This window comes from Lynx rufus, unplaced genomic scaffold (assembly GCF_022079265.1).
Source record: "Lynx rufus isolate CCGP_SWC_20201006 ecotype Redwood Valley unplaced genomic scaffold, mLynRuf1.p SCAF_2, whole genome shotgun sequence".
NCBI lineage: Eukaryota > Metazoa > Chordata > Mammalia > Carnivora > Felidae > Lynx > Lynx rufus.
The window spans coordinates 213,134,323-213,196,488 of NW_025814834.1; the positions used below are offsets into that span (position 1 = coordinate 213,134,323).

The 62,166-nt window shown below is 45.1% G+C and overlaps 1 protein-coding gene across 1 annotated transcript; it reads right to left on the minus strand.

Moving 5' to 3' along the window:
- Positions 1-12,848: 12,848 nt before the first annotated feature.
- LOC124514409 (arylacetamide deacetylase-like 4) lies at positions 12,849-35,182 on the minus strand. Its single transcript, XM_047082392.1, is given in 5 exon segments — positions 12,849-13,336; positions 13,339-13,613; positions 27,134-27,197; positions 31,312-31,525; positions 35,024-35,182. Coding segments are annotated over 5 exon segments (1,200 nt in total).
- Between the last annotated feature and the right edge of the window lie 26,984 nt (positions 35,183-62,166).

Below are 62,166 nucleotides of genomic sequence, written 5' to 3' on the forward strand. Positions count from 1 at the left end.
TTCCTGTTCACCATCATTGTCCCCCTCTGAATCACTCTCCGAAGCCCTGGGGGAGGTTTGTGGTTTACCTGCACCCCAGATGCTCTCTCTGTTCTGCCTTCCAAAGGCTCAGTCCCTTTGGTTTCCTTTGGCGGACCCAGCTTCCAACCCCCAGCTTCTCTGTCCTTGGCACTTGCCTGCTTCCTTCCCTGTAGGGAGACAAGTGACAGAAGCTGACATCCTGCAGGTGGAAGTGACAGGTGGTGGATGGGTGGGTGCATGTGGCTGCCACATAAACACATCAGGAAGCAGCTTCCACCTCCCATATCAAGTGCCTGGTCCAACTGGGTCCCTGATCCCTGCCTCAACTGGGTTTTCTAGACTTGTCCACTTGTCTGCTCAGCCACATGTGCACACTTCCTACCCTTCGCTGACGCAGCTGACTTCCCAGAACTGATCCCTGTCCATGTGACTGGTCATCTCCTCCCTGTCTGGTTTTGCCTTCATCTGTAACACCTTCCCTGGAAATCAGCCACCTGTTACCTCAGCTTGTTTTCTGTCTGGCTGAATTCCGAGTCCCAGCCTTCTCTGCCTTCATCTGGACCTGTGCTGGCTGGGCTCCCCTGTGATATCCCGTAGGTCATAATATAATGTTGGAGGGAAAGGAAACAGAGTCCTTGGTATTTGTTTTCTTATTTAATACTCACCATGGCCCTATAAGACGTTGACCCAAAAAAAGACCCAATGACAAAAAAAGTAAGTGAGACTCAGGGAGAGTCTCAGGGAGACCCAAGATCACGTAGCAACAGGCTACTCTGACTTTACTCCCTTATAACTTTTCTCAGCTTAAATTAGACTCCCAGAACCAGCCATCCAGTCCCATGAGGGAGGTCTAGTGATTAGTGTCAACAGATTGCACCTTTCTGGCTCAGATAACAATTTAACAAAGGAGTCTTTCTTCAAAGCTTGAGAAAATGTCCCCAACTTGTGATGGCTTCATCCACAACAACTATCCAGGAACCTTCTGGGAGGGGAGTCCCCACGGGCCAGGAAGTTTTGTCTGCTTCATACCTCACCATCGGACAGTACCATCGGATATGTACCTGGCACATATATATTCAACAATGTATATGGTTGAACCAAGTAGGTCATTGCCCAGGGCCACCTGTGTTTTAGAGCAGAACCAGGACTTGAACTCTTCCCTGCACAGGTGGTGTAGCCAGATGTTTTCCACTGCACCATGTCTCATTCAGGATTAGTCAGCAAAGATGGTCTACCTCTGTGTCATGTTATTTCAACGGTGATTATTGGTTACTTTGCATATTGTCCTTAGAGAACTAGCCCGTCTTACCACTACCAGCCACCCCTTTCAGCGGTCTTGTGGTTATCCATATGCTTATCAGTCTGGCTAGTCATCTATCACCCTTAAAAATACGGACACCCATGGAAACACCTCCCATGGCAAAAGAGACAAAGCACAGAAGGAAAATCCCTCTGGATTCTAGGAATCAGGAAACATGGCTTCTAGTCTTGTCTTTGCCACTGGTGGCTCTGAGGACAAGACCCTTCACTCACCCCCCAATCCCAGAAGCCTTCCTGGAAAACGAGGGAGTTGGACCCAGAGGTTTCTGAGGGCCCCTGATGAATCCCTCATCATCCTGACGCAATCCCGTTCATGGGGCCCAGGCTCCTGTCCTAGTCTGGCTGTCCTGCTCAGAGTCCTGTGCTGCTGACTGACTTCAGCTTCCTTCAGCCTCCTGTAGGGGAAATCCCTCCTCTTTACTCTTCCTTTTCTGAACTGACCTAACCATACCTTTCCCTGATGATTTGGTCTGCTGCTGTTGACTGCAGGGTGTAGGAGGCCAGATCAACCCTGCCTGGGGCCCAAACAAGAAGACCTGAGCTCCTTCCTCCCTCCCCAGCCCTCCTTGCCCATCAGCACCGCACCTGGCGCACGCTTTTTCACTCACCCAAGTGACAGAGGTGCGTAGTCTCATCCCTTTGGATAAATGAACACATGGCTCATGGTAAACATCTGAAAAACAAAGGATAACCAATAGACCCAGTTTGGTTTTACCTGGTCCTATATCCTGGAGCCAGGACAGTGCCTGGCACAGGACATGCCACAGACACTTCATAAGTATTTGTTGTAAGGTTGAAAATGGGGCAAAAATCAATGGTTTCCTTGTCAGGCTAAAGCTTACATCTGTCTTCTGTCTGTGAGCTCCTTGCATAAGCATCTGAATAGAACCTGGTCAAAGCTTTCTCTTATAGAGGATGCTTCCCAACTTCAGTGGGCTCCGTTGTGTCCATTAATGGGGGAGGGGGATTTACATCAGATCCACGATGGTTATGACAAGGACTGATGGGGAACCAACAAACGGTAAAGGAAAAAGGTGCTACTCAAAAGACACAGCTCTTCCTTTGCTGGAGTTGCTTGGAACTTGGTTATTAAAATAAAGGTTAAAAAGTTCATGAGAATTTAAAAGAAACAATGTTCATTGCTGATGGAGACCAAAAAAGAAAGATCCAAAAGCCAAGATCATCAAATGCTGACTCTCTGTTCAGCAAGTTCAGGTTGTTACAGCTATACATTTTGGCTTTGTATTTTTTTTAAGCCCTCTAATGCTGGGTATTCCAGAAAGGCTGTACCATGCTACATTTCCATGAACAACGAAATGAGCGATCCAGTGTCTCTGCATCCTTGCCAACTTTTGAGGTTATCGCTATTTTTTATTTTAGCCAACCTGGTAGGGGCAGAGTGATGGCTCATTGTGATTTCTTATGTGTGTCTGATGATCTAATATTTATAACAAGACGACATAAACAGTGCATAAACTGTATAGTATATATCATCCCAGTGGAACACAGGAAAATAATTCCATTATTACACACATCAGTATTTCTGCAGCAAATCTATGAGCATTCACCTAAGTGGAATAAGTTAGGGCAACAAGTGTCCTCATCCCAATTTAAATCTAAATAAGCCAACAAATGAGCTCAGGTCAAATCTGGCTACCAAGCATGTTATGAAAAAAATTCTATTTTCCCAGCTGTCTTGATACTGGAATTGCAGATAAAAAATTTGGAGCCTATTGATAAATTATTCTGAATGGCCTAATTCTATTAAGGCACTACTGGCATTGACTCAATGAATGTAGAGAGGATAGGCTGGTAAAAGATACTCTTCATTCATTCACTTATTCATCCATCTGACAAATACTTGTTTCTTTTTTTAAGTTTATTTATTTATTTTGATAGGGAGAAAGAGAGAGAGAGTGAGCAGGGGAGGGACAGAGAGAGAGAGATAGGGAGGCACAGAGAGAATCCCAAGCAGACTCCTCTCTGTTAGCTCAGAGCCTGATGCGAGTCTCGATGTCATGAATCATGAGATCATGACCTAAGCCAAAATCAAGAGTTAGACGCTTAACCAACTGAGCCACCCAGGCATCGCCAATACTTGTTGAGTAGCTACTATGTGCTAGCAAATGAGGACTTTCCTCTATGAGGCTGGGTGAGGAAGCACCTTACATGGGCTCCTGAATACCCTGCCCCCTCTAGGCTAGAAGATGGCGCTTTGGTGGGGCTGGGGGACACCACCTTGGGCTGGAACTGACTCATGGGTATGGTTTGGGGTCCTTTTTTGATTTTCATGTTATCATGTACAAAACAGACAAATCTGGGCATTGAGCAAATTCCCAGCTTCTCAAAAATATGCTCCTATATGAGAGGGGGAAGGAGAGAGAGCTCTTGATTGGTTTCAGGATGAAGCTATTTTTTTCATTCAACTGGTACTGCCCAGACTGCTGCCCTGTTTCAGGTGAGTTTTCTTTCAAAGACAAAACCACTATTTTGGATGTACTCTGAGTTGGCTCTCCCCTCTGGAGGATGGATTAACAAATTTGCTTATATAGCTCTAAGAAGTGGGGTGGATGTGAACAAGAAAGAAGACAGAATGGGGTGCCTGGGTGGCTCAGTCTCCTGGTTAAGCCTCCAACTCCTGGTTTCAGGTCAGATCATGATCTCACAGTTCATGGGTTTGGGCCCCACATTGGGCTTTGTGCTGACAGTAGAGGGCCTGCTTGAGATTCTCTCTCTCTCTCTCTCTCTCTCTCTCTGCCCTTCTCCCAGTTACGTGCTCTCTCTCTCTCTCTCTCAAAATAAATAAATAAATACTTTTTTTAAAAAAAGAAGAGGGAGTGATTCCTTCTTATTGGACTCCCCCTGGCCTCTGTACAAAACCCCCTTGGTCCAGTTAGTCTTGATTCTGTGTGGGCTCTTAACTCATTTCTGATCACCCAACACCTCACTTCCAAAGCACTTTGGTATCTTCATTTTTCCTTTTCCATTCAGTCAATAAACATTTGTGGAAGCTGCTATTTTCTATGCCTGGGGACACCGTGATGACTTTCATGGACCATAAGCACTTTTGCCTTCATGGGCTGCTTCCTCCATTCATGGTCTATAGCAAAGCCAAAGGGCTGACCCAGAATTTGCCCTTGACTTAGGCTCTTTGCAGCACAGACTTTGCAAGCTGGAAGATCTGTATTTAACTCCCACTTCTTCCCAACCTAAACCAACTGCGTTTTCCTCTCAGTTATTCTACCAACAAAGGAAGTAATTAAATGTACCTCGAAGGGTGTCTGAGCAGATTAAATAGATTTATTTCTGTAACTTGCCATACAATGCACTCTGCAAAGGCTAGTTACCTTTCCTGTGATTTCTTGACCATCTCCCATGTGCCTGGAGGGAACTCAGCATGACACTTCTGAATGGGATAGAGGCAATGCTCAAGGGTACAAGGCCAAAGGTAAGCCCTCGGTAAGGTTAACTTTTGATTTGTGAAGATGGAAAAGGTGTGTTGGCCACTGATGTTCCACAGAAACTTGCTGATCAGCCATGGCTGGGACTGAATTAAGGAGCTGAATCAGTTATTCTGCAAACAGGGTCATGGCTCAAAGCTGATGCAAAGCACGGGGAGCTGACTGTCGTTGGTGTATATCTACCTGTGGCCCCTCCATGTGGTTTCCCATCTCACTCAAGAAAACACCAAAGACTTTTGAGCATCCTCAGACCCTACCCAGTTCCCCACCGCAGCCCTCCCTGCCCCTTCCTCACTCTGTCTTAACCACGCTGGCCTTGCCGTCCCCCAAATGAACATGTTCCTGGACCACTCTTCCTCTAAGAGACTCATGTGGGTGACTCCCTCACCTCCTTGGCCAATTGCTCAAAGTGCCCCCTCTAACCAAAGCCCTCCCAAGCCAGGTATTTCCATCCTCCTGTCGGTCTTTTCTTCTCCATTGTATCCTGCCCCACCCAGCACTGTCTAGTTTAGTGGGCAGCTGAGTGCATTCATTGGTTACCCACATACCCACTAGCAAGTAAGCTCCATGTGAGATTTTTTCGTCCTTTTTTTCTCCACCATGTTCCCAGAACCTCGAGCAGGGCCTGGCCCAGAGCATGGGCTCAATACATACTTGTTGAATGATATATAATTCTACTATTCTATACTCCCACAGTGGAATCCTTGCAAGGCCCTCGACTCAGGGACCTACATCTTTACATTTATTTAAGAATGCTGGAAGATGGCTCATTTTTTGTTTGTTTCCTTTCTTAGTTTGTCCTGGGAACAGAGGGTTTCCTGGGCCTTGTCCTGGGACTGGGCCGGCAAGGCCAATGGCAAGGCCTTGGCACTTCTGGTACTCATTTCCAGATGACCCTTCCCATGCCCTTCATTCAGCATAATGCCCTGCATAGGGCAGGTGCCCGGTCAGTGTTCACTGCGTAGAAGACTGATTAGCTGAGTCCAAACAAAAGAGAGGGGAAACATGGATGTGCAACAGATCCCAAAAGGGACCCTTCCCCCAGCCAAAAAGTGAGCAGCAAAATGAAATCAGCTCTAGCTTTGGTTCTTCCATCAAAGGCAGAAAGTTCAAAATCAAAAAGGTGAGAACACCATGTTCTAGAGTGGTTAAGAAACTCGTTCTGAGTCACCCAGCTAGCAGCTAGCACATTTAGAGTTCAGCTGGCTAATTCAGCCATCTCTCCATTGTCCACAGATGCCTCAACTTTTAAGTCAGGCTTTGAGCATGAGAACTAACAAATATTAGAATGTGTCTTTACTTTCCATAGCTGGCCTGCCATCCCTCCTTCCTTCTTACTAAATTTTTTTGATGTTTATTTATTTTTGACAGAGAGAGAGACAGAGCCTGAGTAGGAGAGGGGCAGAGAGAGAGGGAGACACAGAATCAGAATCAGGCTCCAGGCTCTGAGCTGTCAGCACAGAGCCCGACATGGGGCTCAAACTCACAGACCATGAGATCATGACCTGAGCCGAAGTAGGACACTCAACCAACTGAGCCACCCAGGTGCCCCTCTCCTTCCATCTTATATGGAACATCTTTGCTCCTTTGTCCCTCACAACCTTCCTGAGTCACCTCACTGTCCAGGCCAGGAAGTAAGGCCATGTCACCCACCTGCACAGTGGCGGTGTGCAGGCCATTTACATTATTTCCTTTCCTTTCAACAATGAACTTTCCAGGTGGGCATTTTCTGTTGAGGAAGCTGTGACTCAGTAGAGCTCAAGGGTGTCCAGTAGAGAGGGGTGTGAACCCAACTAGTCTCTCCAACCTCAAAACAAGATCCATATGACCTCTTTTTATTACTTAGGGTTTCTCAACCTGGGTGGTCTTGGCATTTCGGACCAAACAACTCTTGTGGGGGTCATCCTGCACACTGTTGGGATGTTTAGCAACCTCCTGGCCTCTAGCCTCTACTTACCAGATGCCGGTAGGGTCTCCTCAGGGGTGACAACCAAAAACATCACCAGATATTGCCAAATGTCCCCTGGGGGCTTAACACCCTTGCCCCTGTTGAGAAATGCCACTCTGACCCCATCACACAGGATGCTACTCAACACAGATCCACCTCATGCACCCCCTTGAAGAACACAGAACCTACTTCGCCTTCAGTTTGGTATAAAAAGAACTGCTTAATGTTCCTCAGCTGGAACACCAGGGTTCAAGTCCTAGCTCTACGCCCAAATAGCTGTTGACTTTGGATGAGTTGCTTACTCTGACAAAGAAGAATGATAATATTATCAGACTCAGGAAATTAAGTCAAAATAAATATACAAAGACTACTGTAGGGGATCAGAAGATGCCACCCCAAAATGGGCCACTTTGGCATAAGGGCTTCTGTGAGCTGAAGACAACTGAAAGGCAGTGACCCCAAAACAGCTCTCTGCTCTTCCCCCATTTGCCTCAATGTAGGACACAAATTCTCCTTTGTGTAGATCTCTCTCCTCCTCTCTCTCACACCAGGAAGGAGAGCAGGAGATAACCATAGACCCTCATCAGCCCAGAGGCACTGCCAGATGATAACAAATCTCAGTAAAACACCCGACTCTCTTGTTCATTAGCTCCCCCCATACATTTGCTTTCTAATTGTCTGCTGCCCCTAAGAGCCTGACCCCCCTTCCTTTGTCTTGTCACTTCTCTGCAATGTATTGTTCTTTGTCAAACAATAGTACATAAGCTTTCTGGCCTAACCATTTCTTTAGGGTTTTCCCTTCTTTCTAAAAAGAACCCCCCATGCCATGTAAAAATATTAATATCAAACAAAACATGTATGCCTTTTCTCCTGGAACCTGTCTTTTGTTAGTTTAACTTCCGGGATCCAGGTGCAGAAGCTAAGGCGTACAGCAAGAATGTTTTTCCTCTCCTATGCCATGAAAAACAAACTCCACTGGCGGTAATGCTTGCCAGGGAGACACTAAAATCCAGCACCTAGTTTCATGACTGTGGCTCTAGCCATCCAAAACTGAGGAACAGCCATGAACTCTGAGCTGTCCCAGCATCTTGGACTCTCATCTCCCACACCAAAGGCTCTTTCCTAACCAACGAACAATATATTTGCTCACATGAGCAATGCCTGGGTCTGGAATTGCAGACTCATTCTGCCCTACCCAGGCAGGACCAACATACACGCCCCCTTCTCAGTTTCTAGTATATACAAACTCCTAATTCTTCCCCATAGTTAAATTCTCCATGAATTTCTTCACTGTCGATGGCTCCCTTGCCTGACAAATAAGTGAATTCAGAGCTCATTTTGATGGTCACTGTATAGGCCATTGTCTTTCCTTTAACAAGCCCTCAGTACAGTGCCTGGCACATAATAAATGCTCAATAAACATTAGCCAGCACTGTTATCCTATGTAGCCCTATGCATTGCCCTCCCTAAGCCCCTCTTATCCGACCTTAGGTTCTCATCCCCTTAGCAGGATGCGGGCCTTAAGCAAAACTTCACCCATTTCATTGTCAATAGGAAAATGCGGGGCAGAAGCCAAAACTTCACCAGGTGGCTGATGGGAGGAGGGATGTGCCTACCAAGAACCCACACACACTGACTCTCGGGCCCAAGATGCACCAAGTGGTGAGAAGGGTCTGCAGCAAAGCCACCCTGATGCTCTTTTTCCTGGACGGTGAGCTGAGGAAAAACTCTCACCTGGAGAAGACCTAATGAATCCCTCTCACCTGTAGACCTTGTAATTCATAGGGTGGCTCCAGGGCCTGTCTCTCCCTCACAGGAAGAGGCTTTGGCAAATTCAAGATGTCTCCATGTAAAGGGTCAGATTTCCACCTGGGAAGACTTTGTCCCTGCGGGAGTGGAGACCTGGCACCTTGTCCACAGGGGAAGGTGTGCTTAACCACAACCATCTGGTCGGGAGATGGGCTGCCAGAGTGGGGGGTAGGGGGAGCCTTCGGGGTGATGAGCCCAAACCCCGGCTTGGTTCCTAGGAGACTGGGAACCTTGCAAAAGTCACATCAGGTGCTCTGTGGCCCTCAGTTGTAAAATCAGAGATAAGAGAGCTGGCCTATGTGCCACATTCAGCCTGGGTGAGAAAGAACAAATCCCAGGCTGTGAGGTAGTCACCCACCCCATTCTCACCTCTCCTCTTATTCACTGGCCCGATCTTCTCAAGTTAAGGACTCAGCTTCATCACGATTCCTTTTATTAAACATGTTTTTTAACTTTCTGTATTCCGATGCTTTGGTATCTAGGGCCCAACTGACCTAGAAGCGACTGTCCCTCCCAGGGTTAGTCAAATCCTAAAGATAGTAAATAACCCACTTGGGACTGCAATTTTCAAATATAAACCAGCTGATTCAGAGCCACCACCCCCCAACTACCTTCTCTCCCCAGCTGTCACACTCTGGGCCACTCTTCCCTTCCCCCAGTCATGACCAAGGTCAGGTGCCAGACAACTAGGCGAGACATCAGATAACTAGGGACAGCCCTTGGGCCCCAGAACCCACTGAAGTTACTCGAAACAACCAATCTTTAACCTGCTTACACTTTCTTTCCTGCTCCTCCCCATGGAAACCACAATAAAGGCTCTTGCTTGCTGTTCCCTATCTCCTTCTGTCTCCTGACTGACCATGGTGCCTCTCCATGTGGACCCACAACACTATTGTGACTCCCGGGTCAAAGTGGGGGCTTCCTGTACTCAGGAGATAGGCAAGGTCTTCCTCAAGTCCAACTCACAGTGGATCCATTGGTCCACAGACTCACGTTTGTTATACCCCTACTTCCTGAATGCATAATTGGAGTAGATATCCTTGGAAACTGGCTGAGTCCCCACATTGGCTCTGTGATCAAAGTCTGGGGTAGGAAGGGCTAAATGGAAGGCAGTGGATCTTCACCATCCCCCCCCACCACCACCACGATAGTAAACCAGAAGCAGTGCTGAATCTCACAGGGACCGCAAAGGCTGCTGTCATCCTAAAACACTTGAAAAAACACTTGTCACACCCCAGTGTAACTCACCAGCTTGGATTGTGCAGAAGTCAGATGGATCTTGGAGGATGACTATGAATGATTCTAAACTTATTCATGCAGTGACTCCAACCGCAGCTGCTCCCCCAGCTGTCATTCTTTCTTGGAGCCCACAAACACAGCTCCTGGCACTTGGTATGGAGCCATGGCCCCAGCCAATGCCCTTTTGTCCATACCATCTTGTAAAGAATATAGGTTTCATTTGCCTTTATCTGACAGATCCAACCGTATACCTTTACGGTCTCTCATCAGGGCTTTGTCAATTCTCCCGCTTGCAAGAAAGTCAATAGTGTGATACCTATAGAGAACATTTGTGACAGCATATAGTGTGCAGAGGTCACAATCATGGCACCAAACATCACAGTGGTCCCCTGCATTGGTGACATTGTGCTGACTGGATCATCTGAACACAGAGTGGAAGGCACTTTAGATTCTGTATTAGTCAGGGTCCAACCAAGAGACAGAAAAGGGGAGTCACAGATATAGTGAACAACCAATATCCCTAGGGCAAGATCCAGATTTTATTTTAGAGGACATGGCCATGGCTAACTGGAAAGGGTGTCAAGGAAGCCATGCATGGGTAAATGCCTTATTGGTGGCATTCTGCTGTACAAGTGCCCAGGAAAGCTGCTGACCACTTGAGTGTGATGGCCGTCATGTACTGTAGGAGCCAGGCACCAGAGAAACCATCCACCGCAGGACCCATATGCTGGAAAAACTGAATACTGCAGGAGCCCAGTGCCAGAAAAGTCACTTAAAAAAATTTAATGTTTATTTATTTTTGAGAGAGAGAGAGAGAGAGAGAGAGAGAGCATGAGCAGGGAAGGGGCAGAAAGAGAGGGAGACACAGAATCTAAAGTGAGCTCCAGGCTCTGAGCTCTTAGCACAGAGCCCAACGTGGGGCTTAAACCCATGAACCATGAAATCATGACCTGAGCTGGATTCGGATGCTTAACCAACTGAGCCACCCAGGTGTCCCTAGAGAAACCATTCTTTGGCAGCAGAAGTCTGGCCAAAGGAGTGCACCAGAACCAGGAAGAGACTCCATCTATTTTCAGTATTCCTCCAGCATCCTCTACTGACAAACCTGGTGGCAAAGGGGAAATATGTAAAGGGCATATCAAGAACTGTGAAATAGGTATGAGATTTTATTCTACTTGCAGACGACCCAGCTAGCCTGCCCCAGTGTCATGGACACTGTCAGGAAACATATGATACCTTGTGCAGATTCAAAGACTTGTATGACTTATGGCACAACAACCAAAACATACTGTATCTTAGCTTCTACTCACCTTGGCTCTGAAGTCCCAGAGCTTCTGACTTTTGATCTCAGGGTCATGAGTTCAAGCTCCCTATTGAGTGTGAAGCCTACTTTAAAAATAATAGTAATAAATTTTAAAAATTAGTAAAGCAAACTAGAGAAAAGAGAATGTGATTAAGAGAACCAAAAGAGAGAGAAAATACATTTACAGTACTGGGCTGTAAAAAGTCCACATATGAGCAGACTGGAGCAGTTCAAACCAATGTTGTTCAAGGATCAACTGTATAAGAGAGAATGCCTGACTCATCTTTTCCCATTAATTTTTAAATTTTTTTTAAACATTAAATTTGGGGGTGTCTGGGTGGCTCAGTTGGTTAAGTGTTCAACTTCAGCTCAGGTCATGATCTCACAGTTCATGAGTTTAAGCCCCCCGTCAGGCTCTGTGCTGTCAGCTCAGAGCCTGGAGCCTGCTTCAGATTCTGTGTGTATGTCTCTCTCTCTGCCACTCCCCTGCTCCCACTCTGTGTCTGCCTGTGTCCTGAGAATCCCAGTCCAAACTGCCTGTTTGGTAAAATGAAATGCCTTTTGGAAAAAGATATTTGCCTTCTTTGCAAGGATCCAAGACACCTGTAAGACTCCCTCCTCCACTGACCATTGGCGGGGTCCTTGGTACCAAGGGAGGTTATGGTTGAACAGAAGGGAGCCTCCAACTCCAGTGCTTGGGTGGGTCTAGACAGCAGTGAGGCCCAGTGTTATTACAGATGTATCTAGCAAACATGAGCCCAGTGGAAAAACTAATGTGGACTATACCAGCATGCAGTACCAAGATTCTCTTTCCTTACCCCATGAGCAGAGAAAGTGGTATGAACTAAGCAAGGCCAAGGTTCTTTTTTGTAAGATTTTATTTCTTTATTTTCAAGTAATTTCTACACCCAATGTGGGGCTTGAACTCACAACCTCAAGATCAAGGATTGTACTCTACTGATGGAGACGTCCAGGCGCCCCTAAGGCAAGGTTCTTTGTAAAAGTGGGAACAATACATAAGCTCACCAAAGAAAGAATGTATAGTAAGTTGTCTGTCTTGGAGAATGCAGTTTTCATATTCCAGGTAGCATCTGGAGGTTCCCAGGACAGACTTAGCTCTGAGAACCTGCCTCTTGGTAGCCAGGAATCTGATTTTGGAATTCGGATTAAAGACTTGAGCCCAGACCACATTCACAGCCCCCCAGAGCCCACTCTTTCCCTCACTGCTTTTCCCTTCCCTCTTCCCCATCTCCTTTTCCCACCACCTCCCCTGAAACCTGCCTTTAGTCGTGTCCAAGGATGGCTAAAGTGAGGCAAGAGTTTCATTGCAACAGCATTTCTCCTGCTGGAGACTGATCTATAACTGGTGTGTTGGAATTTGGCTGGTGACCTATGATCCCAAGAACAATTAGGTGCCCCCTCGTCCAACAGGCACCATGGCCCCAAGCCCTGCGTTGGCATCATGAGCATAGATGCACCATGATTAGAGACACACGGACAGAATAACCAGTTGTTAGCATTTATTCTTCACAGACCTTGTGTGTTAGGGCTTTGAGAAGTTTTTAAAGGCATTTGTCTCTCCCTTTGATATTTATTTCACCTGAGTGAGAATGTTAGCAAGTGTTGCTCACAATTTGGATTTTCTGAAATACTAAGCAAAACCATTCTAAGCTGACTTATCCTTTTCATGTGAGCAGAGCATTGACTCAGCATCTCCTTAATCAGCACCCCAGGGTTGCTATATGCTCTATATATAATTGGCTATAGCATTCACAATTTTCAGGGAGCACAGGAACAAGAAAAGTTCCTTGTCAAAAAGCAGTAGGGACCCATGAAAGCCATCCTCTACATGATACCACATCACGGGGACCCTCTGGTCCTCCAAGCGCTTCATATAGAGCAAGGTGTCATCACGGAGGATGTCATGCTCACAGCTCACCAGGAAGGCCTTGGGAAGCTGAGCAATGGTCTCATCATCTCTTATCAGAGGGGCATTTTCTACATCCAAAAGATGTTTGTTTTCCAGATAGGGAGCCCCATTAAAAGGGCCGGGAAACACAGGTTGGTGGCGCATCTTCCTGAATCTCCTGGGTATGTTGTCAGAGCTGAGCCACTGCTTGTACTTCCTCCAGAAGTCTGGGGGCATGAAGGCACCATCCAAGATGGCTTCCCACCAGTGAAAGTCGATAACCATATATTTAAACATACATGTCATCATGAACTTCTGGGGCAGGATGGGACATTTCTGCTCTGCCAGTAAGATGGCAGCTGCAAACTGATGATCTGAACAAGTGGATAAATCAGGACCTGGGCCCGGATCTGGGGAATATCTGATCTGCCCACCAGGGCCTGGGTGACACAGACCACATACGCTCTCCCAGTGCTGTCTCCACAGATCACAACCCGGGAGGGGTCCACCCTGTAGGTTTCCAGGGCCTTCAGGAAGTGAATGGAGGCATTCAGGCAATCTCAGAAAATGCTGGGGTAATGGTGATCAGGAAGCTTGCGGTACCTGAAGAGCAAGCAGGGAACAAAAGTGTAGCAGTGTGGACAGGTGTCACTGGGAGCCATTTTAACCATGTCCTCAACTCCCCCTTGCAAGACTGTCTCTGACTAAATCCCCAGAATGGCCCGGTGAGGTGGGGATTTTTATCTTTTCTTTTTTTTTTTCTTTTGCATATGAGGACATGAAGGACCTCCCCTTAGTCCTACAGGCAGGGGTTCTGGACTCCAACACTAGGCTCTGCCTGTTGCCCATAGGTGTAGACACTCCACACAAGATTATGCAACTTGAAAGCTATCTGAGCCATCTGAAGTGGGAGCAAAACAACTAGTGATGCTGGGAAATACAAAGGAACCTCCTGGCTGTCCCACTGGCTGCCCAAAGAGAACAGGCTAAGCAAAGTAAAGCTCAAATAAAGCAGAAGTTTCTTTCAGGATGAATTTTTGGTTTTTTTAATCAAAATCTAATGACCAAGGGGCTCCTGGATGGCTCAGTCAGTTAAGCATCTGACTTCAGCTCAGGTCATGATCTCCCATTTCACAAGTTCAAGCCCCATGTCAGGCTCTGTGCTGACAGCTCTGTCCCTGGACCCTGCTTCAGATTCTGTGTCTTCCTCTCTCTCTCTGTCCCTCCCCTGCTCATGCTTTGTCTCTCTCAAAAATAAATAAACATTAAAAAACAATTTTTTTTAATCTAATGACCAAGATTTGTTCTTTCCCAGTGACTTAAAGAGCTGCCTTTGGCACAAGAACAGACACTCAGATCAATGGAATAGAATAGAGAACCCAGAAATGGACCCACAAACGTATGGGCAACTAATCTTTGACAAAGCAGGAAAGAATATCCAATGGAATAAAGACAGTCTCTTCAGCAAGTGGTGCTGGGAACACTGGACAGCGACATGCAGAAGAATGAACCTGGACCGCTTTCTTACACCAGACACAAAAATAAACTCAAAATGGATGAAAGACCTCAATGTAAGACAGGAAGCCATCAAAATCCTCGAGGAGAAAGCAGGCAAAAACCTCTTTGATCTTGCCCACAGCAATTTCTTACTCAACACGTCTCCAGAGGCAAGAGAAACAAAAGCAAAATGAACTACGGGGACCTCATCAAATAAAAAGCTTCTGCACAGCGAAGGAAACAATCATCAAAACTAAAAGGCAATAGACAGAATGGGAGAAGATTTTTGCAAATGACATATCAGATAAAGGGTTAGTATCCAAAATCTACAAAGAACTTATCAAACTCAACACCCAAAAAACAAATAATCCAGTGAAGAAATGGGCAAAAGACGTGAATAGACACTTCTCCAAAGAAGACATCCAGATGGCCAACTAACACATGAAAAAACACTCAACATCACTCATCATCAGGGAAATACAAAGCAAAACCACAATGAGATACCACCTTACACCTGTCAGAATGGCTAACATGAACAACTCAGGCAACAATAGATGTTGGCGAGGATGTGGAGAAAGAGGATCTCTTTTGCATTTTTGGTGGGAATGCAAGCTGGTGCAGCCACTCTGGAAAACAGTATGGAGGTTCCTCAAAAAACTAAAAATAGAACTACCCTATGACACAGCAATGGCACTACTAGGCATTTATCCAAGGGATACAGGTGTGCTGTTTCAAAGGGACACATGCACCCCCATGTTTATAGCAGCACTATCAACAACAGCCAAAGTTGATGGAAAGGGTCCAAATGTCCATCGATGGATGACTGGATAAAGAAAATGTGCTATGTATATATAATGGAGTATTACTCAGCAATCGAAAAGAATGAAATCTTGGCATTTGAACTACATGAATGGAACTGGAGGGTATTATGCTAAGTGAAATTAGTCAGTCAGAGAAAGACAAAAATCCTATGACTTCACTCATATGAGGACTTTAAGAGACAAAACAGATGAACATAAGGGAAGGGAAACAAAAATAATATAAAAACAGGGAGGGGGACAAAACAAAAGAGACTCATATATATGGAGAACAAACTGAGGGTTACTGGAGGGGTTGTGGGAGGGGGATGGGCTAAATGGGTAAGGGGCATTAAGGAACCTACTGAAATCATTGCTTCACTATATACTAATTTGGATGTAAATTTTAAAAAATAAAAAATAAATTTAATAAATAAATAAATAAATGTCACTATCTTAAATTCTTAAAAAAAAAAAAAAAAGAGCTGTCTTCTATCTGGGGGTTGGGGAAAGAGGGAGAGGTTTGGGAGATGCCCTGAGGGTAAAGGTGGAGGAAAGGTAAACAGGCAGGAAACAGATTCTGCTCTGGCTGTGGAGAGCATCCTGAAGGCTGCTCTAAGCCCTCAAAGTGTGTCTCCTCATAGGAATTCAAGGGCAAAGAGAAAGGACTTTAAAATGAACTTCTAGGGGCATCTGACTGGCTCAGTCCGTTGAGTGGCCAGCACTTGATTTTGCCTCAGGTCATGATCTCATGGTTCACGAGTTCAAGCCCCTCACAGGGCTAGGCACTAACAGTGCAGTCTGCTTGGGATTCTCTCCTTCCCTCTCTCTCTAACCCTAAATATAAATATAAATATATAAATATATATATGTGCTATAAATATATATATATATATATATATGCGCTAAGGGAGTAGATCTTAAATGTTCTCCCCACAAAAAAGAAACAATAATTACATGATACAATGGAGATGTTTCCTAATGCTATCATGGTAATCATTTTGCAATATATAAGTGTCTCAAACTGACACGTTATACACCTTAAACTTATGCAATGTTATATGTCAATTATATTTCAATAAAGCTGGGGGTGGTGCTGAACTTACAGAAATAGTAAAACACAAGCTAACTAATGCACAAATCAAGATTGAGATAATAGAAAGAAATCAATTTAAAAAATAGAAACCCTTTGGCTAAACTGCTTTGATTAGAAATTTTATGAAAAACATGGCTGTTATCCCAAATTTTTGTTTGAAGTTGTTGCTAAATGTGTTTTCCCTTCTTACAACCTATCATTTAAAAGCATTGTAAAAGAAAGTGCATTCTACTTGTAAGATTAAATTTGGAAGGCACACATAAAGAAAACTGACACCTTAGAATAGTGGCTTTCAAACTTCGTTAGAACAGCAACATTGCTTTTCTTCAAAAAATTTTTTTATATTGATTTATTTTTGAAAGACAGAGCGAGACAGAGAGCAAGTGGGGGAGAGGCAGAGAAAGAAGGAGACACAGAATCCGAAGCAGGCTCCAGGCTCTGAGCTGTCAGCACAGAGTCCGACACAAAGCTTGCTTGAACCCACTAATTGTGAGATCATGACCTGAGCTGAAGTTGGACGCTCAACCGCTGAGCCACCCAGACCCTCTAATTTTTTCTTATTAAAATGATACAAGGACCCCCACTGTATAAAATAAGTGAGTAGTGGTCAGTCATTCTAGCTTTGCCCAGGGGCAGGGATCTGAACACCTCACTCATTCTTCTTCCTCTTTGACCTCCCTGGCCACCCTTAAAAAAACGAAGGGAATCCCAGTGTCCTAAGCAACCCAGTCTGGAAGCCACCACTTCCTATTAGATCTTGATTTTTGTTTCCATTAAAAGTTGCTCTAAGGCATCATCTTTAAGGATAGGGTTTGATTGACTGCAACCCTGCAACATTGCCTCAATGAGCAAATATGTTGATAAATAAATCAATGTTATCAACATAGCTTTCCATTTAAACTTAGCAAAACATATACTATTTAGTAGGGTCCTTGTATTGAGATGTGCTCAGCACCTAGAAGCAGCAAACACAAACTTCAGCCTCCATTTTTCTATTTCTAGAAGGATACACATCCTACTAAATGTTAAATGTACAAATATGGCAGTATAAAAGAAATAACAAATATTACATGCGTTCCATTAGCAGAATCCCGACCTGCTAGAAAGAGGCAGAAATGCCTACCCTTGCCCACTCAGGGTAGGGGTGAAAGTCAAAAGATTCTCCAGGAGCTTAGGTAGGGAGTCTCATTATGTCTTGATGAGAAACCAGGGAGCATTTCAGACACTGGACATCTTTTCCGACCTGCAGTCACCCTGGCAGATTGAAGAACCTTACCTGTCTTCCAACCTCCACCAGCCTCTCTATCAAAACCCATGTCCTAAGTCTTTTCAACTATAACTATATCAAACAACAATATCCTAAGCAATCTCCTACAAATATTCATGCAGGTGTTTATTAACATTTCCGTGTGTTCAAGGGGCATTTTCATTATCACAAAGGGCTTCTCAGATGTAGAGTGTGACAGAGCCTCTATCAGTCAGACACTGTCTTCCTCAAATTTGAGAAGACCAGAGATGCTAAGTAAGTTGCTTTAAGCTGCACAGATGCCTGGGGGCAGCCAGGGTTTGAGGGGCCTTGTGGTAGAGGTTGAATCTAAAAGGACAGCTTTTAGTTTCTCTAACTTCTTGAAACTATTGCCCACTGTCTTCTTCTGTCTCAAGACACTCCCAGCATTGGACCCCAAAGTTAAGTAGGTAGGTAGTTGTGTTAACAAAATAAGCACCTGAAGAACCATCAGACCCAAACAACAGCCAGAACCTTGACCATAACCTTTGGCCAACCCTATCATACCCCCACCACCATCCCACCTCGCTGCCTTTGCCATCTGAGGGAACAGTGACCTTGACCTTCAATCCTGTATCCACCATTCCCTTTCTTTCCTTTTCATGTACTTTTATAATGTCTATGCATATTCCTTACAAATACTCTTCTGATTTTGTTTTTAACTTGATAAAAAGAGTACCAGGCTTACGTAATTATTTGAATGTTTTTCACTTAATTTTATACTGCCAAGACTCATTCACATTCTGGTGTGCCCTTCCAGTTCATTTATTTAAATGGCTATGTAATCATCCATAATACCTTAATGGCTGTGTAACATAATATTCACTGTGCCATGGTTTAGTTTAGCTTAGTTTTTGTTTGTTTAGGAGAATTCTTTCTCATGTTGAAAAGGGTTTAGAATATGATACATTAGTAATTACTCAAATTTCTGGTTTCAGAAAGAAGATGACATGGATTTATTTTTCCCTGTTCCTCTCCCAAAGGTCATTTAAAACACGGTAGGGGAGAGAGGCCAAGATGGCAGGGCAGCATGGAAGCTCTCTGCTTCACTCGTCCCTGAAATGTAGCCAGATCAGCACCAAACCATTTTGCACACCTAGAAAATTGATCTGAGGACAAACACAACAATCTGCATAACTTGAGCCACAGAACTTGGCAGGTACATGTTGCAGAGAGGTGAGCTGGGGGAGAGAGAAGCTGCAGAGGGTAGGGAACTGTTTTTATTTGCAGAGAGAGGACAGAGACTTGGGGGGAGATTACAGGAAAAGCACTCCCTCCAAAAGCAGCTGGAGACAAAGAGAAAGAGTGGAAACACCTGCAAGGAAACATCTTCATAAGAAATGGAGAAAGGAGAAAAGAGAGGGTTTCAATACCATTAGGACTCTATAAATAGGGGAGCACAGAGCCAGAAACTTTGCAGCTCGATACCTGGTGCTGCTCTGGTGGGAAGGGCGAATCTTCAGGAGCAGAGAGCAAGGTCCAAGGGGTCGTCAGGCCACATGGGGAGAGGCAGTTCCCCTGCAGAGAGGACATTTGGTAGAGGCCGTGCAGTCTCCCCACAGGCAAAGGTCCCAGTGGACCCCAGATTACAGCCATGTTGCTGGTGTTGGAACAAGGACATTAGGGTGTGGTGAAGACTGGCGCCAGGTGTGTGTTGTGATTTACCATAGCCTCTGAACCACTGCTGCCACACAATCATGTGAACTTTTTCTAGGGAGGCTGGCACCTGGCCACAGTCTCTGGGCCTCTGCAGCAGCATGGGCCAGCACCTGGCCATTGCTCAGCAAGACCCTCCCTGCGAGGGTCAGAGTGGGTTCAAGCCACAGGGCCCTCAGAAGTGAGGGGTTTGGAAACACAGTCCCATCTGAGAAAAAATTTGGGAAGGAGGTGCTGCCTGGCAGGCTGATGGCTTGATTGTGGACAGTGTAGAAGCAGGGAGTGGATGGAAGTCCAAGACAAAGAAGGGGTGTTTGATTGCCAGTTGGGGAGAGCACAGAGTTCTGATGCTAGAGACTGGGAAGCAGGGTGATGCCATTTTCACATCTCCCCGGCATACATACATGCCCACACGCCACAACAATCCACCCCAGTAACCTAAGCAGTGGCACCTAGTGGAGAATGGAGCCATTACACCAAGCCTTGTCCATCTCCACCAACCAAGCCCTAGAGGATGACCACAAGTCTCTCTGCCTGCTTAGTTTACAGACTATAAAGTGCTCATAGTTTGACTTCTAGGGGAAACTGGATGTAATTTCACTCAGATTTCATTCTGTTTGCTGGTCCAGCTATTCATTTTTTTTTTCTTTTCTTATTCTTGGATACAGAAAGAGAAAAAAATTATTTTTTATTTTCTGTTTTTATAAAAAGGTTTCTCTTTAATTTTTTTCTACTATATTTTTTATTATTTTTTGTAAATTTTTTAGTGTATTTTACTTTCTTAATTTCATTTTATTCTATTTTATTGTATACATTTTTAAAATTTTTAAGCATTTTCTTAATTTTCCCTCTTCTCTACTTTTTTTCCTTTCCCTTTTTTCTCTATTCTATCAAGCTTCTTTCAACAACCAGACCAAAACACACCTAGCTTCCTTCATATGATTTTTGTGTGTTGTTTTTAATTTTTTAATTTTATTTTTATTTTATTAAATTAATTCTTTTTCTTCCTCCAAAATGATGAAACAAAGTAATTCAGCCAAAAAGAAAGAACAGAAAGAAATGACAGCCAGGGACTTAATCTACACAGATGTAAGCAAGATGTCTGAACTAGAATTTAGAATCACGATAGTAAGAATACTAGCTGTAATTGAAAAAAGGATAGGGGTGCCTGGGTGGCTCAGTCGGTTAAGCGTCTGACTTCAGTTCAGGTCATGATCTCATGGTCTGTGAGTTCAAGCCCCGCATCGAGCTCTGTGCTAACAGCTTGGAGCCTGGAGCCTGCTTTGGATTCTGTGTGTGTGTGTGTGTGTGTGTGTGTGTGTGTATGTGCGCGCGCGCACCTCTCTCTCTGCCCCTCCCCCACTCGTGCACTGTCTCTGTCTCAAAAATAAATGAACATTAAAAAAAAGAAAAAAGAAAAAAGCATAGAATCCCTTTCTGCAGAGATAAAAGAAGTAAAATCTAGTTAGGACTAAATTAAAATGCTATAACTCAAATGGATGCCATGGTGGCAAGGACGGATGAAGCAGAGCAATGAATCAGTGATACAGAGGACAAACTTATGGAGAATAATGAAGCAGAGAAAAAAAAGAGGGGAACTAAGGCAAAAGAATACGATATAAGAATTAGAGAAATCAGTGATTCATTAAAAAGGAACATCAGAATCATAGGGGTCCCAGAGATGAAGAGAGAGAGAAATGAGTAGAAGGGTTATGTGAGAAAATCATAGCAGAAAACTTTCCTAACCTGGGGATAGACACAACATCAAAATCCAGGAAGCACAGAGAACTTCTATTAGATTCAACAAAAACCAACCATCAACAAAACATATAATAGTCACATTCACAAAATACACAGACAAGGAAAGAATTATGAACACAGCAAGGGAAAAAAGTCCTTAACCTTTAAGAGAAGACAGATCAGGTTCTCAGCAGACCTATCCACAGAAACTTGGCAGGACAGAAAGCAGTGGCAGGATATATTCAGCATGCTGAATCAGAAAAATATGCAGCCAAGAATTCTTTATCCAGCAAGGCTGTCATTGAAAACAGAGGGAGAGATAAAAAGTTTCCCAGACAAACAAAAACTAGAGGATTTCATGATCACTAAACCAGCCCTGCAAGAAAAAGTTAAGGGGACTCACTGAGAGGAGAAAAGACAAAAGAAAACAAAAAAGACCAAAACCAACAAAGACTAGAAAGGACCAGAGAATACCCCCAGAAACTCCAACTCTACAGGCAACACAATGGCAATAATTTCATATCTTTCCGTACTCACTCTAAATGTCAATGGACTAAATTCTCCCGTGAAAAGACATAAGATAACAGAATGGATAAGAAAACAAGATCCATATATATGCTGTTTACAAAAGACACATTTTAGACCTAAAGACACCTTCAGATTGAAAGTAAGGGGGTGGAGAACTATCTATCATGCTAATGGTTGCCAAAAGAAAGCTGGAGTAGCCATACTTATATCAGACAATCTAGATTTTAAAATAAAGACCATAACAAGAGATGAAAGGGGGCATTATATCATAATTAAGGGGTCTGTCCACCAAGAAGAGCTAACGATTGTAAACATTTGTGCCCCCAACATGAGAGAACCCAAACATATAAATCAATTAATCACATATATAAAGAAACTCATTGATAATCATACCATAATAGTAGGGGACTTCAACACCCCCACTTACAGCAATGGACAGATCATCTAAGTAGAAAATCAACAAGGAAACAATGGCTTTGAATGACACACTGTACCAGATGGACTTAACAGATGTATTCAGAACATTTCACCCTAAAGCAGTGGAATACACATTCTTCTTAAGTGCACATGGAACATTCTTCAGTATAGATCACATACCAGGACACAAATCAGCCCTCAACAAATACAAAAAGATCGAGATCATACCATGCATATTTTCAGATCACAATGCTATGAAACTCAAAATCAACCACAAGAAAAAATATGGAAAGACAACGAATGCTTGGAGACTGAAGAACATCCTACTAAAGAATGAATGGGTTAACCAAGAAGTTAAAGAGGAAATTAAAAAGTACATGGAAGCCAATGAAAATGATAATACCACAGCCCAAAACCTCTGGGATATAGCAAAGACAATCATAACAGGAAAGTATATAGCAATCCAGACTTTCCTAAAGAAGAGAAAAGGTCTCAGATACACAACTTAAGCTTACACCTTAAAGAGCTGGAAAAAGAACAGCAAATAAAACCCAAAACCATCAGAATATGGGAAATAATAAAGATTAGAATGTAAATCAATGCTATCAGAATCAAAAAAACAATAGAACAGATCAATGAAACCAGAAGCTGGTTCTTTGAAAGAATTAACAAAACTGATAAACCCCTAGCCAGTTTGATCAAAAAGAAAGAGGAAAGGACCGAAATAAATAAAACCAAGAATGAAAGAGGAGAGATAACAACCCACACTGCAGAAATACAAACAATACTAAGAGAATATTATAAACAATTATATGCCAATAAATTGGGCAATCTAGAAGAAATGGACAAATTCCTAGAAAAATATAAACTACCAAAACTGAAACAAGAATAGAAAATTTTAAGAGACCCATAAATAGAAAATTTTAACAGGCCCATAACCAGTAAAGAAATTGAATTAGTAATCAAAAATCTCCCCCCAAAAACAATAGTCCGGGGGCGGATGGCTTTCCAGGGGAATTCCAGCAAACAATAAAGAAGAGTTAACACCTATTCTTTTGAAGCTGCCCCAAAAAATAGAAATGGAAGGAAAACTTCCAAACTCATTCTGTGAGGCCAGCATTACCCTAATTCAAAAACCAGACAAAGACCCCACAAAAAAGAACTAAAGACCAATTTCCCTGCTGAACATGGATGCAAAAATCCTCAACAAGATACTAGCCAACCAGATCAAACAATACATTAAAAGAATTATTCATCACAATCAAGTGGATTTATACCCAGGATGCAGGGCTAGTTCAATATCCACAAATCAATCAATGTGATGTGTCATATTAATAAAAGAAAGGACAAGAACTACATGATCCTCTCAATAGATGCAGAGAAAGCATTTGACAAAATACAGCATCCTTTCTTGATAAAAACCCTCAAGAAAGTAGGGATAGAAGAATCATACCTCAAGATTAAAAACCATATACAAGATACACTCTGCTAATATTATCCTCAATGGGTAAAAACTGAGAACTTTCCCCCTAAGGTCAGGAACACGACAGGGATGTCCACTCTCACCACTGTTAATCAACATAGCATTGGAAGTCCTGGCCTCAGCAATCAGACAACACAAAGGAATAAAAGGCATCCAAATCAGCAAGGAGTAAGTCAAACTTTCACTCTTCGCAGATGACATGATATGGAAAACCTGAAAGATTCCACGAAAAAAAAACGCTAGAATTGATCCATGAATTCAGCAAAGTCACAGGATATAAAATTATAGATAGCATAGAAATTGGTTGCATTTCAATACACCAATAATGATGCAGCAGAAAGAAAAATCAAGGAATAAATCCTATTTACAATTGTACCAAAAACCATAAAATACTTAAGAATAAATCTAACCAAAAGATCTATACACTGAAAGGTGAAAGATCTATACACTGAAAATTATAGAAAGCTTATGAAATAAAATTGAAGACACAAAACAATGGAAAAAGATTCCATGCTCCTGGATAGGAAGAACAAATATTGTTAAAATGTCGATACTACCCAAAGCAATCTACATATTCAATGCAGTCCCTATCAAAATAACACCAGCATTCTTCACAGAGCTAGAACAAACAATCCTAAAATTTGTATGGAACCAAAAACAGACCATGAATAGCCAAAGCAATCCTGAAAAAGAAAACCAAACCTGGAGGTATTACAATCCTGGACTTCAAGATGTATTACAAAGCTGTAATCATCAAGACAGTATGGTACTGGCATAAAAACAGACACATAGATCAATGGAACAGAATAGAGAACCCAGAAATGGACCCACAAACGTATGACCAACTAATCTTTGACAAAGCAGGAAAGAATATCCAATGGAATAAAGACAGTCTCTTCAGCAAATGGTGTTGGTAAGACTGGACAGCTACATGCAGAAGAATGAGCCTGGACCACTTTCTTACACCAGACACAAAAATAAATCCAAAATGGATGAAAGACCTCAATGTAAGACAGGAAGCCATCAAAATCCTCGAGGAGAAAGCAGGCAAAAACCTCTTTGACCTCAGCTGCAGTAACTTCTTACTCAACATGTCTCTGGAGGCAAGGGAAACAAAAGTAAAAAGTAACTATTGGGACCTCATCAAGATAAAACCTTCTGCACATAGAAGGAAACAATCAGCAAAACTAAAAGGCAACCAACAGAATGGGAGAAGATATTTGCAAATGACATATCAGATAAAGGGTTAGTATCCAAAATCTACAAAGAACTTATCAAAACCCAAAAAACAAATAATCCAGTGGAAAAAAATGAGCAAAAGACATGAATAGACACTTTTCCAAAGACATCCAGATGGCTAACAGACACATGAGAAAATGCTCAACACCACTCATCATCAGGGAAATAAAAATCAAAAGCACAATGAGATACCAACTAACACCAGTCAGAATGGCTAAAATTAACAACTCAGGCAACAACAACTGTTGGCGAGGATACAGAGAAAGGGGAACCCTCCTGCACTGCTGGTGGGGATGCAATCTGGTGCAGTCACTCCGGACGGAAAACAGTATGGAGGTTCCTCAAAAAACTAAAAATAGAACTACCCTAAGACCCAGCAATTGCACTACTAGGCATTTATCCAAGGGATACAGGTGTGCTGTTTCGAAGGGACACATGCACCCCAATGTATATAGCAGCACTATCAACAATAGCCAAAATATGGAAAGAGACCAAGTGTCCATTGACAGATGAATGGATAAAGAAGATATGGTATATATATACATGGTGTATATATACATATATATATGGTATATATATATATAGTGGAGTAGTGTGTGTATATATATATATATATATATATATACACTCGTATATACTTGTATATATATATACATATACTTGGCAATGAAACAATGAAATCTTGCCATTTGCAACAACATGGATGGAACTAGAGATATTATGCTAAGCGAAATTAGTCAGAGAAAGACAAAAATCCTATGACTTCACTCACATGAGGACTTTAAGAGACAAAACAGATGAACATAAGGGAAGGGAAACAAAAATAATATAAAACAGGGAGGGGGACAAAACATAAGAGACTCTTACATATAGAGAACAAACTGAGGGTTGCTGAAGGGGTTTGGGGAGTGGGGTGGCTAAAGGGGCAAGGGGAATTAAGGAAGACACTAAGTACTGGGTGTTATACGTGGGGGATGAATCACTGGATTCTACTCCTGAAATCATATTGCACTACGTGCTAACTAACTTGGATGTAAATTTTTTAAAAAGTAGAAAAAAACATGGCAGATGCTTATACTAAAAAGCATTTGTTGCTTAGCAACAGTAGCTAAACTATGGGGAGAGTCCAAATGTCCATCAACTGATGAATGGATAAAGATGTGATGTGGATGTACAATGGAGTATTACCCAGTGATCAAAAAGAACAAAAACTTGCCATTTGCAACGACGTAGATGGAGCTGGAATGTATTATGCTAAACGAAATAAGTCAGTCAGAGAAAGACAAATATCATATGATTTCACTCATACGTGGAATTTAAGAAACAAATTAGATGATCACAAGGGAGGGCAAAATAAAAAAGAGAGAGAGAAGCAAACCGTAAGAGGCTCAGAGAACAAACTGAGGGTTGATGGAGGGAGGTGGGTGGGGGATGGGCTAAATGGGTTATGGGTACTAAGGAGGGCACTTGTTCTTTTTTTTTTTTTTTTTTTTAATTTTTTTTTTTCAACGTTTATTTATTTTTGGGACAGAGAGAGACAGAGCATGAACGGGGGAGGGGCAGATAGAGAGGGAGACACAGAATCGGAAACAGGCTCCAGGCTCTGAGCCATCAGCCCAGAGCCCGACGCGGGGCTCGAACTCACGGACCGCGAGATCGTGACCTGGCTGAAGTCGGACGCTTAACCGACTGCGCCACCCAGGCGCCCCGAGGAGGGCACTTGTTCTGATGAGCATTAGGTGTTACATGTAAGTGCTGAATCACTTGTATGTACATTTAATATAGTGTCACTTAGTGTTTTGCTTAGCATAATACCCTCTAGCTCCAACCACATCATTGCAAATGGCAAGATTTCATTCTTTTTTGTGGCTGGAAAACATTCCGTTGCATATACACCACATCTTTATCCATTCATCTGCCGATGGACACTTGGGCTACTTCCATAATTTGACCATTGAAAATGATGTTGCAGTAATCACAGGGGTGCATCTATCCTTTTTAATTGTAAGTATCCAGTGGTACAGTTACTAGATCATAGGGTAGTTCTATTTTTAACTTTTTGAGGAACCTCCATACTGTTTTCTACAGTGGCTGCACCACTTTGCATTCCCACCAACAGTGCGTAAGGGTTCCCCTTTCTCCACCTCCTCACCAGCACTTGCTGTCTCATGCCCCAGTTTGTTCGTGCACACCCCTGCTGTGGGCATTTGACTTCTTTCTGGGTTTTTGCTCTCGTGAACGGCGCTGTGCCTGTGTCCATGCATGTACGTGCAAGAGTGCCTCTTGGGGGCTAGGGCCCCTCTCTCTCTTCTACAAATCATCCACGTGCTCCTCCCTACCTTCTTCCACCCAAGTGACACCCACTGACTTTCTCCAGCAGCTCACCCAATCGACAGCAGCACAGAATCAGTCTCCAGGGCCAGAAAATTGCACAGGTTGTGGTACAAGTCTGCAAGACAGAATTGGTCACAGCAGCCGCCCTGAGTGGCCTGTAGAGATGTCAACACCCCCATGCAGGGCCCAGCACTGTTCACCCTAGTCCCCGAGGAGAACCTGCCAGCAGTGGTCGCTTTGGGTGTGACATTCTTTTTCTGTTCCTTTCCCTACTTCCTCTGCAGTGACTCCAGCTGGCTCTGCCTGGGCAAAACCAAAAAGCCAGGCCACGTAAGACACCTGACATCTGCCGTGGTCTCCTGAATATCGGGACTCCAATGCACCTCAGGGCTCACCAGCTGCAACATTTTCTTCCACAGTGGGGGTGGAAACTGAGGACCAGGAAGGTTTGGTGATTTGAAACAGACAAAACCAAGGCCAAGGAGGGTAGGCATGCCTGCTCTAAAATATTAATGGTAATTACGTACGCATGCATACAAATGTATGTTATTAAGAAATATGGGATGGTTGGATGGACCATTTTTATTATTTTTAATTTTTTTTAACATTTTATTCATTTTTGAGAGACAGAGAGAGATAGAGCATGAGCAGGGGAGGGGCAGAGAGAGAGACACACACACAGAATCCGAACCAGGCTCCAGGCTCTGAGCTGACAGCACAGAGCCAGATGTGGGGCTCAAACCCACGAACTATGAGATCGTGACCTAAGCTGAAGTTGGACATTTAACCAACTGAGCCACCCAGGTGCCCCATGGGCCATTTCTATTAGCCGAGGGGTACCTCTGAGGTTCTCAGACAAGTCCATTATCAACAGTCCATTGGCCATCCTGGTACAGCACCAGACAAGTATCTGTGCCAAATAAGCCTCTAATTCCGTGGTTTCTAACCTTGGCTGTGCTGTAGATAGAAGTACCAGGGAGGTTTTCCAAGTCCTGGTGCCCAGACTGAGCCCCAAATAATTGAACCGGTGTCTCTGGGGTGGGGAGCACGGATAGCAGGAGTTCCCAAATTCCAGCCTCGGGGGCGGTGGTGAATGACTGAGCAGACCGGGAGAAGTGCCCCAGCTTCATCATCACCCTTTGAGGGACATGACGGAGGAGGGGACAAAACTGAGTGGGACAGGCAGCTCCCAAGGAGGCCTTAGCCCTGCTTGCAAATTAGCGCCATCTGGGAGCTTTTTTAAAATGCTGATGCCTGGGCCCCACCCCTGAGACTGACAGTGGCATGGGCAGGACCTTGGTGTGGGTATGACTCAAAGCCCCCCCAGGGGGTTCAAATCATAGCCAGGATGGAGACCGCTGCTGGCCTTTCCCACATCATCCCCCTGCCTCCTTGCTCTGCTGCCCTGACATTCTTTCTCTCCCTCGAGCCCCTGTTTTGGAGCTCTGCACTTGCTGTTTCTTCTGCTTAGACTTAACTGGGCTGGGACAGAGTGAGGCAGGCACTTGCCTTGGGCACAAAACTAAAGGGTCACCAAGACACTCTGCAGCTGAGATAAATAATACTTTGGTGCAATCTTTTAAGGAATCAAAGCAAATGCCACGAGTATCTGTGATGAAGGACGTATGAAAATCTTACATAGACAAGAGCCTACTTTGCATTTGTACAATTCTCCTGGCCCTGTTGGACCCCGCCTTTAGATAAACGTTGTTATTTTGTTCACCATATATTTTTTGCATTAATATTGAATTTTTGAAAATAGTGCATAAAAAAGGGGCACCTGGGTGTCTCAGTCAGTTGGGCATCTGACTTTGGCTCAGGTCATGATCTCCCAACTTGGAGCCTGGAGCCTGCTTCGGATTCTGTGTCCCCCTCTCTCTCTGTCCTTCCCCCACTCGCTCTTGCTCTCTCTCTCAAAAAAAAATAAATTAACATTAAAAAGGTGAAAATAGTGCATAAAATTATCTTGAAGACTGAGTTTCTTGGTGCCCCTTTAAATATCAAGCCCCAGGCAAGGGCCCCATTTGCCTGCCCCTATCCCTACAGGCTTAGAATGCTGTTCCCCAGCCTCTATGGGGCTTATTCCTCCTCATCAGTTGCTTGGACCTGAGTTTAAATTCTACCTTTTTGGAGAAGCTTCTTCTGGAAAAACTAAAGATGCACATGAATCATTTTCTATTCCATCATCTTGTGCCATAACTCTGTGGAATTACCCTATTTATTTGCTTTCTCTTTCATTGCCCAGCCTTTTCGTTCGAGTAGGCTCCATGAGAGTTTTTCTTGTTCTCCACTCGGTCCCCTGTACCTGGAACAGGATATGACACAAGGTAAATACCGGGTGAATATTTCCCAAATGAATCCTCGCTTCACTTTTAAAATAACATCATGCCCCACAGAGGAGGGCTAACAGTCCTAGCCAACTAATGGGGTGCTCCCGGGGGATCTCTGAAAGGGAAGCATGACCTCGGGGGGCCGGTAGATGGGAGATATCCATTGTTAACTTCTGAAAAAAAGGAGAGCATCCCGGCAGCAAATGCGGCTATTGCCATTTCCACCACCAGGTGGCAGCACACCCTAATCTCAGGGAAGTTCTGGGCAACTTTGGGCAGCCATCCGTCCACCCATTTGTTCGTCCATGAACACATCCTTGCACCCAGTTATTCACCCATCCATTCATCCATCTTTGTGTTCATGAACTCATACAGTCATTCAAAAATTAAAATCCACAGGCAAGGAAGGCGCTGGAGATAAGGCAGCAAACAAAACACAAGTCTTCCTGGCACTCTGGGAGATTCCATTTTTAGTTGGGGAAGACAGACAGAAAATGAGGAAATACACGAAGGAACAAGATAAATTCAGACCACGACAAGTGTCATGAGGGAAATTTAAAGGGATGATGTCAGGGATGGAGACGGGCATGGAACTCTAAGGGACTGTGCCTTAGGTAAGACGTTCAGGGAGGCCGCTCTGGAGAGGATATTTGAGGTCAGACTGAATGAACAAATAAGGGTCCACCAGTCACGCAAAGTCAGGAGGGGAGAGACATCGTCTGAACAGCAGGTGCCAAAGGTTCAGAGAGAGAGGGGAGGAGCCTGGAGTGTCTGAGAGGCAGGCAGTGTGGCTAGAGCGCAGTGAACTGCTTTGGGAGGAGGGAGACGCCGTGCACCTGGCTGCAAAGGTGGGCAGGACCTCCAAAGCTGTCAGGGCTCGAGGGCTCGGTTCCATCTAAAGGCACCGGAGAGCCACAAGAAGGGTTTAGCCCAGGACCGACAAGCTCTGACTTGTCGTTTTACAAGCTCTTTCTGGCTGCCAGGGAAGGAATGGATTGAGGGGCGACAGAAGTGTGTGTGTGGGGGGGGGGGGTTGTGGGGTGTGAAGGTCAAGGGGGCCGAGGCAAGAGAGAACGTGGGGTCTTGGATCATGGTAGTGTAGCAGGGCCAGGGAGAGATGCATGGGTTTGGGATGTACTGTGGGTGGAAAACGGATAAGACGGGCCAAAGCTGTGGGTGGCGAGGGAAGAGAGCAGTCAACACCCCAGCATCGTGAAAGCCCCACTGAGACACAGCACTAGCCTCACCTTGACCAAGACCATTATAGTACAGAAAAGAACGTTTCTCGCATAGATTGAGTGTCATCTGCTTACTTGAGCCCAAAGCACTCAGCCTGGGATTCCTATAAAAAATCTCCAACTGCTGGGGCACCTGGGTGGCTCAGTCAGTTAAGCGTCCCGACTCTTGATTTTGGCTCAGGTCATGACCTCACAGTTCATGTGTTCAAGCCCCGTGTCAGGCTCTGTGCTAACAGTGCGGAGCCTGCTTGGGACTCTGTCTCCCTCTCTCTCTCTGCCCCTCCCCTGCACTCTCTCTAAATAAATTTTTTTTTTTTTTAAAGCCTCCAACTGCTGATTCCTTTGAGTTACTCTTAAAAAGGCTCTCAGTGGGGGCGCCTGGGTGGCGCAGTCGGTTACGCGTCCGACTTCAGCCAGGTCACGATCTCGCGGTCCGTGAGTTCGAGCCCCGCGTCGGGCTCTGTGCTGACCGCTCAGAGCCTGGAGCCTGTTTCCGATTCTGTGTCTCCCTCTCTCTCTGCCCCTCCCCCGTTCATGCTCTGTCTCTCTCTGTCCCCCAAAAAATAAATAAACGTTGAAAAAAGGTTTTCAGTGAAGGGTGAGCCAAGTTGTACACACAGATGAAGCTCTTCCTTTACAAAGCTGCAGGGAAGCACCTTACCCAAATTCCCCATGAACCCGCCTCCTCCGTGGAAGATGATGCCTCACCAGGGGCTGGAGGACTCTGCCTTGGATTGGAACAGCCTCACAGGTATGGTCCCAAAATACAGGTCAGTCACTACAAGTCTAGCATCCTTTTTTGTTCTCACAAAACCATGCAATAACTGGGTAAATCTGGGCCTGGAGCAGATTCCCAGCCTCTCAAATATATTCCCCTGTCAGGCGTAAGAGAAAGAAAGGGAGACATTAGGAGAGGTCAGGACCCATCTGGATCGTAGAGGACTCCTGTCACCTGCAATTGCTAGGATGTTTTTGCAGTTTCTCATCTGTCTCATCTGGGTAAGGCTCATCAGGAAGGACAGGCTAGGATTGCGTCCACATAGAGGGTTTGGGTTTCAGAACTTCCTCCCAAACGATCTTGATTGAATAACTGTATGAATTGGCCAAAGATCTTGACCATGTTTAGGCTGAATGGTTGGGCACTGAATTGAACAAAGCCAATTGTTCAAGGCAACTGGCAGGCAACCTTCCTCTTTGGCTCTCCAGCCTCAGATGGCAAAAAGGGTCATCACTTGGGTCAACACCCAACATTGCCCGCCCGGAGCCTGCACCATGACAGATTCTTAAGCCATGTTTGTGTTCAACAAAAGAAAGTAATGGGATTAGGGATGCCTGCTGTTGACTCAGAAGAAGGGTGCAATGGCACATGGCCATTTATTTGCCAAATGTGTATAAAATTCCATTGTTTTTAAACTAATATAGTCACTCTAGCTATAAACAAACAAATGTCTGAATAAATCATGAAATATAGTTACAAGTTATCATGTTGCATGTACTCACTGCCTTTAAACCACTGGAATCATCTCTTCCAAGGACCGCACATTAAGTGTGTCCTTGTCCCAAGGGAAGTGCATCATTTATGAGTCACCTATAGCATGCCAGTAGTGGTCCGAGTGGTTATAAACTGGATGAAACTTTTCAGTGATGCTTCTAAGTCAAGCAGAGTTATCAGCTCTATTTTGTAGATGGGGGAGCTGAGGCAAACCAAGGTCAAGTGCCCTGCCTGCCAAGGAGTAACATGCAGAACATGTGTTCTCAACCACTAAACCAGAAAGAGCTTGGATTCTGGAGTCAGGAAGATCTGAACTCAAGTTTTAGCTTATCGCCAAACTAACCATCTCTGAGCTTCGATTTCCCTCCTTTACAAAATAGAATGGTGTCCACAGCCCAAGGAGGAGTCTTGGGGATTAGATACGACCACTCACGATGAGTGTCTCACTGGTGGGTCCTGGCAAGCGTGATCCCCAGTCCTTCTCCTGCTCACACCCACTGGGTCTTGTCCCAAGTCCCCTGGGATGCCCCAGTGCATTCCTTCCGTGGAGACATCCAAGGCTTTGATTTCTCCAAAGAGAACTCCAAACAAAACCTTCATTTCCCTGCTTGAGCTGGAGGAGAGTGAGGTGAGGAACTGGTTGGAGATGGCCTGCTTAGCCCACATCTGAGGACACCAGGCCTCTGTACTCAGCCAGCTCAGACCTTCACTGGCCAGCTCAGCTCCGAGCACCCTGACGTCAAGATGCCTCCTGTCGGCTCAGGTGGGCTCCAGCTCTGACCTCCTCCATTGCAGTTCCCCCATGCTCCATGTACTCACCCGTGGCTCACATTGTTTCCTGGAAGCCTTTCTACCTGCCTAGTAGGTGGAGAAACACCAAACGGACTTTCATATCCAAGCTCAAGTCCATGTTCTCATTGACTGATGCCATCCCTGACCTGTATCCCCCTGTTCACAGCAATGGCTGCTGCCTCCTTGGAGGCCCTAAGTACCCTGCCCAGATTTCTTCAGAACCCCTCAAGGCTTTAGTACATGGATGTGGTCACCCGTGTGTCTCCCTCCACCGAACATCATTATCTTCATCATGGACACCCCGTGATGGGCAGTGCGTCCTGGGGGCACCCAGCCAGCGCTGGAGGGATCAGGATGAGACATCACAGGCGAAGCTCCCCCTTCAGGGCCATGAAGCTGGACAAGGAAAGCCCCTGGGAAGAAGAGGGGGAGCCCTCGCGTGGTGCCGCTCATCGTGATTGGAGACCACCGAGAAAACTTGCATCACCTTGTGGGCGGAAGAAGCCTGCTTGCCTCCGCCAACAGGAGCAAGGAAGGAACTTCTTGCCCAGCAACAAGCTCAGCCCATAAGAAGATACCACAACTCAGCCAATGAGAAACTGCCCCTCCCTGACCTCACACTTTCCTCCAATGGACTTTCATCCAAAGCAGCCCCTCCCACCTCCCTCCACTTCTCTGTAAAGAAGCTTCTCTCCTTTGATCTCTGGACGCGCAGGTGGTTTGCCATAACTTGCATGTCCCCAATCTCAATTCCTCTACTCTTCCTGAATAAGCCCACCTTGCTGGCAAAATAACGGGCTGTGTTGCTTCCAAGGTCCATCTGCGAGCCTCCCGTGAGTGCCCCAGAGCCACGGTCATCAGCAGGTGCTTGCAGCTTGTGGGCTACTCTTTAGGAGAAAACAAGGTCAGAAAGGCCTTGGTTTTTTCTGGGTCTCAAACTGGCCCATAATTCCGTGCAATGGCAGCCACTGGTTTGAGACAGGCCGACTTCCAGTGAAGTGCTTGGCCAGGAAAAATAACAGAGATGAGAGTTTTGCCCTCAGCCTGTCTCCTTGAGTCAGTAACAGTTCTGAAATTATAAACTAGAGGTGTTCACGTCTCTAAGAGTCATCCACATCCATGGTGGAACATTCCAGAAGCACATAAACATATTTTATTTCTTTACCAAACATAGGAAGCCCTTATCACGTGTCATTTAATTCTTTTGCCATCCTGATGAGATGGACACCATTGTTTCCTTTCGCAGATGGGAAAATAGACACAGAGAGGTCAAGTGCATTGCACAAGATTGCACAGCCAGAGCTGGGATGCACATGCTGGCAGGCTGCCTACCATCTGGGCTCCTTACCTTTCACTCTGCTATCAGCTAAGTGAGGCCTTCTGTCTTCCTCCTTCTACAGTTGCCCTCCATCCCCACAAGTAAGCAGTGTGAACTGTTGGGCTGATAACACCCAGGGGTTGGAACATTGGGTTAAAACCAGTGGTCTGCCTCCTACGAGATGCCAAGCCTTTGTTTCCAAACCTGTTGCAGCTCTAAATATGTGCCGTCCTATCCCCAACCCTAGTCCCTGCTCAGAGCCTGGCCAGCATGACCCCTCTGACATGCTGGATAGATTCACCTATGTCTTGATCAGCAAATGGAAAGCACCTACCAGGTGGCAGGTCTGTGCCTGTGGCCAATGTCGCAAAGGTAGTTAAAGCAGTCCCTGCCTTCCATGTGCCTACGCTGTATTCAGAGGAGACAGCCTACAGGCAGCTGAGTGCGCAGAGGGCAAAAGAGGCTGTGGTTTAAGGCGGTTCGGTTCCCTGTCAGGCTGAAAACCCTGTAGAAGAAGGGGCTGGGTCTGCAATCCTTTTAGAATCCTCAGGAAGCAGCCAGGTGACGGGTGCTCAGTAAGTGTTTGAAGGAAGAAAAGGAGGGAGGGGCAGAGAGAGGAAGGGAAGTGAAGAGGGAGGGAAACAGCTGCAGACACAAAAGAGAGTGTAACAAAATATGTCTTGGGGAGAGTCTGAAGAGGAAAGGAGGGGCAAGTTATGGGGAGAGAGGACGGGAGACCCAACCCGTTACAGAGCCCGAGAGCAAACTCACCAAAGTTAAAGCATACAGGAACAGGCAATGCAGAAATCTGAACTTGGCGGGATGTTGCAAGGTAGAGAGGACATCTACGGTGAGGAAATGCTGGAGGACAGTCCAGACGAAGACTCCCACAAAAAAGGTGCACAGGAGCACCAGGCACAAGACGAGCATGCTCCCAAGGTTGCTAGCAGCTGCCTCTCCAGAGAGAGGAGCTTGGACACTTGTGTTAGGAGAACGTGGACCCGCTATACCAGCTCTCTCTCTGCTCCCACTGGTTTTGGACTTAGCCGTGATTCAGTGGGCTAACGTGGCATCTTACAGGGCCAATGGGAGCTGGAGGGACTATTTCTCTGAGCAATGAAAGCTCCAAGAAAACCAGTGTTGCCCAAGACCCCTAAGGGAAAGGCCTCACATAGTTGCGTAGGCCTCTGTGGCCTCACCTTCCCATGCAGAATCGGCCAGCTTTCCTCACCATGGCATGGTTGGGCTGGCCAAAGCACATCTCATGCCAGGTTGCCGCCCTGGCCCCATTCAAGTCCAGGCTGTGGGGAGAGGCAGCATGGCCGAGAGTCAAGAGGACTTACTCAGATGCCAGCCTGCCTGGGTTTGAATCCCGCCTTTTCAGCTTACTGGCTCAGTGGCCTTGGATAAGTTCTCTCTATTCTCTGCATCTCGGTGCCCTCCTCTGAAAGGAGATAGACTGCTGAGGAATTGGCAATAGCGCGGCAAAGAACAGGAGCATGCAAATATCCTTTTTCAAGCAAATCTTACTTACCTATTATAAATAAACGTATGCACACAAATGCCTGTGGAAGACTGCATAAATCGTGCAATATACCGCTCGAAGAATTTTCACAGTGAACGCACCCAAACACCGGCACCCAAACCAGGATACGGTACATCTCTAGCAACTAGGGGTCCCTTCTCCCCATCACCACCGCCCCCTGCCCATGACTAAACCCACCAAAGGCAACCACTGTCCTTCCTTTAACAGCCCACACTCATGTGGCTGATTTCTGACTGTTATATAAATAGAATCACGCAGAGGGGACTCCTTTACGTCTGGCTTCTTTCACTCAGTGTCGTGCTGGATGTCTCTTCCACGTCGTGTACATGGGTTCACCCGTGCTCCTTCCTGGATAGCATGCCACTGTATGAATACACCACAACTTTTTATTCTTTCTGCGGCTGCTGGACATCTGAGTTTTTGCCAGGCATCAGTTGATTGCCTCTCAGCTCCAAACTTGCCGTTTTAAAGCCATTCTTCCGCAGGGTGGTGTCTTGCTGGAAGCACTCTGAAATGAAACTACCCGGGGGGGGCTGCAAAGGGAAAGCTACCGCAGGAGCCGGGGTTAGAGCAGCTGTCTACACCACGGAAGCTTGGAGCTACGCAACCACATGCACTACGGGATTAGAGGACTGGAGGAGCCACCCCCAGTACGGAAGATGAGCCTGCAGAACCCTGTGAGGCAATTTGTGCCCCAGGGTGCTGTTGAGAGCTACTGGCCTACTGGGCTAGTGACTACTTCACTAGCCTGCAATTAACAGAGGCAGGTAGCTTAACAGAGAGATCTGCGAAGGTCAAAAAGAGCTCTAATGCAAACAGTGTCATCCCAGGCTGATGGTACATGGCCTGAGGCTGTACCCCTGAGGAGTGACATCAGAAGCTGCACACTTGAGGGGTGCCTGGGTGGCTCAGCGGGTTAAGCGTCCGACTTCCGCTCAGGTCATGATCTCACGGTTTGTGAGTTTGAGGCCCGCATCCGGCTCCGTGCTGATGGTGCAGAGCCTGCTTGGGATTCTCTCTCTCTCCCTCTCTCTCTGCCCTTCCCCCGCAAAATAAACTTAAAAAAGAAGAAGCTGGGGCGCCTGGGTGGCTCAGTCAGTTGAGCATCCCGACTTCGGCTCAGGTTATGATCTCATGGTCCGTGAATCCAAGCCCTGCGTCGGCCTCTGTGCTGACAGCTCGGAGCCTGGAACCTGCTTCGGATTCTGTGTGTGTGTGTCTCATTCTCTTTCTCTCTCTCTCTGCCCCTCCCCAACTCATGTTCTGTCTCTCTGTGTCCAAAATAAATAAACATTAAAAAAATTAAAAATAAAAAAAAGGAACTGCACACTGAGGGAAACACATGTAACTGAAATAGTCCATCCAAGTCACTAAACAAACAAGCAGACAATATGGGCAAAAAGCTCTGAGAAGGGGTAGGGGAGCCTATCGTTGCTACATTGTAATATCTCAGTTTTCAACATCACCAAAAAATGAGACATTTTAAGAAACAGGGAAATATGATCCATACAGAAGAAAAAGCAAAAACACAGGCAACAGAAACTTCCTTTGAGAGCAACCAGATGTCTTAACAAAGACTTCAAAGCAGCTACCATACGTATGTTCAAAGAGCTAAAGAATATCACACTTAACAGAAATAAAAGAAGGTATGGTGGCAATATTTTCTATACCATATACCAACAAAGAGATACACATTATATTTTTTTAAAAGACCAAACTAAGATTATACAATTGGAAAGAATAATAACCAAAATGAAATATTCACTAGAGGGGCTTAACAGTAGACCTGAGATGGAAGAAGAAATAATCCACAAACTTGAAGGTAGATTGATAGAGATTATATAACCTGAAGAACAGACGGAAAACAAATAAAGAAAAATGAAAAGAGCCTTCGAGAAAAGTGGGACATCGTTAGGCACACCGATGTACATATCATGGGGGTACAAAGGAGAGAAGAGAGGACAAGGGACAGGAAAATATTCAAAGAAATAATGGTTGAAAACCTTCTAAAGTTGATGAGAAAGGTTATACACATCCAAGAAGCCCAGTGAACTCCAAGTGTGATCGATAGAAAGAGAGAACTTCACTGGGAAATTCTATCAAACACTTAAAGAAGAATTAATTCCCATTATTTACAAACTCTTCTACTGGAAGAGGAGAGAACACTTCCCAAATCATTCTGTGAATCCAGTATTACTCTGATGTCAAAGACAAAGACAACTAGAGAAAAGAAACCCACAGGCCGATATCCCCGATGAATATATGTACATAAATCCTCAACAAAATGCTAGCACATCGAATCCAGCAACATAGAAAAAGGATGAATTACCAAGTGGGATTTATTCCAGTAAAGCAAAGTTGATTAACTCAATTGGTGAAACTCAACTAATATAATATACCATATCAAGAAAATACAGGACAAAAGCCACGTGATCATCTCCGTAGATGCTGAAAAAGCACTTAACAAAATCCAAAACCCTTTCAAGATAAAAACACTCAAAAAAAAAAAAAATCCAAGATAGAAAGGAACTTCCTGGTTAAGGACATTGATGAAATAAGCCATACCTAACCTTACACTTAATGGTGCATATTTGTTTCCATTGATTCTGTAACAAATTATCACAAATTTAGTGGCTTAACCAATACAAGCTTATTATACAGTTCTGGAGGTCAAACGTCCAACATGGATCTCGTTGGGCTAAAATCAATGTGTCAGGAGGGCTATATTCCTTCTGGATGCTCTAGAGTAATATCTGTTTTCTTGCCTTTTCCAGCTTCTAGAGACCACCCACATCCCTTGGCTCACAACCTTCTTCTTCCACCTTCAAAGCCAAAAAAACACTGGGCAAGGTCCATCTCACACTGCCTTCTCTCTGGTTCCCCCTCCTCTGTTTCTCCTTCTACTTTTAAGGACTTTGCAATTACATTTGACTCACCCAGATAATCTAGGATAATCTCCCTGTTCTATACTTATTAGCAATCTGCAACTTTAATTCTCCTTTGCCATGCAAGGTATACATTTGCAGGTTCTAGGATTAGGATATGAACATCTTTGGGGAGGGAAGGGGCTATTATTCTCCCTGCCATGGTAAAAGGCTTTTGCTTTAAGACCAGGCACAGGACAAGGAAGTCCATTTTCACCATTTCTATTCAATATCGTATTGGAGGTTCTAGCCAGGGCACTTAGGTAAAAACAAACAAAAACAAATAATTAGAGAGACAGAGACAGAGAAATAGAGATAAACAGATAGACAGATAGATACATGACACCCAGGTTGAAAAGGAAGAAGCAAAACTAATTCTATTTGCTGATGACATCATCTATCTATATATCTATCTATATATCTATATATCTATATATGTATATCTATATGTATGTATATATGTATATCCATATATCTATATATCTAATATCTATATAGATATATATATATATTTAAAAAAAGACCCACAGTATCCACGACAAAGACTATCAGAGCTAATAAAGGAATTCAGCAAGCTGGCAATGAAATTAAGAAAACAATTCCATTCACAATAGCATCAAAAAGAATAAAATATTTAGGAAGAAATTTAACAAAAGGTTGCAAAACAGGTAGTCTAAAAACCCCAACACACTGTTGGAAGAAATTACAAAACACTTAAATGAATTTAACCCCTTGTTCATGATACTGAAGACAATATTGTCAACTTGGTCTGCAGACTCAATGCATCCCCCCAGCAAAATCCCAACTGTGTTTTTTTGTTTTTTTTTACAGAAATTGACGAGCTGCTCCTAAACTTCCTGTAGAAAACAAGCAGATCCAGAATACCAAAAACAGTCTTGAAAAAAAGAACACAGTTGGAAAAAAGAATTCACATTTTCCTATTTCAAAACTTTGTAAAAAGCTATAGTAATCAGGACTGTGTGGTCCTGGCATAATAAGGGTAAATATATGAATCAATGGAATAGAACTGAAGAGTCCAGAGCTAAACCGTCTTATTTATGGTCAACTGATTTTTGGCAAGAATGCCAAGATAATTCAATGGGAGAAAAAATAACCAGTCTCCCAGAAATGGTGCCAGGACAATTGGATGTCCACATGCAAAAGAATGAATTTATATCCTTTCCTTACATCATACATGAATCTACAATAAGAACGTTAAAATACTACTTAGGAACAAAGAAGGCTACGTAGTATGTTCTTGGGTGGGGAGACTCAATATCATAAAGTTGCCAATTTCCTCTGGTATAATTGTAAAATTTAATGACATCCCAACAAAAGTGCTAATAGATCTTCCCCCCCACTCCACCCCCTGCCTGAAATTTACAAAAGCTACTTCAGAATCTCAAATGGAAAATAAGCAAATTCATCCAGGAAAATCTGAAGAACAATAGAAGGAAAATGGCCAGGCTAGATATTAAAACATATCTCAAAGCCTTAACAATTTGAGTAAATATGGGCTTTTTAACAAACGATGTACGATCATTGGGTAGCCAGATGAAAAAAATAAATGAAATTGAACCCATGTCATAGGCTGTACCCCATGATAAACTCCAAATGGGGCAAATATAAACTTTTTTAAATGAAAACTATAAAAGCACCAGAAAAAGACACAGAAGAACTCTTACAACTTTGGAGAGGAAAAGAACTTTCTAACTATGTTTAAAAATACATAGGGCGCCTGGGTGGCTCAGTTGGTTGAGCATCCAACTTCGGCTCAAGTCATGATCTCACAGTTCATGAGTTCGAGCCCCACGTCGGGCTCTGTGCTGACAGCTCAGAGCCTGAAGCCTGCTTTGGATTCCGTGTCTCTCTCTCTCTCTCTCTCTCTCTCTCTGCCCCTCCCCTACTCATGCTCTGTCTGTCTGTCTCTCTCTCTCTCTCTGTCAAAAATAAAATGAACATTTAAAAAAAATTTAATACAGAAATCACAGAGGAAATGAATGATAATCTCAACTACATAACAGTGTTTATTTATATGGAAATAACCAATTATATCTTCCCGGTGACTCTCTGGGTGGAGTTATCAATATATCCGTAATGATGATGTATTATTTATGTGATTTAAGAGACTTTTTTTCTTCAGGGGAGCCTGGGTGGCTCAGTGGGTTAAGCATCCAACTTCAGCTCATGTCATGATCTCACAGTTGTGAGTTCGAGTCCCACGTCCGGCTCTGCGCTCACAGCATGGAGTCTGCTTGGGAGTCTCTCTCCCTCTCTTTCTGCCCCTCCCCCACTGGCACTCTGTCTCTCTCAAAAATAAATACTAAATAAATAAACGCTAAAAAAAAAAGTTTTATTTATAAAAAAAAAAATAAGAGACCAAAATTCTTCAAAAGGTGGAAGCAGTTGCAATGGCAACCCTTGCAGATCTTTCAACCCAAACTGTTCTGTTCCCTAAAAATCAACCGCGGAGCCAGAGTAGACTGAGAGGCCCCCTCAGCCCCTCCTTTGGAGGACCGATTCTTTCAGTGGCCCATTTACTCAACAGACCCTCACTAAACACCTCCTATGTCTCAGACACTACATTTTATAGGAGCCAGGTTGGACCTTCATGAGAAACAATATGGTGTGTGATGCAGGACAGCTCCAGCCTTTCCCAGCTGCATGACCTAACATAAGTTAGCTCACCTCTCTCTTCCCCAGGTTTCTTATCTGTAAAATGGGGACACTAATCATACTTACCACCACATGAATGCTCCATGTCAAAGTGCTTCAAATGGATTTAAGCACTTCAGAAAAACGTTTGGCAGAATCTTAAAGGAAAAAAACACAAAACACCAGGCTTAATTCTATTCCTAAGAATGTATCTGACAGAAAGTACCCATATGCTCACCAGAAGACGTATAAAAATGTTTCTAAAGGCATTACTCATGAGAAGCCATAACTGGAAACAAAATCCCAAATGTTCATCCCACAGGAAATGGATGACTGATGGCATATGTATACCGTGGAATATTATGCAGCAATGTAAACGAACAAACTATAACAATAGAGATGAGCCTCACAGACACAGGGTTGACACAAAAGAATGCAAACTGTATGGTCTCACATATATAAAGTTCAAATAGGCAAGATTAGCCTGTGGTGTTATAAGTCAGGACACAGGTTACCCTTGAGGGTGGATACTGCTTTGGATGCTGCCCTTTGGATACGTCTTCAGCTGGGTGTTTGCCATATGGGGTGTTCTCACACAGAGAAGACAAAGCATGCTCTTTCAAATCCAGTAAGTGAAGGGCAATATGCCAACAGACAAGGCAAGTTGGTTACAAGACAAGCACGGTTTATGCAACTTGTGTACTTTACCCACAAGATACTCATCAATTTTGCCAACGATTCACTTCTGTTTCTCTAGAAATGGACGACTGTCTCAGTCCTACTTTTATCTTTCCATCTTTGGTAGAGACATGGGTACAGAGTAATATTTCTTTAAGAAAAACCACAGTGCATGTATGATGAAATGTAACAATCCCAGCCTCAGGGGCGATAGGGAGTGGTGGGGACTGGGGCAGCTGGACAACACATGTTCTACTTAATGTGTGCAAAGCACTGTGTAATTTACACCAGAAATAGGAAATACCTAAACGTCCAACAATAGAAGGATGGTTAAATAAATTCCCTCACTTATTCATTCAACAAATTTTATTGACTGTCTACTCTGTGCCAAGTATCATTGGGGGATGTGCACACCCATGAGAAAACAAAATACTCTAGCACATGCTTAGCGAAAACTAAAATACCAAACTATACAGAGCACACACTTTAATGCTCATCATATGCCAGGCACCTCGTACATCTCTTTCCAGTGCATGTGGAAACCAGTCTCCTCCCGATTTCTGCAAGTGTCTATAACTCACTTCAGAGAGAGAAACAAGAAGCTCTTGACCTCCAGGAGCCAGTGACCCTGGCACTGTCACCCGGGCCTTGGTAGTTTCCTGATGAACATAGACAAGTCACAGAACACTGACATCAGACAAGTCCACCCGGTGACAGTGATGGATTCATGCAAAACCAAGACCCCTCCGTAATCATGTCTGAACACAGACGAAATACGGAGATGGTCTGAGTCACCATATAATGACCCAAAATGGCTAATATGAGTGACTGCTGCTTCTTTAGCCTCTGTCTACTCTCCTGCTTCCAAATAAGATGTGTTAAGAATTGCCCTCCTTCCTGAAAGCATCCGATCCAGAGCAAAGGCCTGCTTCACGCATCCTGGATGTCTTCTTCTGCTTCTTCCCAGCCTCCCTGCCTTCGACTGTGTTGTCTAGACTTAGCTCTGCCTCAGCCCTGTCGATCTCTGCCATACGAAACCCAATGACTTTCGGCCTCTTGCTAGTTCAGAAACCTCGCTGGGGTGCAAAGGAACAAGAGGGAGGGTCATGCTGCTCCTGGCTCCCAGCATCCACCCCACCCCATTGCCTTCCACACCACGTATGCCCCGCTACACACACACTTACACACACACGCACACACACACTCCATGCCCAGCCTCCTAACCCCACTCCAAGTGGCTTCTCCTGCCCAAATCTGAACAGCCAAGTAGGTCTGACCTCCCAGACCCTCCCCCAGAACCATGGTGCATAAACTGGCTGCATCTAATGGCAGTGAGACCTACAATCATCGCATGATTATAAACTTTATAATCAAGAAAGCATTTCGTGATTTTCCTAAACGTAATGAAAATGTGCGTTTCGGGGGCACCTGGGTGGTTCAGTGGGTTGAGCATCCGACTTCGGCCCAGGTCGTGGTCTCGCGATTCATGAGTTCGAGTCCCACATCAGGCGCTCTGATGTCAGTGCAAAGCTTGCTTTGAATCCTCTGTCTCTCTGCCCCTTCCCTGCTCAAGGTCTCTCTCCCTGTCTCAAAAATAAACAGGGGCGCCTGGGTGGCGCAGTCGGTTAAGCATCCGACTTCAGCCAGGTCACGATCTCGCGGTCCGTGAGTTCGAGCCCCGCGTCAGGCTCTGGGCTGATGGCTCGGAGCCTGGAGCCTGTTTCCGATTCTGTGTCTCCCTCTCTGTCTGCCCCTCCCCCGTTCATGCTCTGTCTCTCTCTGTCCCAAAAAAATAAATTAAAAAAAAAAAACGTTGAAAAAAAAAACAAACATTAAAAAATTTAATATAAAAAATTTATCTTAAATCTGCATTTCTGCATGGCAGTCAGGCTTCCAGCACCTGCCCATTTTCCAGGGGGTTTACTATGTAAGGACTCAACTGGATAGGGGAGGAAGATGGGGAATGTACAGCAGGCAGGTCCTGTGATCAAGGCTCCTACATGATCTCAGGGTAGGGGGGGTGGGAATGGCAGGAGCCGTAACACTAGAAGCTATTGTTATCAGTGTCCCCATAGAGTTAAGCTCCGGTGAGCTCTTCCCGATATGACAAGAACTGAGTTAGCAGGAGGTGTGTATTCTCAGTTCATCTTCACAGCAGCCCACAGTGCTGCTGCTGCTGGAGAATGGGGTCACTCAGTATGTAACCTGAGGCTCAAGAACGTGAGCTCTGGCTTTTGTGGAGGGAGCCAAGATGGCGGGACAGCGTGGAAGTTTCGTGTGTGTCTCGTGTCCGTGAAATACAGCCAGACCAACACTCTACCATCCTGCACACCTAGAAAACTGATCCGAGGGTTAACACAACAATCTGCACAACCTGAACCACAGAATTCAGCAGGTACGCGGCGCAGGTACTTGGGGGGGAGATAAGCTGCGGAGGGCAGGGGGGTGCTTTTGCGACGGAGACAGGGGACAGAATACGGGAAAAGCACCCCTCCCCAAAAGCAGCTGGAGAGAAAGTGGAAAATTGGAAACAGCCACAGGGACTGAACTAAAAGGGGAGAAAGGAGAAAGAAGAGGGTTTAAATTCCATTAAGACCGTAAACAGGGGGAGCACAAAGGCTGCAACTCCCCAGCTCGATACCTGGCGGTGGGTGCTCTGGCGGGAAGGGCGAATCCCCAGGAGCAGAGTGGGGTCCGGGAGGTTCTCGGGCCACACGGGGAGAAGCGGTTCCACGGCCGGAAGGGCGTTCGGTAGAGGCTGTGAGGCCACCTGGGCCCAGCAGACCCCAGAGAACGCCCCGATCGCTGGTGCTGGAACAAGGTCGTTAAGGGTGAAGCCTGGTGCCAGATGCGTGTTGCGATTTTCCATAATCCCTGAAAGGCAGCTGCTATGCTAGCTCGCGAACTTTTTCTGGGGCGGCTGGCACCCAGCCGCAGTCTCTGGACTTCGGCAGCAGCACGGTTTGGCGAACTTTCCTGGGTGCGGCCGGCGTTCGGCCATTGCCCCGGGGAGACCCTCCCGCAGAGGGGCGGAAGGGGCCGAAGCCACAGCCCTTCGGAAGTAAGGGGCCGGGGAAAACAGCCGCGTCTGAGACAAAACTCGGGAGAGAGCGACTGCCTGGGGCCTGGTCATGGAGAAGGAAGAAGCGGGGAGCGGACGAGAGCTGAAGGCAGAGGACGGGTGCGCGACTGCTGATCGGGGAGAACAGACCGGGTAGCTGGGTGGCGCCATTTCACCGCTCGCGCGCATGCGCATACGCACCTACGAGCGCCACAAGAACCCACCCCAGGAGGCTAGCAGCGCCATCTAGTGGAGAGCGGAGCCATTACACTGAGCCCCGCCCAACCGGGTCAACCTCGTTGTTCAAGAACACACGTCTCACCGCCTGCTGAGTTTATGGACCATAAAGCACTTCCTAGTCTGACTTCTAGGGGAAAACGAAGCAATTTCAGTCCTACTTCAATCTGTTAGCAGGTTCATCTATTCAATTTTCTTTCTTTTTTTTCTCTTTTACACTTCTTTTTCTTGAATACAGAAAGAGAAAAACTTCATTTTTATTTTCAATTATTATTAAAAATATTTTTCTTTAATTTTTATTACTATATTTTTTACTTCTGTGTAAATTTTTTCAAGTTCTATTTTACTTCCATCATTTTATTTTAGTCTACTTCAGTGTATTCACCTTTTCAAATTTTCAAACGATCTCCTTTTTTTCTTTTTTTTCGTTTCATTTCCTTTTCTTGAATGCAGAAAGAGAAAAACTTCATTTTTACCTTCAATTTTTATTAAAATATTTTTCTTTGAATTTTTTACTATATTTTTTTACTTTTGTGTAAGTTTTTCAAACTCTTTCACTTCCATCATTTTATTTTAGTCTACTTCAGTGTATTTACCTTTTCAAATTTTCAAAAGATTTCCTTTTTTTTTCTTTTTTATCTTTTTCATTTATTTTCTTTTTCTTGAATATAGAAAGAGAAAAAATTCTTTTTTATTTTTAATTTTTATTGAAAATATTTTTCTTTAACTTTTTTCTACTATATTCTTTCCTTTTGTGTAAAATTTTCAAATTCTATTTTACTTCCATCATTTCAATTTAGTCTACTTCAGTGTATTCATTTTTTTCAAATTTTCAAATGATTTTCCTTTTTTTTTCTTTTTTCCCCCTTTTTTCTCTAATCTATCAAGCCATTTTCAACACCCAGGCCAACACACATCTAGGATCTAGCATCATTTACTCAATTTGGGGGGGGGGTAAACTTTTTAATTTTAATATTTTTAAATTTTAATATTTTTTAATTTTAATTTTTCTACCTCATTAATTCCTTTTCTTCCTTCAAAATGATGAAACGAAGGAACTCACCCCAAAAGAAAGAGCAGGAAGAAACAATAGCCAGGGACTTAATCAACACAGATACAAGCAAGATGTCTGAACCAGAATTTGAAATCACAATAATAAGAGTACTAGCTGGAGTCGAAAATAGATTAGAATCCCTTTCTGCAGAGATAAAAAAAAGTGAAAAATAGTCAGAATGAAATTTAAAATGCTATAAGTGAGCTTCAATCACGAATGGATGCCACAGCAGCAAGGATGGATGAGGCAGAACAGAGAATCAGTGATATAGAGGACAAACTTATGGAGAATAATGAAGCACAAAAAAAGAGGGCAATTAAGGCAAAATAGCACAACTTAAGAATTAGAGAAATCAGTGACTCATTAAAAAGGAACATCAGAATCACAGGGGTCCCAGAAGAGGAAGAGAGAGAAATAGGGGTATGTGAGCAAATCATAGCAGAAAACTTTCCCAACCTGGGGAAAGACACAGACGTCAAAATCCAGGAAGCACAGAGGACTCCCATTGGATTCAACAAAAACCGACCATCAACAAGGCATATCATAGTCAAATTCACAATACTCTGGCAAGGAGAGAATCATGAAAGCAGCAAGGGAAAAAAAGTCCCTAACCTACAAGGGAAGACAGATCAGGTTGGCAGCAGACCTATCCACAGAAACATGGCAGGCCAGAAAGGAGTGATAGGATATATTCAATGTGCTGAATCAGAAAAATATGCAGCCAAGAATTCTTTATCCAGCAAGGCTGTCATTCAAAATAGAAGGAGAGATAAAAAGTTTCCCAAACAAAAATTAAAGAGTTTGCGACCACTAAACCAGCCCTGCAAGAAATTTTAAGGGAGACTGTATGAGGGGAGAAAAGATGAAAAAATATATACAGAGAGAGAAATAAATAAATAAATAAATAACCAAAAGCAACAAAGATTAGAAAGGACCAGAGAACACCACCAGAAACTCCAACTCTACAAGCAACATAATGGCAATAAATTCATATCTTTCAGTACTCACTCTAAACGTCAATGGGCTCAATGCTCCAATCAAAAGACATAGGGTAACAGAATGGATAAGAAACAAGTTCCATCTATATGCTGTTTACAAGAGACCCACTTTAGACCTAAAGACACCTTCAGATTGAAAGTAAGGGGATGGAGAACTATCTATCATGCTAATGGTCAACAAAAGAAAGCCAGAGTAGCCATACTTATATCAGACAATCTAGATTTTATTTTATTTTATTTTATTTTATTTTATTTATTTATTTAATGTTTATTTTTGAGACAGAGAGAGACAGAGCATGAACGGGGGAGGGAGACACAGAATCTGAAGCAGGCTCCAGGCTCTGAGCTGTCAGCAAAGAGCCTGACGCAAGGCTCGAACTCATGGACCACGAGATCATGACCTGAGCCAAAGTCGGACACCTAACCTCCTGAGCCACCCAGGTGCCCCAAGATTTTAAAATAAAGACTGTGTCAAGAGATGCAGAAGGGCATTATATCATAATTAAAGGGTCTATCCACCAAGAAGACCTAACAATTGTACGCATTTATGCACCAAATGTGGAAGAACCCAAATATATAAATCAATTAATCACAAACATAAAGAAACTCATTGATAATAATACCATAATAGTAGGAGACTTCAACACCCCACTCACAGCAATGGACAGATTATCTAATCAAAAAATCAACAAGGAAACAATGGCTTTGAATGACACACTGGACCAGATGGACTTAACAGATATATTCAGAACATTTCACCCTAAAGCAGCAGAATATACATTCTTCTCCAGTGCACATGGAACGTTTTCCAGAATAGACCACATACTGGGACACAAATCAGCCCTCAGCAAGTACAAAAAACTCGAGATCATACCGTGCATATTTTCAGACCACAATGCTATGAAACTCGAAGCCAACCACAAGGAAAAATTTGGAAAGGTAACAAATACTTGGACACTGAAGAACATCCTACTAAAGAATGAATGGACTAACCAAGAAGTTAAAGAGGAAATTAAAAAGTATATGGAAGCCAATGAAAATGATAATACCACAACCGAAAACCTCTGGGACTCAGCAAAGGCAGCCATAAGAGGAAAGTATATAGCAATCTAGGCTTTCCTAAAGAAGGAAGAAAGATCTCAGATACACAACCTAACCTTATGCCTTAAAGAGCTGGAAAAAGAACAGCAAATAAAATCCAAAAACAGCAGAAGAGAGGAAATAATAAAGATTGGAGCAGAAATTAATGCTATCAAAACCAAAAAAAAAAAAAAACAAAAAACAGTAGAACAGATCAATAAAACCAGAAGCTGGTTCTTTGAAAGAATTAACAAAATTGATAAACCCCTAGCCAGTTTGATCAAAAAGAAAAAGGAAAGGACCCAAATAAATAAAATCAAGAATGAAAAGGAGAGATCACAACCAACACAGCAGAAATACAAACAATAATAAGAGAATATTATGAGCAATTGTATGCCAATAAAATGGGCAATCTGGAAGAAATGGACAAATTCCTAGAAACATATACACTACCAAAACTGAAATAGGAAGAAATAGAAAATTTGAGCAGACCCATAACCAACAAGGACATTGAATTAATAATCAAAAATCTGCCAAAAAACAAGAGTCCAGGGTCAGATGGCTTTCCAGGGGAATTCTACCAAACATTTAAGGAGGAGTTAACACTTATTCTCTTGAAACTGTTCCAAAAAAAGTAGAAATGGAAGGAAAACTACCAAACTCTTTCTATGAAACCAGCATTACCTTGATTCCAAAACCAGATAGAGACCCCACTAAAAAGGAGAACTATAGACCAATCTCCCTGATGAACATGGATGCAAAAATCCTCCACAAGATATTAGCCAACTGGTTCCAACAGTACATTAAAAAAATTATTCACCACGACCAAGTGGGATTTTTATACCTGGGATGCAGGGCTGGTTCAATATCCACAAAACAATTAATGTGATTCATCACATCAGTAAAAGAAAGGATCAATAGATGCAGAGAAAGCATTTGACAAAATATAGCATGCTTTCTTGGTAAAAACCCTCAAGGAAGTAGGGATAGAAGGAGCATACCTCGAGATCATGAAAGCCATATATGAATGACCCAACGCTAATACCATCCTCAATGGGGAAAAACTGAGAGCTTTCCCCCTAGGCCAGGAACAAGACGGGGATGTCCACTCTCACCACTGTTATTCAACATAGTATTGAAGTCTTAGCCTTTGCAATCAGACAACACAAAGAAATAAAAGTCATCCAAATCGGCCAGGAGGAGGTCAAACTTTCACTCTTCACAGATGACATGATAGTCTATATGGAAAACCTTAACAATTCCACCAAAAAACTGCTAGAACTGATTCATGAATTCAGCAAAGTTGCAGGATATAAAATCAACGCACAGAAATCGGTTGCATTCCTATACACCAACAGTGAAGTGACTGAAAGAGAAATCAAGGAATCGATCCCATTTACGGTTGCACCAAAACCCATAAAATACCTAGGAATAAATCTAACCAAGGAGGTGAAAAATCTATACACTGAAAACAATAGAAAGCTTATAAAAGAAATTGAAGAAGACACAAAAAATGGAAAAAGATTCCATGCTCCTGGATAGGAAGAACAAATATTGTTAAAATGTCGATACTACCTGAAGCAATCTACATATTCAATGCAATCCCTAACAAAATAACACTAGCATTCTCCACGGAGCTAGAACAAATAATCCTAAAATTTGTATGGAATCAAGAACGTGAGCTCGTTTGTATCAGGCTCCACCTCTGACTATATTTGAGACCTTGAGCAAGGTACTTAACCCCCTGTGTCTGAGTTTCATCATCTGTAAGGTGGGAATAATAGTGCCTCATTGTATCAAATAAGACAACACACATTGGTCGAGGTAGTTACAGCTCCTGCTCTTCCGTGTGAGTTCGGAGGTAAATAACTAGCGGTGAAGGAATAACTTGCAGTCTAGAAGCAGAGGGGGTTAGTTAGCACATTATGGGTGGTGGGAGGCATGGGAGATGAGCGGAGTGGAGCCCTGTCTGGGAAACACTAGCATGTGCTGTGGCTTCAGTCTGGCAAGCTCCCTCAGGGTGCCTGAGACATAGGGGGGCTCCCTCCCAGGGAAGAGGAGCCCGGAAATGGAGGGGGAAGCCACTGGACCCAGAAAGGACAGCAGACAGGGCAGTAACCCTCTGCCATGTTGTGTTCCAGAGAAGAAAGGGCTGGGGTTGAACAGCATTCACTGAGCACCTATGAAGCGCCAGGCACCGCACCACGTTCTTTAAGAATGTCATGTCATAGGGGCACCTGGGTGGCTCATGTTGGTTGAGCAGCGACTTCAGCTCAGGTCACGATCTCATGGCTGAAAGGCTCGTGAGTTCGAGCTCCGTATCGGGCTCTGTGCTGAGAGCTCAGAGCCTGGAGCCTACTTCAGATTCTGTGTCTCCCTCTCTCTCTTACCTTCCCCTGCTCGCTCTCCGTCTCTCTCTCTCAAAAATAAACATTAAGACATTTTTTAAAAGAATGTCATGTCATTGACTCTTCAGTAGAAGCCCGGAGAATACATATTCTCTCATCCCCATTTGACAGATGAGAAAACTGAGGCAAAAAGAGGGGAAGCCCTGGGCTAATAAGCATTAGAAGCAGGGGCTTTGATTTGAGCAGCTTGACCCTGAGTCCACAACCTTAACCAAGAGTCTTTCTTCCTCCCAATATAGAGTTTCTAAGGGACAAACAGGACAAGGAGAGTTCAGAGCTTTGGGGTTTTTAACTCCCAGACCATTCTCTTCCCACAACCTCCACCCCGTGTGGCTTCACTGAGACCCTAGCTCCAGCTTGGGTGGGGGACATGGGTCAGGGAGCCGAGGGGACAGCAGTGGGACTATGTGGTGTCGTCTTGAAATTTCCCAAGCCAGCGTTGCTGGAGAAGCGCAGGCTGTTTGAGGAGCACATCAGGGGGGCTGCTGAGGCTAGAACTTCGGGTGGTCAAGGCAGTAGTGCAACCAGTAAACCATTGACATTGACTGAGCATCTCCAAGCATGGGTCCTGCCAAGAGCCATTTGGGGTAAACAAACTGATAAGAAGCAGACTCTTATCATCAGCTTCCCAAGATTACAGCCAAAGTTGAAGACGCTCCCACCAAGTGTGCAAGGCTGTGTGTTAACTTTATGCAGGTTCCCATAGCAACACAGTGCTAATATCAACGCTCACAACAGTAATGAAAATAAGGTCTGCCATTGGCTTAGTGCCTACGGTAAGCCAGGCACAGCTGTATGGAGTTTGTTTAATGCCCAGAAGCACCTCAAGAGGTAGGTACTGATGTAATCCTCACTGAACAGATGAGGACACCGATATATATTACAGACCCAGGAAGTAGAACGGCTCAGCCCATCCTTTCTCTGATGGATAGATGGATAGACAGATGGACAAACACATGGACAGAAGAAAGCTTACCTTCAAGGACTCTCTTGCCTCCGAGGCCAGTGCCCCGCACAGAGATGCTCTCTGAAGCTGGCTCAACACGCCTGAACTCATGAGTGGGTGGCTTTCTGGAACTCGAAACTGGGAGACACGTGGGGCGTCCCTGATCACAGCAGGGTTTGGAATCAAGGTCCCAAAACAAACTCCAGGGGGAGGAGAACACAGGGAGTTCTGGGCGGCAGATCAGAACGTCCCCACACACAGCCAGCCGAGGTCTTCATTGTGCTGTGAGGACAGGGCATCCTGTCTGGGCACGGGCCTCACCCTGACTTCCCCAGACAGCCCCAGAGTCCCCTGGGGACGCCAAGAACAGTGAGGTGGTGGCCCAGAATCCCACCCCGTGCTGAGGGGTGATGTCACGGACCTCTAGAATGAGGTGAGAAGATGAAGTTCCGGGAGGCTGAAAGTTGCCCGGATCACAAGCAAAGCAGTGGGCAGTAGTCCAGGGCCTCGCTCCCTCTTTGAAGGGCCCAGGGTCCCTCCCTCAGGAGTGGTGCAGTGTCTTCTGGGGTGTGCCCGGGCTGCGTGGTGCCCACCACCCACCCTCTCTGCACAGGGTGAAATCCTGGAATGTCAACTTGCTGGCAAAGATGAGGCGGGGCCTGAGCCCAGCCCAGATGCCGGGGCCTCACGAGACAATGGGAATCCTTGTCCTACATGCCCCCTCCCCACTCCATCCTCCTCCCTAGACTGAAGGCTGAGCCCCCTGCAATGTGAGTCAGCCCAGCGGACCCAGCCCTGGAAGCAGACCCCTTGGGGACACTCCTGGATAGCCAAGAATTCTAAGAATTCAGGGGGCAGGTGTAACTCACAACTCGAAGCTACACTGGGGCAAGGGCCAGAGCAATTATCCACTTCTCCCAGCCTTCAGAAGTGTTGGCTGGGAAAACCCTAAGCAAGAACCCAGCCAAGAACCCTCCGGTGGGGGGGGGGCAGGGGTGACCACCCCTTTGGAGGCAAGGTGGGGCGAGCAGTGAAGAGGCAGTTTTGCCTCAAGTGGGAATGTGGTTAGATTTCAGATGCAAAGGAATGTCCTCTTTATTGAGTTGGATATGTGTTTAACAACCACATAGCGTTCTCTAGCACGAATCTAAGCATTTAGAAACACTACAGGCCAGCAGCATAATGAACATCATGCCCATTTTTCAGGTCAGAAAACTGAGGCACAAGAGGCTAAGTAACTTATCCAAGACCATGTGGCAAGTGAAGTAGCAAAGCAAGGAATCTAACCCAGAGACTGTGGTCCGACCACCTGTGAGATCCTGCCATCCCTTTCGTGGGGCTAATCATGACGTCACAATGGTTCATCATCACCCTCTCGTACCACGCAGCCTCCAGAGGCCCTGACGAGCCCGGGGCCTGACTTAGGTGTGACAAACCATGCAAGGAGGCAGGTATGGGGGCTTCTAAAGTTCCTTTGTGCCCCCGCAGGAGACAGAACTGGTCGGTAAGAGAACCTTAAATGCTCGCTGCCAAGCGAGGGGCCCAGAGAGGGTGCCAGGCCTTTCTCTGAGAGCTTCAGCCGTATCACCTCACGTCCTCACGTGTCCCTGGTGTAGAAACTTCACAGACGTGGAAACCCAGGCTCAGCAGCACTAAGAAATGTGTTCCAGGTAAAATAGTGGGTAAGTGGAGAAGGCAGGTGTATGGGTCTCCTAGGGCCTGCTGTAACAAATTACCACCAACTCGGCCTAAAACAACAGAAATCTATTCTCCCACAGTTGCAGAGGCAGGGAGTCCAAAAGCCGAGGTGTGGGCAGGGCCATGCTCCCTGGGAAGGTTCTGGAGCAGAATCACTCCTGGCCTCCTCCAGCCTCTGGTGAGCTCAGGGGTTCCTCAGCTTGAGGCCGCATCGCTCCAGCCTCTGCCTTCCTTCCTGAAGCTTCTCTTCTTCTCTGTGCACCTCTCTTCTCTCATAAGGCCACTTGTCATTGGATTTGGAGTCCGTTTGGGTAATCTAGGATGATCTAGATTCTTAGCTTAAGCACATCTGCAGAGACTTTTTTTTTTTTTGTCCAAATTAGGCCACATCCAGGAGATGACGATGTGGGCATATCTTTCAAGGGGTCGTCTTTCAACTCCCTCCAGTAGGATTTGAACCAGTGTGGCTGTCAGCCAGGGATTCAGAGAGCATAAGGCACCCCCACAGGTGCCCAGATGCCAGCCCCTAGGGAGGGGCCCCTGCCAACCCCAGGTGGAGCTTAAGACACACAAAGCCCAATTCCTCAAGTTGCTTGGTCCCCTGGGGACGGTGTAACCTGAGGCTTCTAAGTGTGAGGGACAGGGATCCTACGTGGTCTTCTCCCCTCGAGTATGGCTTCCTCAACACCACCGACCCCGCCTGCCCTGGGCAAATCCCCTCTTCCCCACCACACACGCTACACCCCACCTTCTCCTATAGGACATCCCCACAAGTGTGGATTTGCTTTTGTGACCAGTGAGTTGTGTCTGTCTCCCCACCACATGTGAGATGGGAGGGCAGGGTCTCTGCCTAGATTTGCTGGACATCCACCCCTTCCCCGGGGAGTATTTTTTATAACAGCTTTACTGAGATATAACGCACATGTCATACGATTCACTTATTTTGAGTGTACAATTCGGTGGTATTTAGTATATTCACATGATCACGGAACCATTTTCACAGTCAATTCTAGAACATGTTCATCACCCCCCAAAAAATCAGCCCTGTATCTATTAGCAGTCACCCTGCCATTTTCCCCCACCCTCCACCCTAACTCAGGTGAATCACTAATCTTTTTACCTTTATGGGTTTGCCTATTTTTGGACATTTCGCATAAATGAAATTTTACAATGTGTGGCCTTCACTGTCTGGCTTCTCTCCCTTGGCATACATGTTGACAAGATTCACCCACGTTGCAGCATGTAACAAGGTTTCATTTCTTTTTAAGGCTAAATAGTATTCCAGAATATGGATGTGCCACATTTGTTTTTCCCTTCGTAAGCTGAGAGCCACTTTTTGGTTATTATGAATAATGCTATGCACATTTGCATATAAGATTTTGTGTGGACATACCTTCTCATTTCTCTTGGGTGTGTGACTAGGAGCGGAATTGTTAGGACACGGGAATTCCATGTGGAAACTTTTGAGGCCCCCCAGGGATTAAAGAAAGACTAGATGCCCATCACCAAGCCCCATGACCTTGGCCTGGTGGCTTGACCTTCCCAAACCTCAGTTTTCTGTCTTGTAGAGTGGGAATTGACTCACCCGATAAGTATTTATTGAGCACCTACTATGGGCTGGGCCCTGCTCTAGGTACCGGGATCACAGCAGACAAATTCCTGCACTCAGAGACTCTCAGCGGAGAGATCTGGAGAATAAATAGACAACAAACTAAATATAGTGAGTCCGATGAGACTTGCAACTGAGAAAATAAGGCGAAGAAGGAAAAAGAGTGTGTGTGGAGGGTGCAGAAAGGGGGTAAGGTGATATCACAGGGTTAATGGGGCTTCCAAGAAGGCCTCACTGAGGGGGTGACAGGAGAGGTAAGGGAGTAAGGCTGGTAGAGATGGAGAGGTTTGGGGGCTTAGGGGTTGGGTACATTGCAATCATCCCTACTTGCAGGATCTTTTTGTCAGAATCAAATGTAGCCATGCTGATTATTGGTATCCTCACCATCCTGGGCATCCATTCCTGTGAAGGGAGCCCAAAACCAGCGCTTAAAATTCATTAGAAACCCAGAGCGATGAACACACAGGACACGATGAGCCACTCTGCCTTGGAGAGATCTGGGAGGCCCTGGGGAGAAGGTGGCATTCAACCAGGGCTTGAAAAACGAGGAAGGACTGGCTGACTCTCCAGCATCCATCATCAGGGGCTCTCTGGTTGGCCTCTGCACCCTCTGAAAACAGCATCTGTGTGCTGGAAGCCAGGAAGCAGGTGAGCTTTCTGAAGCCAGGCTGCCTTCCAGGAGGAGGAGTGCCTGCAGCTTGGGTGACTAGAGAGCAGCTCGGGTTCTTATGTGGAACAGCAGGCACTTCCCTCCTCTCCGCCCCCCCCCCCCATCCACAACAGAAGCCTTTGTTTCTTTCACAGAGGCAGTCCTTTCCAGATCACTCCCCTTGCCCTTTTCCCCAGTCTGATTCTGGAGACAGGTAAGAGGCCAACGTGGCAAATGACTGTTACTGCCAAGCCAGCCTTGGGGGAACACCCCTATCCTGGATGCTGGCCCTCCTTTGTCTTGAATCAATAGTTGATTCATTAGTCAATTTGTTCAACAAACATTTCCTGCTCATCTCTACCATGCGGGGCTCTGTCCTGGGCGCTGAGGACAGGAGATGATTCAGATACCATTCCTGCCGTCTCCTAAGCCCCAGGCTGGGGAGGAAAACTAACGTGAATAAACAAGTGTTGCTAGCACTCCAGTGGCTTCACTGGGTGCAGAGCGGAAATAGTGCAAGGTCACAGCAGCCAAACACAGGACTGGTTGCTGCCCTGTGGCCCGGTGCAAAATGAAAATGCATTCCCTTGTTCAAAAATGACTAGGGTTTTCAAAATGGCAACTGTAGAGCCTTAAACCAGGCGTGAGGGCCTTCTAAGTGTGGGGCCCCGTGTGACCACATAGGTCACATGCTTACAAAGCCACCCAGCCCTATCCTGGAGAAGCACTCAGTCTTATGTAAGATCTGGACAGGTGAGTTCTCCTCTGCCTTCATCATCTGTAAAGTGGGTTTGTACCTGCCTCTTAGGTTGCGTTGTTATAGCATTAAATGAATTATATTTATATACTAGCATATAGTAGATCAGCAACAAATAATAGCTATTATTATCCCAATAGGTTCCAAAAAGGAAAGAAGGGCCCAGTGTGGGGGGAGCGGTCCTAAGAGTCGCTTCATTCAAAGTGGTGTTGAGTCAGCTGAGCCCCGAAATACAGATACAGTGGAACTTTGGATTGCGAGTAACTAGTTCTGCGTGTATTCCGCAAGGTGAGCAAAACTTCGAATAAATTTTCACTTGATAAAGGAGCGATGTCTTAGAGGAACCATCCAGGGCATCTCAGATGGCAAGAAGAGACAACTAAGAATGATCCAGAACCAAGCCGAGAGATGGTTTACAAAGTAACTGACCTGTGTATCAGTTTGCTCCAGCTGCTGTAACAAAATACCAGACGGGGGCGCGGAAACAACAGAAATTAGGGCGCGGAAACAACAGAAATTAATTTTCCCGCAGTTCTGGTAGCTGGAAGTCCTGGATCAAGGTCTGGGTTCCCCTGAGGTCTCTCTCCTCGGCTTGCAGGTGGCCACCAAAAGGATCCAGGCAGGCCACCCCAAAATGACATATTGATTACCTTGAATTGAAGCTACTTAAAACAACCCGTGGTACAAAGTCACTCGGACCCTCCTCTGTCCCCGTGGGAGCGGGATGCGAATCTCCCACAGGAGAAACACCCTCCCTGTACTAAGAAGTAAAAAGACATCCTTCTCACCAGAATGAGGGACTTGAAAGTTGAGAAAGCTGGGGCACCTGGGTGGCTCAGTCCGTTAAGTGTCCGACTTCGGCTCAGGTCATGATCTCACGGTTTGTGGGTTCAGGTTCCGCGTCGGGCTCTGTGCTGACAGCTCAGAGCCTGGAGCCTGCTTCGGATTCTGTCTCCCTCTCTCTGCCCCTCCCCCACTAGCACATGCACACACACTGTCTCTCAAAAAGAAACATTAAAAAAAAAAGTCGAGAAAGCTGTAGAAACAATCCTACTGGTTTTTTTCTAATCTATCGGCCTAAATTCTGCTTAGAATCCCTTACTAATTAAAGCTTCCAAGCACCAGTTTCCTTTATCTCGTCAATTCCTCACAAATTTATTGTCTCTTTGCTAAAATGTATAAAAACTGCTTGTGTTGGTCATTTCTTTGGGTCTCGGTTTCATTGCTGGGCCTCCGTGCACACGTGATAAAACTTTGGCTTTCCCTCCCGTTAATTTGTCTCAGATCGATTTAATTCCTAAGCCAGCTAGAAGAATCCAGGGAGAACGAGTAAGATTTCTCCCTCCCGTATGACCGGCGTAGCGGGCAGGATCCTTTAACTCACTGGACGCCACTCACCCAGACACAGCCCAGAGGTCCCGGGACATCTGACGTCCAGCCAGCAGAAGGGGAGATTTCTTACCATGTCGGCCTCCCAGAATCTCTGTCTGCGGGGTCCAGTGCAGCAAGAATAGGGAGAATTGTTTTTTTCTGTCTCTGAATTTAGATTAGCAGGATGAAATCTTGTGGAACTCGATGGGGCTTCGCGACCCTTGGTAAAAATTTGGTAGAGTACCCTTCGGTTACTAATCTTCCCAGAGATGGTCTTTGCCTTCCTTTGTCTGCCTCTGGTGTCCTCTGTCCTAGAAAGGAATCACCGCAGAGCAGAACGCAGGCACAGACCCCATAACCTCCCAGCCCGCTGAGTGCAGATCTGCGTCTGTCTGACAAACTTTGCTGTGGCTTCCCTCTGTGAAAACTGGATGAGGTTTCCCCTTTGGTCGTGTTCTGTGTCCTAAGAGCTTGGCTTTGTGACCAGCGAGAACATTCTCTCTGGTCTCTGCCATCCAGAGGGTGTACTTACTTAAGTTTGTCCCGAGAGGTCCCAGTCCATAAAGGCCTTTGTCATCTCAACCTTCACTGTTCGTTAGCGTTAGAAAGTCTCATTCTGGTAGCACCTGCCTGGTGTCGCAGACCAGCGGGTCTGTGACTGGAGGTGTCTCACGATTTCACGGGAGATTGGAGATCCCTTTTTCCCTACGCCTCTCTTACCATGTATGCAACAAAGGTCTTCACTTTCTTAGCCTATTCTTGGGGGTCAATGTTGGATCATGGGGCTACATCGTCTATGCCCTCTCCAGGGACCCCTCTTGTATCCATGGTAAAGATTTATTCTAAGCCTGGAGAGTTGCCTCCACGTCTTTCCATGAAGAGACTTACCGGGTTCAGTTGCTATTGGCATAAATATTCTAACGTGATCCCACTCATCACTGGCCAGACGATGGGTCTTTTGAACTACAAAAACGTCCATATTTGAAAAAATTGTAGAGAGCTCTTGTTACAAGTAGTTGCCTTATTGGTATTTATGGGAAGATCAAATTGAAAGGAAAACACACACAAAAAAAAGTATAACGGCTGGCCTTAGGGAATCCCTTAATAAAATGATAGAACAGAAATCACAAGAAAAAGCAAAAGACAAATCCAACACAAACCCCCTTCTTATACCTCCCTTTGTTCCCAACCCCCTATGCCTGGCCCTCCAGAAAATCTTTTGACTTCTGGATCTCTGGGCCCCTTGTCTAGACCTCCCCTTTCAAATCCAACCTCAGCTCCTCAGTCAGTTTCCTTAAATCCTAAAACCCCAACCACTCCAAAGAACCCTCAGAGAACCAGCTGCCTATTGTCACTTCATTTTCCTTACTAGCTTTACAGAGAGCGCCAGGCACAGGGAATGCAGGTTTCTTGGGTAAATGCTGAATGTCAGGAAGTGAATCTCGTAAGAGCACCCAGGAGGGACAGTAAAGCTCCTTTTGTGCTGCCTTTTCCTTCCTCCTGTTCTCTGGGGCTCTGTACTCAAGCTCTGCCAGTTTCAGACACTCCCATGCAGTGTCCTTCACAGATATATCCTGGATGCTGGCTGCAAAGAGTTCATGTACTCTGGACAGCAGTAGACTCTTTACTTCTTCCCCCACCCCCCTTTTTATTTTTAAGTAGGCTCCGTGCCCGACATGGGGCTTGAACTCATGACCGACCCTGAGCACAAGAGCCATACATTTCTACCAGCTGGGCCAGCCAGGGACCCTTTAAGTTATAAAAACCCTTTTATCTCCTGTCTCAGAGGATCCTACCAAATTTAGAGAGGAATTCGAAAGATTAGTAGCTATTCACAGCCCCACTCACAGAGAGCTTGTGTGGCTACCGAGGGGTAACCTTCCGGCCTGTGATTATATGATGGCTGTTGGGCAGGCCAGACGGTCCCTGGAGAGACGCCCCTCTCAGGAGAATCATGGCCAGAGCAGCTCCCGGGCGTCCTATGACTGACAAGGAGGTGGCTCAGCTAGAGGCTGGTATTTCAGGGTTAACAGGGGTGCTAGAGGAGGACTTTCCTCCAAAAGTTAACTGGTCTAAGGCTGAAATACGTACTCAGAGAGAAGAGGAACACCCGAAAGCCTTTGTTGAATGGTTTACACAAACTTTTCTAAGTCACACTGCATTAAATCCGGAACCCCCAGAGCACAGAAATCTCACCTCTGCTTTAGCAGGAAATTTCCTCCCTGGTATGAAGAACAAATCCACAATCATGTGATGGGCTGGACGGGGCAACCACTAAGGGTAATAATGGAGGCAGCTTCCCAGTCCCTTGCAAATGGCTTTACTAAGAGCAACAATTCTCACTTTGTGTCTTGAATCTTTGCAAAGGCGAGAGCGTAACTCTGAGAATAACTTGAAGCCCACTCAGAGATCTCCCTCTTTGCCTCCAGACGAGTGCTGATATTACAAAAACAAACAAACAAACAAACCCCCAGGACATTGGAAGAGAAATTGTCTTGTACTTAAGAAAAAGGAAGGTTTAAAAAGCAATCCCCCAAACCCCAACCTCCCCTCTCCCAAAATGATAGGGTCAGTCGCTCTTCAGCCACATGGAGCCTACCACAAAACTTAAATAGAGGATCCGAAAGAGGGTTTCGCAGCTGACATGGGTGTGACTTTGTCTACCGCTGGTTTGGAGCATTTGTCTCCACTGGCCACTTCTGATTCCTCTGAGCCTTTTTTTTAAAGTCTATTTATTTATTTGAGAGAGCAGAGAGGTAGAGACAGGGAGAGAGGGAGGGAGAGAGGGAGGAAGAGAATCCCAAGCAGGCTCCGTGCTGTCAGTGCAGAGACCCATGTGGGGCTAGATCTCACTGAACTGAACCGTGAGGTCATGACCCGAACCGAAATCAAGAGTCAGACGCTTAACCAACTGAGCCACCCAGGCGGCGCTGAGACATCTTCTAAAGACTTATCTTCTGGAGCACCTGGGTGGCTCACTCAGTAGAGTCTGCAACCCAGTCTCCGGGTCAAGAGTTGGGCGTAGGGCTTACTCAAGTAAAAAGAAAGTGAAAAGGTGTCCCAATCAGTCTTTGGGTCACACGTGCAAATGAAGTTGGGTTGTTACAAAGGAGGAACATGTGTGCATCTCTTGGAAGAGAAACTGTTTCCATTACTGCCTCAATCCTCTCTCTCCAAAGACCCGGAGCAAGGAATTGAGCCAATAAGAGACTTTCTCCTCCAACGGGGTGTCTTCGTCTTTACTATCCTACCCTGTAACACCCCAGTCTTGCCAGTAAAGAAACAAGGGAAAACTGACTTGGAGGGAGATAAGTTTGTTGATTCCTACAGGACCTGAGGGCCAGAAGCTCTTTTGTAATTCCTTGGCAGCCCGTGGTCCCCAGGGCAGCTGACACTCCTACGTTATTCCTGGCCAAGCACCTGGTTCGCGGTAACTGACTTCTCCTTGGCTTTCTTTTCAACCCCACTGTACCCTGACTCACAAGTTTCTTTTTTGCACTTACATTTGGAGGGAGACAATTAACCTGGACTCGCATACCCCAAGGTTATCGTGAGTCTGTGAGTCTGGAGTCCCCCTCAGTGCTTTTCCAAGTCCTGAAAGCCATCGAGATTCCATAACTTTACCCAAGTTCCCACACTGATGCAATATGTTCATGACCTTTCACTCTATGATTAAACTAAGCAGGGAGCCCTTCTAGATTCTCCCATTGTCTTGCTGGCACCAGCTGAGGAGGCCATAAAGCCTCTAGATCTAAACTCCAATGGACACAAACAACTGTTAATCGACTTGGGACACACGCTGTCTCAGGGTATTCCAAAGCTCACTCCAAAACGCCTTGAGTTAATTCTGTCCCCCCTGCCCCACCCCAAAACGAAAAAGCACTTAAGGAAATTTTTAGGGGCCACTGGCTGCTGGAACTAATGGATTCTTAATTTTGCAGTTTTTGCTGAACCTTTGTTTGCTGTTCTCCCTGATATCAACTTGGAGTCTGGACTTCAGAGGCATGAATCTCCTTTGAAGCCTTAAAATTAGCTCTGTCTACACCCCTGGCTCTTGGCTTAACCTAATTTTGACAAGCCCTTTCATCTATATTGCCCTGAAAATAATGGGGCTGCTGTGGGCATTCTAGAACGACCTGTACAGATACCGTCGATAGCATATTTCTCATGCCAGTTAGGCCCTATGGCATCAGACACGCCCCCATGTTACGTGCAGTGGCCCCAGCTACCGCCTTGATTGACA